The 72,089-nt window shown below is 37.6% G+C and overlaps 1 protein-coding gene across 3 annotated transcripts; it reads right to left on the bottom strand.

Moving 5' to 3' along the window:
- Positions 1-40,623: 40,623 nt before the first annotated feature.
- Positions 40,624-60,406, bottom strand: LOC114493010 (MAP3K12 binding inhibitory protein 1). Of its 3 annotated transcripts, none has more exons than XM_028507684.2 (9): positions 60,219-60,406; positions 56,483-56,602; positions 54,490-54,714; positions 54,305-54,401; positions 51,803-51,868; positions 51,424-51,576; positions 47,595-47,692; positions 42,199-42,237; positions 40,624-41,230 (listed from the first exon to the last, which is right to left on the bottom strand). In XM_028507684.2, exons 1-9 carry the CDS (start codon positions 60,375-60,377, stop codon positions 41,123-41,125), a joined length of 1,065 nt encoding a protein of 354 aa, XP_028363485.1. In that variant the 5' UTR covers positions 60,378-60,406; the 3' UTR covers positions 40,624-41,122. The 3 variants fall into 3 exon arrangements, with proteins under 3 accessions (XP_028363485.1, XP_028363486.2, XP_035885058.1); XM_028507685.2 differs by having other exon boundaries at positions 40,624-41,227; positions 60,219-60,394; XM_036029165.1 differs by lacking the exon at positions 51,424-51,576 and having other exon boundaries at positions 60,219-60,394.
- Positions 60,407-72,089: the final 11,683 nt, after the last annotated feature.

Here is a 72,089-nt window from a genome sequence, read left to right as displayed (position 1 = left end):
AATCCATTACCACAAATCACAATACAATAAATAACATTTTTTGAAAGCTCCTAATGAAAAACCAGAATGGGATGAAAACAACAACATATTTCATCAGTCCAAAATCTTTACTTTGAAAGAGATTTTACACCAAAGCTTGAAGAACCTTCAACAAAATCTTTTAAAGCTAGGACTAGCATAAATGACTTGTTCTAATTTGTGCCTTCAAAGTTGCAAAAACACAGTCCAATACAGAATACTTGTGTGTTTGACATAGTCCTACTAATTGGGGTAAATCCTGTCTTTACTGAGACAAGGGTCCCTCCTGTTGGAGCCCGGGACTAGGGGGCCAAGCCCACCTGTCTGTTGTTCAGTCAATAGTGAATCGAGTATTAGCTGCTGCTTCACACTCTCAGGACCCACAGCCTTATCTAAGTACTTCCAAGAAAAAAAAATGCCTAGGAGCAGTGTCACCCACATTTTTCCAAATATTGAAGCCCACCAGGTCACCTAAAAAACCTGCATCTCCAGACTATTTCCAAAACTCTGTATGCAACCCTTGGCTGATTGAGGTGAAGCCTGGCTTCGGAGGCCACAGCTGGCTGGGAAGAGGATGGCCCCCTCTGGGGTCCCGGGCCCTTGGATGCCTCCCTGCTTCTTGGCATTCACTTCCCCCTAAATACTCTAGGGTTGCCTAAAGCCATTCAGTTAGAGGTTTATTTCTTAAACTTGGCTTCTGTTGAAGTGCAATACCACTGGGGGAGTTAAAAGCAACTTTCAACACAGTGTGAAGGTGTTTATCAGATTCCTTTATGAAGCAGGTTGTGGTTGAGCAGAACAACCCTTGGTGCCCCTCCAGAAAATCAGGAAAGCAACAAGAAGGAGAAACGTTTCCCGGAAGGGGAGACTGGGAATATGGACACCTTTGAATTGCACTATTTTTCTTCATCTGCTTTTGGTCTTAAGTGTTAAAATGCTCTCTGTCCCTATCATGAAATCTTAACTTCTTATCTGATAAACTATTCTAATCGAAAGCCACATCAAATTTGTGTGTGCCCAAGTTTTCTCTATCTTGACCAAATACAGGAAATAAATAACTTTGCAAAGCACACGGAGACCAGCCAAAGCAACCTGTGAATTGGGTAACTCTCTCCCAGCTCTCAGCTCTATGTATTCAGCAAGGACTTCAGGAGAAACTACATTCTTGTTCTCCCTCTCAAATGCACACGCCCCACTTTCTAAAAAATTTCATTTATTTATTTATTTTGGGGGGTTGACTTCTCAGCTTTGATTTTGCAACTTCTGGTTTTGGGAAGAAGCAGAAAATAGTAGGACTTCACTTGTTTTGTGTTTTTTCCTTGTGTTTTGTCCTCGTATTAAGATATATTAGAATGGACTTTCAACTAGGAAACTACAGAGTGTGTCTCCTTTCCTTGTACACACACACACACACACACACACACTTATAAAAAATCATGTGGCTGTGAATTGGTGGCCTATATGATCCTATTTGTAGTATAGAGTGAAAAAAAAAACTACCTTGAAGGGCAGGAGAAAAAACGGATTTCCATGAATCACTCAGCCAATCTTAGAACTAGACTCCTATATTCTGTTTTCTTTTGATTTACTGAGTGGTACTAACTGTGGAAACTCACTAGCCTTTCTATTTCTGAGGCTGTTTTAGAAGCAACTAACATAAGCAGGTATATTATTTTTGCTACAAGATGGTATGATCTTCTCTCTAACTGTACTCATCACTGAATTCAAGTACAGGATCTTTATAAAGACACTATGCCATTATTAAACGTTTAACTTCAAAAGCATATGAGGTGGAGATGATAGTAAACTGTAAATGGAATTTAAAGGCAAATTCAATTTTTTTTCTTAGGGCTGTCATGAACTTCGGCTCTGCAGGCTGTATTTCATTTGTCACAGGATCTGAAATGAGTACATACTGTGTGCAGCTGCGTAATGTAGTTGCCCTAAACTTCAGTACATTCACTTTTGAGTACCATTTACAGATTGTTTCTCTAACACGCAAAACCTGAGTTACTGAAGTTTAAAAGCGCATAAGGCCCTTATGGGGACCTTGTTTATAGCTCAAGAATTCCCAAGGCATTCTGAAATGCCTTCCTGCTTTGAATACATAGATAATGTCACGATTTGACATAGGATGACTAGTTCTTGACAAAAGGCACTGAGGAAGAGTAAGAGCAATAAATCAAATAATTAGAAGGCTGACCGCTTCATAGGTATATACAGTTCAGCAGCTACCAACTTGGATTCTACCATTTCTTTAAAGTTTGTACAAGGGCATATTGTGTTTCTTGACACTCTTAGTTCTCACTGTATTTCCAGAACTTACTATATGTAAAACTCTTGATGCTTTCAGCTACAAATAACAGAAAATCTAGCTAACAGTTGAATAGACTGTAACAACATTGGTTTACCCATTATGCCTAGAGGTGGGAGACTTCAGGATTGTCCTGGCAGTTCAACTGTTACCAACTTTGTCTTTCCACTCTGCCACTCTTTAGAGGGTTGGCTTTTAATCCACACCTATGTCTGCATGTGGTTTTACTCCCACTTACACAATCAAGGCATGAGGAAGGAGGCAGGGGCTGCACTGCATGTCTGAAATCAAGTCTTTCTGTGGCGAGTGAGAAGGGACTAAAAATATAGCAGTTACCCTAGTCAGTGTAACTCAGTGCTTTGGAATGTCATCCTGTAGCCAAAAGGTTTCAAGTTAAATTCCCAATCAGGGAGCACATATACCTAGGTTGTATGTTCAGTTCCTGATCTGGGCACATACAATCCCCCATCCAGGTGCGTATTGGAGGCAGCCAATCCGTGCTTCTCTCTTGGGTCATGTTTCTTTCTCTCCTTTCCTCTCTCTCTAAAAGCAATGAAAAAAAAACTGTCCTTGGGTGAGGATTTAAAAAAAGAAGAAGAAGAGAAAACAGCTGTTGTATAAGCCAACCAGAAATGATGGTTATAGGTAAGAAGAGGCTGTTCTCTTTGTTGAGATATGTCTTAGGCTGAGTGTTATTTTTCTCATTACAGCTTCTTCCATCTAATAGTAAAAAAAAATTCCTCCAAGATGCTGGCAATGAGTTGTTAATTTTTCAGTTAGTGTGAATTTGTCTTTCAGGGTGTTGAGAGTAAATGGAGTTACTTGAATTTTCAAACCTTCACATCTTGTATCTCCTGTATCATGTGAGGTAAGTTAAGTATGCATAATTAACAAGTAAGTATGAAACTATCCAACATATTCTACATATTATGACATTGAGTGCTAGAGACTAGGTGATCAAGTAGACAGATGGTATAAATCAGGATATTTATGATGCTCAAGGACAACTAACAAAGAGCTAGACACGGCACAGCAGGTCCTTAGTCCAGGTCAGACACAATGCATTTCTGTCTAGTTTGATTCCACTATTTAGTCTAATGGTAAAAATGCATTTCAAAAATAAAAGACATACTGTATAGAACACATATCAGGAATCTAGGAAATTCTTTGTTTCTTTCTTTTTTCATTTGGATTTCATAGCTTGTGTATTTATTTAACTCATATGAAAGTAGTGGGAACACCGCACAAAACTAACTCACTCTTTGATACCAGCACATTCTGGCAATTCTCTACTGAAGGCCTACTGGTGAGTAAGGAAGGCCTGAGAGGAAGAGAAGCTTTAGGATGCCTGATCGTTCTTTCCTTTATGTCATCATTCTCAGTGTAAGGAGTGGGCTAACACAGAGAAACACAAGTAAAAAAGGACACTATAGAGTTCTTTGGATTTTGTGTTTCTTAAAGTGCTATTGCCAGCTTTTGTCATTCAAAGCAAGCTGTGGTTCAAATGTAAAAATGTGTCTTCTTGAGTGGGGTTGCTAAAGTTGTCCAGTAAAAATACAAGTCAAACAATTAAATCTGGATCACAGATAAACAACAAATCATTTTTTTAGTACAAGTATATTCCAAATATTGCATGGGACATACTGTATTTTATCTGGCAACCCTATGCAAGAATTTCTGTCATTTCACTGTTTCTAAAACCACCTCAACCTCTATTTTTCTCTGGTCTGAGTATTGCCTTGAATTAAGCAATTTTGCTTAATTCTTCTACCTGTGCAATGGGAATAATTTTATATAGTACCTGCCTTGCTTGAATTAATTTGTTAATGTGCACAAAATGATTTTTAACATGAAAATTGTTAAGCATTAACATTAGTTCTTCTAATTGTGTATTTACTGCACAGTTGTTAAATCTAAAAAGAAAAAAACCCTAACAAACAAATAAAGAATGTTGATAAAAGGTTGCAATTCTCTGTAATAGGCAGCACTTAGCTGATGATGCTGCAAGCTAAATCATTATGAGTCTATTTTAGTATTCTCCCAAGTGAAATAAATCCAGAAAATGAAAATTAAATGGGTTTCACTTAGAAGTAAACTAACTGAATTTGTTGATAGAGCTTAATTGACCTACAGGCTTTGAATGTTTCAGCAGCAAGATTTTGTGTCATGTATCACTTTTGCTGTATTATTCAGTTCATTCTAGCTTAGTACTTCCTTTCATTGTTTTCCTATTATGTCCTACAGATAACCATTGTTGAATTAATGAATTATACTTCATAATATGTATGGCTTGATTTTCAACTAAAATGCTTCCTCAGCATTTATGAGCTGCCTCTCTACACAATAGAAACCCTTTATCATGCTAATCCTTATATTCTGCATTAAAAATTTCCCCAGTGGTTTCATATGTATGTATGTTTCTTCCCTAACTTCATGAACAGGACCTACTTCCTTTATTTTCTTTGGGAATCCTGATGAAAATGTTCTTAATATCATGAACACAATACAACCCTTTGTGTTTATGTTTACATAATACTTAAGAATATTTTCAAAGCATTTTTCATATCTATTAATTTATTTGATCTTCATTGAGGTATGTATGTGTTATTTTTTTAATAAAAATATCTGCATCATTTATATTTATAGCATTTTTCGTTGCCAAAATGAAATCCTAAAGTCTTTAGAAAAGGATAAAATTAATATTTTTATAATATTAATCTTTCATTCATAATATTACTTTCATTTTTGTTCACACTTAAGAATTTAAGGTAGGCATATTGGGAGAGCACAGGCCAGAGTGGTTAAAGGATGAGCTGAAAGTTGTATGCTATTTGGTCAAGGGTGTGAGAACAGAACTTGGGGAAAACCACGTGACTTTGGCAGAAATAATCTGAGGTGGACATTCCTCTCTGGTGACAAAGAAGCCTGCAAGAGTTGGGTGCTCCTTACAAAACTATTTTTCAGGAACAGGAAATCATCCTACCAAGCAACTATTGAGAACCTCCCAGGTTAAGCAGCTACTCTTTATAAAGATAACCTCGGCCTACTCCTCAAGTTGCTTTATGTAGGTGAGACATGCATTTACATAAATAAGACCCTGCAAATCAGTGGTGACTGCACTTTGGGAAATCAATTTAAGTCACATTTCATTGTGCTTGGTTCAGCCTGGAGGATAGCAGAGGTTGCGGGGAAGCAAGCAGTGGGAAGAAGTAAAAAAAAACTTTATAAAGCTATAAATCATATCAATGAACACAATGAAATAAAAAGACACTTGCCCTGGCTGGATAGCTTAGTTGGCTGGAGCATTGTCCCAATAAGCCAAGATTTCAGTTCAATCCCCGGTCACAGCACATTCAAGAAGCAGCCAATGAGTGCATAAATAAGTGGAACAACAAAACAATGTTTTTCTCTCTCCCCTCTTCTCTCTCTAAAATCAATAAAAAATTTTTTAAAAGAAAAGATACCAACAACTTTACATAAAAGTAATTAGCATTCATTTTACTATATTATAATTCATTATTTACATGTTTATCATTGCTACTGAGCTTCTCATTACCAAAACCTTTTTTCTTTTGGATGAGATTACTAGTTGAGTACTAAAATTCACTTTCCTCTTCTTTCATAGCATTAGAACCCTGACTATTAAAGAATAATATTCAGCTTCTGGCCAAAATGGAGGCATAGGCAGAAATGTTTCCCTTCATCACACAACCAAAAGGAGGACAACAACAAAGTTAAAAACAAAAAAACAACCAGAACTGTCAGAAAATCGAACTGTATGGAAGTCTGACAACCAAGGAGTTAAAGAAACATTCACCCAGACTGGCAGGAGGGCATAAATGGGAAGCTAGGGCTGGACAAAGATGAGAGAAAAGGCAGCCAGCTGGTAGACTGGGTGGTCCCTCTTTTGCATGCAGATATGCCAGGAGGAACAACTGGGGAGTGAGACAGATCATGTAACCCATGGTTCCAGCATGGGAAGCTAAAGCCTCAAAACCTCTGGCTGGAGAAACCTGTGGGGGTTTCGGCAGTAGAAAAAACTCCTGGTCTCACAGGAGGGTCCATTGGAGGGGCTTATAGGATCCTAAATTGTACACAGGCCCACCCACATGGGAATCAGCACCTGAAAGGGCACAGCTGTGGGAAGTGAGGAACGTGACTGAAAACAGGTGAGAGACAAGCAAGCAGCATTGTTCCCTTTCTGACCCCTCCACACATACAGCACTACGACACAGCAAAGAGGGTTGCCCAGCTCTGGTGAATACATAAGACTCCACCCCTTACAATGTAATAGGTGCTCCAAGACAAAGAAATATGATCCAAATGAATAAACAGATCAAAACTCCAGAAAAGAACTGAGCTGCAAGGAGTTAGACAACCTATCAGATGCAGAGTTCAAAACACTGGTAATCAGGATGCTTACAGAAATGATTGTTTCATTGCAAAATGAAGGAAAAAATGAAGGTTACACAAAGTGAAATAAAGGAAAATATACAGGGAACTAATAGTGAAGGGAAGGAAACCAGGACTTAAATCAACAATTTGGAACAAAAGAAAGAAATAAACACCCAACTGGAACAGAATAAAGAAACAAAAATTCAAAAAAATGAGGAGAGGCTTAAGAACCTCTGGGACAACTTTAAATGTTCTAACATCTGAATCATAGGGGTGCCAGAAGGAGAAGACGAAGAGCAAGACTTTGAAAACTTATTGAAAAAATAATGAAGGAAATCTTTCCCAATCTGTCAAAGGAACTAGACATGCAAGTCTAGAAAGCTTAGAGAGTCCCAAAGAAGTTGGATCCAAGGAGAAACACACCAAGGCACATCATAATTACATAATCAAAGATTAAAGATGAGAGATTTGGCTGGGGTCAGGGGGAGTTGGCGGCGGGGGTGGGGGGGAGGCAGACAACTGTAATTGAATGGCAATAAAAAAACAACAACAAAAAATAAAGATAAGGAGAGAATCTTAAAGGCAGCAAGAAAAAAGGAGAGTTACCTACAAAGGAGTTCCCATTAGACTATTAGCTGATTTCTCCAAAGAAATCTTACAGGCAAGAAGGGGCTGGAAAGAAGTATTCCAAGTCATGAAAGGCAAGGACCTACATCTGACATTACTCTATCCAGCAAAGCTATCATTTAGAATGGAAGGGCAGATAAAGTGCTTCCCAGGTAAGGTCAAGTTAAAGGAGTTCATCATCACCAAGCCCTTATTATATGAAATGTTAAAGGGACTAATCTGAGAAAAAGAAGATCAAAATACAAACAGTAAAATGACAACAAACTCACAATTATCAACAACTGAACCTAAAAACAAAAACAAACTAAGCAAACAACTAGAACAGGAACAGAATCAGAGAAATGGAGATCACATGGAGGGTTATCAGTGGGTAGTGGGAGGGGGAGAATGGGGAAAAGGTACAGAGAAAAAGAAGCACAATTGCTAGGCATGAAATAGACAGGGGGAGGTTAAGAATAGTATGGGAAATGTAGAAGCCAAAGAACTTATTTATATGACCCATAGACATGAACTAAGGGGGATATGCTGGGTGCAGGGCAGAGGAGGACAAAAGGGAGAAAAATATGGGACAACTGTAATAGCATAATCAATAAATTATATTTTAAAAAGAATAATATTCAACTGAGTAAATTTTAAAGACCTTATTGGCTTTATTCAGCCCTTCATGAATTGAGCAGCATCCAATTTAGCAGAAAGGAGTCCTAAGGAGCAGTACAATATTAAGGGCTTTTATAGGCAGAAGGAGCAGGAACAGAGAAGTCATTTGAGGATGAGCAGATTGGTTATTGCAAGGTTACTTTTCTTAAATGGAACAAAGGGATGTCCTTGAGCTGGGTCAGATAACCTGTGCTAAGCATTTGGTTGACCTATGCCTTCCTTCCTTGGAAGAACCAAGTATAGAAATTTAGTTACATTTTGGTGTGCTAACATGGGGTTTAGAATGAGTAACTCCATTTTGGACCTAATCTGGTTATTTTAACATGACTTTTTGGCTGAACAAGTGACAACAGAATTAAGTCTAAATCTCCCAGCCTTCCATGCAGCTAAGCATATGACTAAATTCTAGCAAGTAAGATGTGAGCCAAATTACTAAGTGGAGATTCTGGAAAAACTCCTTAAGGGGAAGAGATATATACCTTCTGTGCTTTGCTTCTATCTTTCATCCTGGTGCCTGGGAAACACATGTAGTAGATGATGTTTTGGCAACTATCTTGAACCTTGAGATGACCTGAGGGTAGGAGAAAAAGGAGGACGCTAGATCCTTGATGAATTTTTGGAACTCCCACCCTCTGAGCTGCTTACCTACCATTATTATTTTACAGTACACAGGAGAATAGGTCTCAGTGTGCTTAAGCCTCACAGTTAAGTTTTTTAAAATAATAATTAAATTTGCTAATTTCTGAAGCACATCCTAAGCAACAGTCATTATATTTTTATACTCACAACAAAGAACATGGTACCTAAGTTGGTAGATGTTCAAGGTATATGCACTTTAAATTTTATTTAGTTACTTATACTTGCTTTATCCCAGAAATAAAGATGGGGTACTAAATAAATGACTGAAAAGACTGAACTTATACCAGTTTATCAAGGAAGAGCATAAAGGCCAACTCAGGAAAACAGATGCAAGAATGGAGAGTCAGTCTTCAAGACATAAAAATCATAAAAGTTATCCAAATGCATGTAAAGGCAAATGCCATTCCTCTGCTGGGAAGAAAATCTGACAACATAATTTTAAAATATGAATAATAAAATAAAAATGAGTAAAAACTGTCTCTAAGTATGAGTTGCTAATATAGGGCAAAAATCAAATTTAAAATGGTAGTGGAGAAGTGTCCCCTATTAAAAAGCAGGGAGAGGTTGAATGCATAAGTGGTGAGTAGCATTTGAAGCAGTAAAAGGAACAACAAAACTGTAACAAAAATAAACTTGGTCAGAGAACCACATGCTAAATAAGCACTGGTAACTGATTTATTTAATAATCACTGATTTAGCAGCTCTCCTATCCAGGCACTATTCTAAACACTACAAATATTAATGCATTAAACCCACATAACAACTGTTTGAGTAGTTATTGTCATACGTTCATTTTTCAGATGGTGAAACTGGAGCCCAGGGAGTTTATGTTTCTTGTCTAATATAACACGGTGAGTGAAGGAGTAGGATTTCACCCAGAGACCAACACTTTTAAGATGAAAAGTGGTAGGCATTATTCTTCATTCCCCTAAGGCATACTTTAGTACAGACCAGCTTCCTGGCACTTTAAATCTAGCTCACATTTTGAAATTGTGGGGAAAGAAGGAATCGGGAAAATGCTCAGAGAAAGGTAAAAATGAAAAGTATGGGATGAGAAGCTGGACCTCTGAGGAAAAACCAAAGATGGTGAATGCACTAAATTTACAGGAGAGGCCATAGCCGTGAATTTGCCAGCCTCCAGCTAGAGGGTGTGGTTAGGCGAGAGAAGGGACTAGGTGGCTGTGAAAGCCATAAAAGAAGGTATTGGAAACCCTGATCGTGGCAGTTCTTAAAATGACAATAGCTGGTGTAAGATATAAAGTTTATGAAGATTTTATAAAATATTTGTATCTCTTCTTTTGTGTATATTCTTCTGAACTAAGCCTTATAACCCACATATGTCCTGAATGCTTTCTCTGCCTTTCTCTCTCCTTGTCTGCCTGGGAACTCCCCTAACTCCAAGGTTCTGCTTCAGTGCCGCACCCCTGGAAGCTTGAGAAGCCTCACTCTGACCTTTCTGAGCACAACTGGCTGGAGGCAGTTTGGAAATTTGTAGCTCTTGTAGATACTTCTACTCAAGACAGAAGCCAAAGCAAGGTGTCAATATGGGTGTTATCAGTTGTTTTTTCTTGAGAGAACTTTGCCATCTATAGCCAGGACCCGTCATTGTTGACTCTTTGACCTTTGTCTTTGAAAAGGTAAATAGAAGATCCCTGATCCAGGACTTGAAACAATATGAAGACAAAAAGCAGGGGGAAATTTGACCGTGTTCCTCACAGTTTCCTTGAGAATTTTTAGTGGTTGCCGCCTTTGTACTTTGGCTATGACCTCTGTTTACCCCAAGGTCAGGTCAGCTTTGCTCATAGCTTATGGATTAAACCCCTTGGACCATGCTAGAGCCTGAGCTTTAACTGGTCTCAAGGACATGCACCCACACCTGCATAATCTTTTCTTTTGCTTTACAGGGAATTGGAGGCGGAGGGAGGACTCCTTTTTAAACCTAAGTTTCAAAAGACAGTAACTAGAATTTATGCTGAAGTGGAGTAACAGGCTTTGGAGCTGAGTAGCGTCCTAATACAGGTGAAATGCATGTATTGATTACCTAAAGTTAAAATAAAAGCAATTTTTCTCCCCATTTCGACACATTGCAGCTTTTGGCCTATCCACTTATAGCTAAAAAAGCATTCTTTCCTGATAATCAAGCTTCAGCTGTCTGAATTTCAGGCCGAGCCTCTCCTCCTGAGCTGCATTGAAGAGCTGCTTTAATTAACCATTATACCACAGATGTTATTGATTTTTTTTTCAAATCTGGTTGAAACATCATTGTGCTGGATCATGGCCAAAACTAAGGCCCGAATTTGTGTGTGTGTGCTGCTTTTACTCCTTCTGCATACCTTATTAGTCTCCATGTCTGTTGAGTGCAATTCTTAGCATTAACTCAGAAAATATAGAATTGATTTTTAGCCCAGTAGCCGTGAGCTAAGGGCTCCTAATTTGAAATCTGAAAACCTCAGTTGCTGAGGAAGTCTTTCTGCTGTTACTCTACACTTCCTTGAAGTAAGCTTTTGATTCTTTAATTTAAAAGATCTCCCTCTGCCTTTTATTTCTCTCTCTTTCACACACACACACACACACACACACACACACACACACTGGAGGTTTTGCAGGAATGGGACCGTTCTTTGCATTTGGAATGCGTTTGTTGTGAAAGGTCCCCAGAGTCTGTCCTTGTTTGTCCAGAATGGGTGGCTTCCAGTGTGGACCGCATGAAATTTTAAAATTGAAATATCTCAACACTTTCCATATTTTGAAGACAATTTAGAAGAATTTAAGCAACATTCCCTTTGAGCAAATTGCAGGATATCCGAAACCACAGGGCATCAGCACTGCTTTTACAATACCATCTTCCAGCAATGAGAAACTCAATAACCAAACAATCACAGTGGGTTCCTAAATTCTGATAAGGTTTCTGTGAGTTTAGTGATACATTCTTTAAACATAATTTGAAGCTTTTAAAATACTGTAATGGCAGCTCTTGACCTTTAAAAAAAATCACATAGAGCAAGAGGTGGTGAAAAATGTTTATTTACTCTGCATTAGTGGCTAACCCCCCGTTCCTGCCTAGAACCGGTAGTTCTTTTATACTTGGGAACTCACGCATGTCACCCCCATTCTTCCAATGCGAACCAGACAGGCCCACTTGAGCTGGAGAAACAATGGCCTGCAGTCGGTCCCATGCCTCAGTGAGAAACAACAATGCAAGCCTCTTGACGAATTCTGGCGTCGCGAGTGGGATCTTGCAATTCAACATGTCTGCTGAACAGAAGTTGGAAAAAGAAAAGATCATCTTGTAAACAATTAATTAATGTTTGTCATGAATTATCATTTTTACTTCCTTCTCAAGAGGCTCAAAGGGAATAAAAAGGCATTTTTGCAGGTGGTGGCATTCAAAGTAAGGGCAATCAAAGGTTTGAGAGCTGAGGCACAGCACTCTGAGTCTCTGAGGGTGAATGGTGCTAGGATTAGAGCACAGCAGGGGGTTGAGGGCTTCAGGTGTGAAGCTTAATGTTTGTGATCAGCAAAAAAAGTCTTGAATTTATCTAAACTGCTCTTCTGCTAACAGTACTTCTAGCACATAAATGTTCTGAAACTGACAAGTGTTCTCATTGCTCTCCTAATGCAAACATGATCTGCATTTGAAAGATGCATCCCTCTTGCCTAATTTAGAATGTGCATCACAAAGAGCGTTAGATGATGACCCCCACAAAGAGATCTCCCTCTCTCACTCTCTCCCCCTCTCTCTCAGGCACACACACAAACTTGAGATATGCATGCTGCATGTGTATACATGCATGCAAGCTGCCTCTTTCTTGCCTGCATCTTCTCTGAAGCTTCCAGCAAGAATCCAGTAGGACAGTTTTTCTCTGGATTCCCAAGCCAGAGGTTGAAAACTAGATGACTCAATAGCCATCTGACCAAGGAGTTCCTCTGAATACTCTACATGAATAATTCCTTTTCATTTGGTTTGGATAATTAATTGCCTAGAATTTATCATGCTGCATTTCAATTTGTAGTTCTCCTGCCATCCCCAACACTTCTATCAGCAGTACAACGTAGAAAGTTATCCAATATATAAAAATTTAAAACACGCTCACATATACAACCAATATTAAAATTTCCTAAAGAATTATAGGTAATGTTTGCTACCCCTAGAACCAATACCCAATATGGGCATTGTCGATGGTTACAAGGTTGCTAAAGTCCATACAAATACATCTGATTGCTTTATGAATCCTCTCCATAATCTACTGCTGAACTCATTAAAAACTCATTTTCTCTTCTGGTATCATCGATAGATCTCACCTACTAGGAAACCTCTAAAAAGAAATATAAATGAAAGGTTAATAAGACATGACAGTGAAAATCAATCATAGGCAAAATTTGGAAGGACCAAGATTAACCTGAGATTCTAAATCCTTAATTTAACCTTCCAACATTTTCCACTATCCCATGGTACCCACCCATTTTTTTCTGCATTCATAATTTGTGTTCCCTTTAGTATTCACTCACCATAATATAATAAGCACTGTCTTTGGGCACCAAGCTTCCTCTTTTCTCCTGGAGTCCGAGGCAGGTGGGGGGTGGGGTGCGGTGGCTAGGGAGGTCCAGGGAAATGTGAGCTTGTGTCTGGGCTCCTCTGGGGCCAACACAGCCATGCCTTGCTCTGGGCCTTTGTGGCTGCCGCCCTAGACCATGTCATGCAGGTTTCCCTGGAATCCAAGTAGGTAATATAAACCTGCAGGTTTAATTTAGGAAAGACACCCAGAAACTATAGAAGAATGTGGGAAGGAAGGGCCAGACTGGAATGTAAGGTAAAGAACATGGGAAGGAGTTTTAGAAGGTTTAGAGGAGAACGGGACCAGGAGGAAAGAAATCCAGCACAGCCTCTGAGACGGAATAGAGATCAAGGGGTCCCTTTCCTGAAATTTCTGGAAACTCTTTAAGTTAATATCACTAGGTAAAATGATTGACAAGAAAAAGTAAATTAATTTCTCATAATTATTAAAGTTCTCCAAATGCAGAGGTCTCTCAAAAAGTATTTAGTTTGGTTCCCCACTTTATAGAAAGATGTGAAAATCCCATTAAAAGCCTAAAGCCAACTGCTTTAGAATCGCATGTGAAAACAGTGAAAATAAAGTGGCGGTGGCTGTGGTTCAAGTGGGAAGAAGAGAGTTCCCGACACCCAGAGCCCATGCCCAGTGTGGAAAGGAGCCACCTCAGATCGCTGCCGGGTTCGTGGAGCTTGTTTCTAGGCCCCAGAATCAGGGAACTTCATCAGCGTCTGTTACTCTGGTGGCCTGTCTCTCTGAACCTGATCTCCACCAAACTCCTTGCTGAGGAACATTGAGCCTGTGGCACTGTCTGCAGAACAGATCATTTCCTTGGGGGAGAGGAAGCTCACCTTTACTCCCTGCCTGCATCATGCGAGGCTTGCTGCCACGTGCTACTGTTTCTTCTTACCGTGGTACTTTGGATGCTTGAGGTGGCACTCCCAAGTGGGGGTGTGGGGGAGAACTGAAAAGTCCCCAAAAGATTGAAAAATTGAAAGTCTGTGTGGATTTTACAGGTATTAGTTCAATGGGTCTAGACCTAACTGGAAAATGTTTTACTGTAGGATGAATTTTTACAAAATTTAGAGCACTTAGCTTTAAAACAAATGGATTGATTAATCTAACCATTTAAAAAAAATGTACGAAAAATACCAGCCTGTTGACCTCTCCCCAGCAGGAATGAAGTAGGTTTAAAAGTGGATGGCAATGGGTGTTCTTTTTTCTCAGTGTAAACAAATAGATTCCACCAAGTAGTTAGCTGCAAGCTGCAGTAACCCAAAGTAACACAGAGTAGTTTTAAGTAGTAAAAGCAAAGACTAGTTTTAAGGAATATGACTAAGAACATATCTACTTCCTTCTATAGCAGAAAAACAGTTTTTGAAATAAAGGCCTTCTCTACATTGCTAATAAGTGTCAGCCATCCAAGAATGAGTTGATGATGAAAGAATTAAAAATTACCACTCCAATGGCTCTGCTGGTTGGATCTGTCTCTTCCAAAGGGACTGACCTTTCCAGAACTTCTGTCTGCCTGAGAGGTCCCACCCACCCTGTTACTGTTTTAAGGAGAACTGTGAACAGCTCCTTACGTGTCCCCCCCCCCCCCCGCCCCCATTCTGCCACCACTGTGTGCTAGTGCTTGAAATTAATCAAGGGCCCCTTCTAGGAAAGGGATTCCTCTTTGACAGAAACGGAAGTGGACACTCCTCTGCCTTCCTGCTTCCCTCTGCCCCGCCGGCGTCTGGCTCCCCAAAGCTCCCCAGACAAAGCCCCAGGACTCTGGGGGAAGCTGTGAGGAGCCACAGACCTGTCTTTGCCAGACAGCTGCTGTTTGAACCCAGCTCTGACCGTAAAATCAAAAGTGGGTCCGAGGGAAGCGGTAAACACTGTGCAATGAGCCTTTTGAAGGCAGCTGATGCCTCATTTGGGGTGACATGCTGTGGCTGATGAGTGTGGATGATGTGGGGTTTTCGATAAGTGCCTCATCAGTATCCTCATCATGCTCGTGTTGCTCCGCCGCGGCGTGTGCCCTGACTTGATTGTAATTGCCCGAATCTGCTCCCGCTGCTCAGGCGCGCACAGTAATATGCAATAAAACAGCAAGAAGTGAATGTTAACCATCTGAGTTCTGACACGGCGGCTCTGCAGTTCAAGATCTCCATTAAGGGGGAAAAAAAAAAAGCCTGTAAGAAAAGAAGGAATCGACAAAATTCCAAGGTCTGTGTCTGTGATCAAAGACAAAGTCCAGAAATTCAGGCGCAGTCCTAGGTCCTCGCAGGTAGAGAATAACAGGTAGTTCCCTGGCATTTATTTATTTATATATTTGTGATTTAATTTTTCACCTCCCAGGTGTCCCTGCTTTTGCTCATTAGCTCTGATGGTGTGCCCCGCCGTCGCCTTCCCCAGGTGCAGACCGTGGTCCACTCTCTTCAGAGCAGGCAGCCGGAGTCTGTCTGTGCCCTGGGGGTGCAGTGGGCTGTTTCAGACCCTGGGTTTCTAGACCCAATTTTCAGCGACTCCAAGAGGCAGACAGCTGAAGCTGTGCTTAATCAAATCGCCCACGGCTGACTGGCTCGGTTTGTCAACTTGGCCAACATTTGGGTGACATAAGTTGTCTTTTCTGTGCTTTCTGCAGTCCCCACACACCTGTGGAGGCCTCATTCAGTACTTTGAAATTAGAACTTACACTGTTGTGAGCACCGCAGAACCAACGCGGGGGTGGGGGGCGGGGGGCGATGATCCCCAGGACTGTGCATTTCATCTTCAATTGTAAGAAAACCTCTGGCTGGAAAACAAGACCATGTTCAGGTGTGTGTGCAGTGAGTGAAATATTCGAAACAGGGGAGGGGAGGGATTGTAGTTTATTTTTAAAGAAATAACATAATTTTCTTAGTTAAGTTAGAATTTGTACAAAGGTATCATTTTTTGTCTGAATATAAGTATAGAGTCTAATGATAAATATGCACACTTGAAAATCTAATTTCAATATACAAAAATAACTTCAATCTACTTTTCTTAGCCTTACCTCCCTTTCTTCTACCCTGGAATGAACCATAATTGCTTATCATTTGGAGGTAAAAGCTACTATCCAACCTATTGTCTACTTAGGAGCACTTCTTAAAGCTTATCAAAGAAAATACCATATTCTTTACAATTTCCTGTTAATTGAGTTCTTTGGAAGCCAGTTGCAATGGTAACTTCAGAATGAGATTTTAATTACATATAGAAACCTTTACCATTGTTTTTCATTTTAAAGAAAGTAGGGTTTGCTTGAAAGCATTTATTCTTTTTTCCCTTCCCCATTTCCAATAGCGATGTCTTTTCAGAACTTTACAAATGCTGTTTGTTTGGATAGTGGGTTTTCTCCTTGCTTAAAGAAAAGAAGAGAAAAAGGGGGGGGAGCCTCATGTCTGAAACTAATGAATTCAGCCTGTACTTCCACTTGGAAGCCCCTATCCAGATGGAGTTTCATTAACTGTTTGAATATCTCTATCAGTAACTGCTCAAGAGAAACAATTCCTACCCACATGGATAATTAATAGAGCACTTCACAGGAAAAGACCATCTCTTCCTGTAACTACCTGGCCCTTGCTTAGCAAACCTGTCAGGTTTCAATTCTTTCTGCAGCCAGAAAGCTCCTCTTCATAGGGAATGACTGACTAACCGCTTGCCTCCGACTGCTGCAGCCCTACCAAGGTCCTGCCTGCACTCCCAGGAGACTCAGCGTGAGTCTGCACCCGGGAGAATAAACTTACCCTGTGGCTGGTACCCTCAGGAATGCTATAGGAGGCAGCCTTTCTCTCTGCCCCAAGGACATGCCCTAGCTTGGTGCTCAGCACACCCTCTCTTTGATATTGACCTTATCCATCATTTATTGATAAGACAAGATTTAACCCTGGGTTTTTGGTTCAGAGCCCCACATGAAGCCATTATATTCCAGCTTTTAAACACACATCCCTCTCCCAATTCTGGTGGAGGAAGTCTTTCCATCTATGTCCTGCCTTACCTAGGTGTGCGATGTTAGCGGTGCTATGCTTACTTACAACTTTTTTTTTTTTATTTAACAAGTGGCTGAATTTCAGCAGTGGGTAATTCCAGGATAGAGTTCTGGCTCTTCTAATTAACTCTGCAATCTTTTGCGGTTTATAGAAGATGTTCCCTTAACAAGTGACATACAAATGAACAAGCATTAGGATTTTTGACCTCTTAAAGACAGGCATATTAAGTGAATACAATTTTCGAGCAGGGTTTTTATATATTCTTTAATTAAATTTATTGGGCCATTGGTTAATAAAATTATGTAAATTTCAGGTTTACTACTCTAAGTCCAATTGCCTTTCATTGCCATATATTTGACCCCAAAACAGGGTTTTTAAAAACCCAAAAGAATACAAACTGTGTTAGAGAAGCAAGATTGGGTAAACTGAGTAAATGTGCAGTCCCCAGCAACTGTGAGAGTGCTCTACAATCAGGGAGCTACAGGAGGAAAGAAGTTAAACCAAAAAATGTTTTTAAATATTCAAACATCACCTGGAGGCTAGCAAATTTCTTTGCAGAAACTGATGTTTGTGTAATTTTTTCCAGAAACTGATTATAAAGAATTTGCAATAAGCAAATACTAAGTAATTTATAAAGCATTTTGGTGGAAGGGAGATTTTTAGGATTCTACCCTTAACGAATATCAATTCGCTAAATATGATAGCCCAGAAAAGTAGTAAATGGAAAAGAAACTACATAGAACTTTCTAGATATAGAAAATGTCTAAGCTTTTAAATGTGTAGTCCTTCAAGTATTACATGTACAGACACACACACATGTATATGTTCATGTAAATCTCAAGTAAGGGTTTGCAAGAGAGTTTGCTCCCAAGTAGTTTTCTACATAAGCAATTAGGAGAAAATAGTGAAGGGAAGAAAATGAATTCTGAAATGCAAAAAGCTTTTGTTAAATGGCAGGTTTAATCAGTAAGAATGCATAAGTCATCTTTTAGATGGTATGTCTGAGTGAACCTGATTGGTTTCAGGCTGGTAAGTTTCAGCTGTGAATTCTGCACAAGTTCATTTCAAAAAGGTTCCAGGAAAAAAAAAACCTGCAGTAACATTTCAGCATTAATAGATGGGGTTGCCATGGGCACCAGAGAGATCAGGATAAGGACTGCTGCCTGAGGTTACTTGTGGGGGATGGGCATAAAGCAGGAGGCACAATGTGTGGGGCCTGGCATCATCAGCTGAACGGTAGTGTCTTCATTCCATGGGGATACAGCAAATGCTGTGGAGTGTTGGTCAGCGGAGGAGAACCAGTCCATACACTGGTGATAGATATGCTTGTGAAGTGAGAAACAACCAATACCCTTGTGTTTATAAAGGGATAAACTGAAGTTCCTTGTCCAGACAATGTGAGAGTCAGTTGTCCCCATCCTGGTCCTGCTCCCACGTGCTGTAGCTCTGGGAACTGACTGGCCAGGTATCCTTCCTCATTGCAGGTTAGCTCAGGTCAGAATTACCCCCAAGTTGCAAATATGGACAGGATTTGGTAAGTTTATGTGGCCCTGGGCCAAAATGAGCAAAAGGGTCCAGGAAGGACTACTCCCTTCCGGAGTCATCTGGAATTGAGTTTATTCAAGCAGAAATTTGGAATAGCCCAAATAACTCACCACTCCTGATTCTTGGGACCACCCACAGCAGCCGGGACAGAGCCCCAAGGATCAGAAATAAAATGTGTCATCAGTTTGGAACCACAACCCTGGGATTGAAAAGAGCAATTCAACTTATTATATTCCATGAACATAGAAGGAGCTTTATTGATTAATGGTAAGTTCACGGGATAGAGTCTGTTAGCATCACAAGAAGGGTGTGAAAACGATGGCTGTTACAGGTACAGCAGACATGAGCAAATACTCAAACGTTCATGAATAAGACATTCCTGTCTTTCCTAAACTTGGGAGTAAAGAGAGTAGGAAGGAATTTGATCTTTATGCATTCTTTTAGCCAATAAGGAGAACTTTCAAAGAAAAAAAATCCATGGAATAAACTAGAAATGTGCCTCAAGACGGACAAAGGGAATGCAAAATTAAATTTTTGATGTGAAAGGGAAGACACAATGAAACTCTCTAGATGAGATACCTTTGGAAAAAATTTCAATTTCACTGTTTTCTTTTCTTTCTTGCTTGCTTTATTTTTTTCACAGATATGCTCTGTGAAATGCCTGAAAGCCTTTTTATTCTTTTTCTTTTTACTATGTGGTATACATTTATTTATTTTCTGTCTCCCTTCCATATCGAAGCAGTTCCCATTTTTCTAGTTTTGTTTCTGACACCAGGCTGTGACCAACAATACCTTCCATTGATTCCTTTTTTGTCTGCTCAGTCCATCTTATTCCCTTCCCTCCTCTCCCTTCACCTCCTCCTTACCTCTTATTAACCCTTGCAGTTCCAGGTACATTGTGACTCTTATAAAGACACACTTCTCTCTCTCTCTTTTTTTATCAAGCCTACCCTATTTTCAACATAAACTCAACTTTATATCTATGATTCTATTTAACTAGATTCATGCACTCAATCTTTTTAGAAAACAGGGAACTCATATTAATTTATTATACATTATATATTTTGCTTCTTTTTTTTGAGGGTGCTTGTAAGATGCTATTTTCCTTAGGAGAATAGAGTATATTTTAGCCTGGGTATAGAACATCTTCACAAACAGCTTTAGATTGTATTAACCTGTGAAGTAACTGACTCCCAATGGTCTCTGACACTAGGTTATGACATGATTTTACATGACATGATGTCCTTTGATAATTTTCCATATGGTTTTTCTTATGGAAGGGTGATGAGTATTCCATTGAGTGACATTTATGTCAAGAAAACGTCTTTCAGAAGCTAAACTTGTGTGAGATGAACTAAAATTTAAAATTGCCAGATAATTTCAATATCTTAAATAAGCTCTTTTTCCAGACACATACATGGGCATGACATTTGGGTGTTTACATAATTATTCACCATAAAGAAATCCAAATTTACAAAGAAGAGTTATCTCATTTACAGTACCTACCCTAATCGTGAATATTTGCTCTTTGCTATATCCTTCCACAAATTTATATTTGAACACTCTATTTTTCTATGTAAAGCTCTGAAACATAAGGAGAAAACAATATTCTTGTAAACCAGGGATTGTCTTTGCTTGTGGATATGGAATATGTAAACTTTTCTTTAAATAATATAAAATAAATTGAGAGAATGTATAATATCCAAATGAGCTTATTTATCAGAAAAAAGTCTTGCTTTAAATCTAACCAGGGAAGGATTTTTGTAAAAAATCACACTTTGACTAAACATTCACATTTTAATGAACTTATTGAAAAATTGAGAACAGTGGATGAGATTCGGCTGAGGAGGGCAAAGAAGAAAAATTGGGACAACTGTAATAGAATAACAATAACTTTTTAATTGATAAAACGTGGCACTATATTTTGCATGACTCAACAATGAGATTTTTTACAAACTTAATTTGGAAATTTCTTTTTCAGTGGTCTTCTCTACTTTGGAAATAAGGCTTACAGGAAGCACTTTTATTTTTCTCTTTCAAGGAATAGTTTGCTTTTACTATAACAGAAATAAGTCTTTACTTTTAAAAGCATTTATAGAAGTAAAGCCTTGATTGAATAGAAACCAAAAAACTTAGGGATAAACTTTTTGGACATATCTCAATGACAAAGGAGCATTGTTTTTGTGACAATATAATCACTAAGTAGAGCAAGTTGAACAAATGAGGAAAAGACTATAATCAGAATTAAATTGAAATATGAAATATTTAGAAAATCTTAGAAAACTATTTAATGTAACATTTAAAAATATTTTTAAAGTTTTATTTTACAAATTCTATAGGCTCATGTGCCCCTTAAAATCATGGAATAGAGAACTGATCTTCACCACACTATTTTAAAATAGTCACAAAGCTGAAAATAGTCACACATCGAAATTATTTGTTCATATACCACAGATAAGTTTTTATGTGTTACATTTAATGTCAAAAAGCATATATAAAAACTACTAGAGAGATAGTTATAGGTAAATTATCTTTTTGTCTTAGGAGTAGTGTCTTTGTTTTATTTTAGTATTCTCTTTCCTCTTAGTCACAGCACAAACTTTCATTTTCATCAGTTGGGCTTAAACAATAATATTTTAATTTCCACTGTGTTCTAGAGGATTTTTACAACTTCTTTTATTCATGAATTCGAAGGTATTGTTCCAGTAAAATATGCTTTCAGAATTGCTGAGGATATCATATTCTTTTAATAGGCAACAGTCATTTTCTCCAACCACATTATGTCTCTCTGTGTCAGTCTAACAATTATGTGCAGTTGGTTGGTGTCATTACCTCTGGGATTCCCTGTCTGCTATGCACCACTTTGGACCATTTCACTTTATTCAACACACTCTCTAATTGCCATATCAAAGGTTTACTTGAACTCATTTTTTAAATATAATGCATTTGACCATAAAATCATGCATTTGCAGTTGAGTATGCATTTACATCAAACTTGTAGCTTTAATTTTCACTTATGAGAAAAGCCTCATATTTTAATGCAGGTTTTGAATGCAGATTTACTATAAAATAAGTGAATAATAACGCCTGGTTATTTTGGAAAGTGTTCTTTTATGCAATCACTGCATTTAATACACTCACAAAGTGGTCGCCCAACAGGTGGTCTTTTCAGAGTGTTAAGCCACAACAATCAGAACAAAAAGGACACCAGAATCTAATGTTCTTCAGAATTTAAAAAGCTGTTCACTTTCTTTTGTTAATTTCCAGAGTTAGCCATGTTCATTATTGTTGAGCCCCAAATGCAGGACATTCTTTTTTGACATTTTGCCCTAAATAGACACTGACCGAGGCTGACTCTCCAACTAGCTGTTTTGTCACATGCAAGCGGAAACTAGTTGTGAACAATGAGTGTGCATTCTTGGTACTTAAATGGCTGAGGAAAAGACCAGTTTTGACATGCTGCAAATCTGGCAAAGTCTTGGTTAACAAAAGTGTATTTGACAAAAGATGAAGTTTCTTTTCCTATATTTCCCCAAAAGTAAGTATTTAATTATGTCGTAGCATGTTTCCTTCTTCTTCGCCTGGAGGATTACATGTCCCAGTGACAAGCTCATTCACTCTCTGAGGTTATCGGATGGCATTTTGGACTGTAGCATTCAAAGCCTTTTGGGAAGAAACTATTCTTTAACCAGTAATTATTCAGTTAAGGGAGAAGGATTACAAAAACATGAAACTTCATTGTAGAGTTACCATCACACTGTGGTGCTAAGCATTTTACAAGGCAAAGTTGCTCAAGGAACTTCCCGGAAAATTGAGAAATATGACAATATATTTTCCTAAGCAAAAGATCAGGCTACATTAAACACAAGAAGGAGAACATTTCAAAGGATTTGAAGTTATAAATCCTCAGGTGAATTAAAGAAGAAAATAAAACATGACATTTTATGCTTCAATGCAAGACTTAAAGTTCACCTTAGAGTAAATTGTTGACAATCTCTGCCTTCATTGTAAAATCTGTAGAATTTTAGGTTGAGGTTTTAAATATCAATATGCACAAAGCCTGGCATTGTTTATATTTCTGCAAAACTAAGTAATCTTTCACTTACAGGAAGAGGCTTAGTGGTAGGTGGTTGTGAGAACATAAATGTAGATCTTATAATATGAATAAATCAAACGTATTGTAAAAAATTCTCATTTGTTGCATCCAGCAAACGTTGAGAACAAATGTTGAAATGTTGCATCCAGCAAACTCGAGAACAAATGTCGGAGACTTTCAGGGTATCAAGGATGTTACTTTATTGGCCAAGTTTAACCTGCGCAGGGGTGAACTCTCAGTGTCCAGAGACACGGTACCCACAAAGGGCTGCAAACGAGAGACGCACCAGGTGCTTACAACTACATCCTTATACAGGGGTGGGCAAGCAAGCGTTATACAGAAGCAGACGTGGCAGTTAGCAATTCGCTTACAAAGACCACGCGGGAATTTCAAACCAAGCATTTTTGCATAAGGCGGGAAGGCAGGATGTTTGTTCATTAACCTAGTAATCTCCTGGCTCTAGCTAGCTAGGTTCCTATTTTCTCATGGTCTAAGTTTTTCCCTACTCCTTACATCATTCATCTGCAACAAATAGGAAGTTAAAATAACTGAAGTGTTTTTGTCTGGGTAGTGTCACAGAAATAAAAAATACAATAAAGATCTTGCATTTTAGGGTTTTATTTAAAAGTACAACCTAAGGAATGTTATGCACTGTTCCAGATTCAGCCAAATCCCCCTCACTTTTGGCGTGGGCTGTACAGTTCATAGAACGCTGATGTTCCTCGTGGTGAAGCTGAAGCGCTTGGAATTGACTTGTCTGCACCGTCATCAAAAAAAGATTGCGTTATGTCTGTTTGAGTTTTAAAAAAACCCTCTATATTACTGTATCTTAATCCTTAACATTCAGTATGTACTATAAGCAGAACTTCCAGTTTCCAAGATTCAGTTTTTTAAAAAATGGACTTCTGTGGTGCTCACAGCTCTTACTAGACTGGCCTAAACAGCTTCCATTCTTGAAGCATTCCAAAGCGTCCCGGTTTTGAGAATTTCAGGCTAATCATTTGGGTTTCTATCTGAATTTCAAAGTAGACTGAAGTTTCCCCATGTAAACTGGAACTTAACTCAAAGAAAATCTGCTAAGAAGAGATTAGAGACATTATGGCCAAGCCAGAAAAAGGCTTACATCACATCCAGGGCTCATCTCGCCTCCACCCACACCCCACTGGCCAGGCTGCAGTCGCACGGTCTGTATGCAGCTGCAGAAGGTCTGGGAAAAGTGGTCTTCCCTCATGTCCATAGAAGGAAAATGGTATCGATGAGTCTCTAACAGATCTTGGCCACAGTGATCCTTAGCAAAAATTAGAAATCATTAACTTTTCCTTTCAATCACTCAGGTATATCCATTGCTAAGTGTGATCTTCCTCTGCACAGATGTTAAGTATCTTCTTGACATCTCTGGTCTGTGCTGTCGACTGACCTGATCGTGAGAACTTGAGAAGAAAAAGTACAACACCCTTCCAGTCCTTCCAAAGTATTTTTAAGTGATCTGGAATTTAGGGACATAGCTTTAATTAGCATAAAGAAAAAGTATCCTGCTATTTCTCTAATAAACACTGGCCCTTAAACTTGTTTAAATTTATGAAAATGTCAAATCTCAATGTAAAAAATATATAAATTTGTATGGTATATCTCTGGAAAAGAAAATGGAAAGGTTCTATTGTGTTATTTTAGTGGTACTAATTAAAATTCAAAGCAAGACTATAAAAGTTGTGAGGTTTAGCATATATGTTACTAAAGTAGAAAATACACACATTGGAAAAAATTAGGATCAGTGGTATGTGTGAACTGTTCGAATAGACTCTGGCTCTCTGGATTATCAAACATCTCTTATTTTTAATAGGTGATTATAATCTTTTATCCTCTGGTTCAGAAGTGTGAGAAGTATGTCTTCAATATGAAATTTAAATTTAACATCAAGTAGCATTGGAGATGACTGTTCTTTTATTATGCTCTTAGAGAGTTTGCAGTATATTGTGGAATTAGAACATTGCGCTGTAATTAATTTGGGTAGCTAGTCCAGCCACATGGACAGAAGCAATTCACTTGCACTTATGAAGCTGACTAGGCAGAGAGAATCTATTTTACTGCCGAGACCAAATAGATTTTTCATGATATTGTTATGCTAAGTTGAACATCACACCTTTTATATTCTCTCCATTCGTCCTTGAATAAACATCAGTACAATAATAATCTAAATGGTTTGCAAGTGGTCATGAGTAGTTGCCCATCTGCTTTGGACAGAATTAGACAAATCAATTACATGAACATAAAAGCCAAACAAATGTGGGTGAATCAACAACAGAAACGAAATGGATGAACTCTCAAGTTTTGTTCATCATATATCACCCCTTTAGTAACCAAAGATGGGTAAATTACACTCATTAACCTTGAAAAATTAGATGATTTGTACATAATAGGTTTGAAACAATACCTTTCTATTCCCAGCTATGACGAGGACTTTGCCCATGACTCAGCATAGTTTAACGGAAGGTCTACAAAGGGAATTGTTTTAATACGGTTTGCCTCCTCCTAGAGATTACTCGATACAATTAGCTTTTGTTTGTGTTTTACTCTATAACTCAAACTTAAAAAAAAAAACATTTGCTCAGTTACATTTAGGTAAAAGTGAACATCGACTACCCTAGGAGTATAGTAAGTCTGTATTTAGTTCACAGGAATCAATCCTGAGCCTGCAGGCAGGGGCTTACCTTGAAAGAGGCCAAAGGAAACACTGTTTAAGCTTCCTATGGACATTTGTCAAGAAAGTCTTAAATTATTTATCACTGCCACAACAGAAAATAAACCTATCAACAAAGAAAATTTTCATGTTGGGATTAAAGTTAATCAAAACCTGCAACATTCAGCTTTTCTGAAGCATTCTTTTATGATAAAAGTAAGTCTTACTGAGATGTCTTTTCTGGTCCAGAGACTGTTGGGGAGATCATAACTGGGGAACTCTGAGGGATGTGTTTCAGGTCCAGGTTCTCTGTTTCTGATAAAATGAGACACTGCAATATTACTACATATCGGTTGCTTCCACCCTTATCAGAGAAGCTTCCAAGTTATAGAATCTGGGCTGAAAATCCCAGTGGCTATCCCCTCAGAATGGCTTTGGAGGAAGACTTTGGCTAAAGGTTCTCCAAACTGAGAAAAACCTGTGCATGAAGAGACAAACCATCTTATATTTACAGAGAGAGAGTATTATACTGACATAGAAGGAATGCTTTTATTAACTGAATTGAAATGGGCTTTGTAAATTAATAGTTATATTGTGGTGGCTAATTTTGTGTGTCGACTTGACTGGGATGAGGGATGTCCAAAGAGCTGGTAGAACATTATTTTGGTGTGTGTCTGTGAGGGTGTTTACAAAGAAATTAACATGTAAATCAGCGGACTGAATAGAGATCCCCTTCACCATTGTGGGTTGGCACCACCCAATCTGGTGAGGGCCTGAATATAACAAAAAGGTGGAGGCAGGGCAATTTTGGTCTCTGTTGAGCGGGACACCGTCTGCTCCTGCCCTTGGACGTTGGTGCTCCTGCTCTCAGGCCTTTGGATTTCAACTAGAACTACACTACTCTTAGGCCTCTAGCTGGCAAGTGTTAAACTTCAGTCTCCACATTATGTGAGCCAATCCCTCATAATCAGTCTCTATCTCTCTTATCTACTCATCCATCCTATTGGCTGTTTCTCTGAACACCACTGAGTGATACACACAGCTAGGACGTGTCACTGGATGTTACCAGCCTGGACAAAAGGTGGCTCGTTCCCCCTTTTGTGCTGCAAATCTACTTAAAATCACCGCGGAAAAATTTTCTTTCCATCCCTACCTTTTGTTCACTGCTTTTCATGTGCTTCATGCTAACTTTTCTTGAGCACTTACTCTGTGCTAGGCCCTCTGCTAAAGCCTTGCATCTTACATATTCTTCATGCCTTCCTCCTCCCACAGTTTCTCCCAAAGTGAGATGTGATATAACTCTAGCGCATTTGAAGCCTTAGGTTCACATTCTCTGGTTGTCCTGACAGTGTGTCTGGGCAAGCTTTCTGGTTTCGATTTGCCATCTTTCTGCATGTTTTTTTTTTTTTACTAGCACCTGCACACATCTTGATTTCTTAATCACTCTGAGTTGTTGCTTACCATTGTTATGTTTTTAAAGCTCTTCATGCATCAGAATTAATCCAGAGGATGTAAGCTTGGCACTGGGGGAGTTAAAACACTTGAGGAGTAGTGTACGTTCTTAATTAATACAGAAAGAAGAATCACTTATAATTTATTTAAAAATATCCAATGCTGATCCAAATAATATTTTGGAGTAAATGGGTATGTAGTGAACAGTCTTCTATGGTTCCTCATTCACCAATTCTTCCTGCTGGTGTGAGGGCTGTTCAAAACAGCACTTCACTTTTTGGTTTATTTATTAAGATCCTGCACTCAACTATAAGAAATTAGCCTCCTAGAGGTGAATCACTTCCTACACTGCAAAGAAGAAATCTGTTTCTATAGCAAAGACGAAACTCCTGCATACATTTCTGAGGTGCACACACACAAAGATCGAATAGGTTTATTGCACAGCCTGTTCCAAGTGTGAAAGAGGGCAGCTGGGTGTTTAAGTGATGTGGATTGTAGTGTCTGCAAGAGCGATCTTGTTACCACCCATTAGACAAGGGGTACATCGGAGATGGGAATGTGATGGGTTTTATTTGGTGAACTTTTAAACTCAAAGCTCTTTAATAATTGAAAAATGGAATAGCTTGAGGAAAAGTGTTTCCCCCCATGTAGGATATTCTGAAAGCTAATAGCATAACTGCACTGGAAGAGACGTTGAGAGAGCTCTAGTCGAGCCCTGTGTCAGGTATGTTAAAAATCATCCTGCTGCGAGGTAAAGTCTGTGCTTTAATTATCTGCAAAATGCTCTGGCAGCGGGAATGTTTCTCTTTCCTCCTGTTTTCACTCAGTGTACTGGCTGCTGGTTTATTGCCTTGGAGTTTTCAAAGACTCCCTGACTTCCTTTCTGGTAGCTAATGCCAGTTAGACTTTAAGTCTCTCCCCAAATATATTCCTCAGAAAGGCCTCCTTCAGCAATAGGTATACCGATTTATTGGCCTGAGTGATTCCACCTGCAAGCCCAAAGAGGCCAGACAGGGGCTGAGAGAATTACTAAATTTGGTTTTGCCTCTCTTCCCTTCCTCCTCTTCCATCTTTTTGATTTGCTGCTTTGTCAACAAGTAAAAAGGCACAAAAAACATGGACCCATGTTTAGAAAAACAGACATGGCTAGTACCAAATCCCACAGAGAGGCTAGATATACTCTCACTTTGCTCAACTAAGTAATTTTTTTTTTTGCTTGTTCAGATACAGCTAGTGAAAAACCTAAGCATTAGTTTAAGGGCTGATTCCTAATCCCTACTTCTCATAACACTTCAACAATTATTCCAGAAATCCTGAGTGCTGACCATGTACACAGTACTCTGCGGCATGTTGGACATACAGCTCTTGTTCTCTGTACCTACATGTAGATGCACCTGCCTCCTGGCTAGCCGGCCCTCTCTGTGAGGCAGGCTAACGTGGGCCAGCATCCTCCTTGCACCCTTCCTGTCAATGCTCACTGGTCCCTGATGTTTTTGGTAGTTGATGACCAGTTAATGAAATGTGTCAGGTAATGATGCCACTAGGCATATTGTGGTAAGATCTTTGCCATGCAGTAGGGAGGCTGGTTTCAGGAAGAAATTTCCTGTGCTCCTCAAATCTCAGTATGTGGGTGGACATTGGCTGTCCAACTGGCCCTGGATTAGACTGTATCTTTGACATGAATTGAACCTTCAGAGTAACTGGATCTCCCTCCAAAAAGAATCTGCATTCTAGAATTTTTGGCACAAACGTGGGTGAAAGTGTCTTTTGGGGAGGGGAGGTCCACTGTCCCCTGTAGCGAGGAGTGTTGCCTTGCCAGGCTGCCAAACCTGCTAGAAGCAGCTGCCATTTGGGGGATTTGAATGCTGATCAAACCTCCTTGCCCAGTGACAAATGCCAGGTTCTGTGAGAGGGGCTGTGTTAAAAAAGTTAAGTATTACTCTTTTCTGTAACATTTTTTCTTTAATACTAGTACCTCAGCAAGAAGGCCAACTCTTGGATTCCATACTTCAGTAGAAGCTATGTCTATTGTTGTACTTGTGGTATCCCCCCAAAATTCAAAGTTGATACTCTCCAAGCTCCATATTTCTTCTTTTGAGAAGCGAATACCTCTTTCGCTCCTATCAAAAGGGTAATTCCTCATAAAATTTTATTTATTTTAAATTAATTTTTCCCTTTTCTTCTAGCTGATTATTTCTCCCCTTTATTCTGTTTTTGTCCCAGGTTACCTCAGCCTTTACCCTCCCCAACTGCTGCCTAAATTGGCTGTACTATATGTAAGTGTATTGGCAGCCTTTTGTAGTGGCAAGAACATGAACTTCCGAGAGGGTGGGTGAGGGCAAGCTCACCAACCCTGCCCCTTACAGAGGGCAGGACTCACCTTTCTGATCTCAAATCTTGTATCTGCAAACAGGGACAATAACACAGTCACTTCTCTGCTTTTTGTAAAGATTAAATGAGGTAATTCATAAGAAGGCCTTCATCCTCTTCTGGTTTGAGTGAGGGTATTCTTAATTGTTAGTTCCCGCCAGCTCTTCCTTCCTTTTTCTCCATTTTAAATTCTTACCTCTGTCCTAAGGTTGAGGTAAGGTATTGGTAGTAGGGTTAGTGTTGGAATTTCACTCAATGTTTGGTTTAGGTTTAGGATACTATTAGGTCCAGGGTTAGGATACTATTAGGTTAGGGTTAGGGATAGGTTTAGGATTACAGTTAAGGTTATGGTTGGAAAGTTAAGGTTAGGTTTAGAATTAGTGTTAGTTGAAATTCAGAGAATTGAATAAAATTGCAGATGTTTGCTATACAGATAATGACCTTAAAAAATGGCATTGAAATAGACTAATGAGATATTTAGAACAGATATATTGTGGTTTCTTCAAAAGGGCCCTTTTTCTTGAAATTTTCCTTTTGAGGCCTAGAGGTTAAGGTTAAGACCATGTTTATAATAATAACTTCTTAATCAAGTATAATGTACCTAAGTATAGTAATCTATTCACACTGTAGCAGAAGCCAGAGTAATTTTCCCACCATTTGGGTCTGACCAGGCCTGCCCCCTGCTCCTCCCACTGGCTTCTTTAACTGATTTCCAAGGGAGGGTGGGAGAGGTTCCTCTCCCACCCTCCCCCACTCTGCCACCCCCAGCACCTGGAAGTGTGGTGCAATCTGCAGCTACACAAAGGCAATGTGTTGAGTGGATACACAGATGAATGAATCAAGAAAGAACACAGTGGTTACACACTGCATAGCTTGTACTGAACTCAAGAACTCCACAGATGGCTTTCTTGCTGCAGCAGAGAAAAAGTTTATTTTTTAATTTAAATACAAAGTGAGACAAAAAGAGGTTTACAGTTGTGAGCAGGCAGGACAGTTTATTCTTGTATTAGCATTCATTAATTATTGTTTTATTTTCCGTATGAACAGCTGTAAACCTACTTCACCCCACCTTTGTATATATCTGTATTAGGCTATTAAAGAAAGGTCATAATTAAGAAATTCAATCAATGTTAGGATTGTTTTTAAGGTAATTTTTTCCCCATGGGAATTTTCTACTTTGTGATCTGTATGTCTGGTGTATTTTCTGGAAGACAAATTTCTTTTCTATAGACTATAGCCTTGGATGGCAAACAATTACATTAACATATGTGCATATGTATTAGATGTATAAGAACAGTGAGCGTGGAGAGACAGAAGTGCCCGGGCTTACCTCAGTGTTTTCATGGAAAAACCTCCAGCTCTTCAAACCAATGGAAAAGAAGTATGTTGAAAAATAAAATTCTGTAACCATAAAATAAACCATGCTGAAACTGCTCACAAGATGATTTTCCAGAGGACGGAGACAGACAATAAACGTGATGTTTAAGTAAATTATGTAGTTTGTTAGAAGAAACTGAGTGGTATGAGGAAAGTAAAAACCAACAAAGCAGGTGAGAGGAATCTGGAGTCTGAGAGGAGAGGGAAAGAAAGGAGTACTTGAGTCAGGGTAGAACCCATTGTGGGGTTGCCAAACTTAGGTAAAAATGAAACCCAAACAATGGGATGCCCAGTTAAATGTGAGTTTCAGATAAACAATGAAGAATTTATTCAGTCTGTGTCCCATGCAGTATTTGGGACATCCACTAAAGTGCTATTCATTGCATATCTGAAATCCAGGTGTAACCGGTACCTTGTATTTTTTTCTGACACCCCTAATCGCACTGAGAGTGGGACCGGAGTGCGGATCTGGAGTGAGGGGACATCTGACAGTACCTTGGGGAGGAGCGCTCCAGGCCCGAAGGGCAGCGCGGAGGCAGGGTATATTCCAGGTGGCAAGGAGGCTGGTGTAGCTGGGCTGAGGAGTACAGCGGAGATGGGCAGAGAAGGAGGGGGCCCGGCAGGCCTTAGGGAGAATTGTGTTTTCTCTCCTGAGGGAACTAAGAATCCATTGTAGGGTTTTCAGCACGGATGTGATGTGAACTGTCTTCTGATTTCAAGGGCTCACTCTGGCTGCTGTGATGAAAATAGAGAACAGAGGGGCTGGGCAGAGTCAGGGAGACCCCAGGGAGATCTTGAGATAATCCAGGGGCTTAGAGTGATGGTCACTCACATTGGGGTGGTAGCAGTGTAGCCAAGAGAGATGGCTGGATTTTGAATATATGAGTATTTTGAGGAGACAACAGAATTTTCTGACACATTGAATGTGGGGTATGAAAGAAAGGTAGGAGTTAAACATAGGAATCATGGGTGATTTTTTGGTCTGAGGGCCTGAAAAGTAGGGAATCGCCATCCATCGAGATGAGAGAGATGTGACTGGAGCAGGTCAGAGGAAAAGATCAGGAGTTTATAGTCTCAGAAGTGCCAAGTTTGATATAACTTAAGGCATCTAAGCAGTGACTTTAAATGAGCCACTTGATGTAGGAGTCTGGGCTGGGCAGGAGATGGAAATTTTGCACTCCCTGTAACCTCCATTCAAATCAGCATTCCCCAAGAGAAATGGCTTGTCACAATCCTCTCAAGGAAATTTTTGTTCCATCCTTCTAATTTTACTTAGAAAATGTCTTTCTTTGAACATATTTGTTTTGTTAGTTTCATCTATCCATCACTTTTCAATGATAGGGATGAGGGGTGACAAATTTAAAACATTTCTTCCATTTTTTACCCCCTGAAATTCAGGAAAGGGGGAAGAGACTTTTTTTCTACACAAGGCCCCCTCTAGTGAGATTCTTCTCAGCTCTGTCTTTGAGGGTCTCTCTCTAGGTAATCTTGTTCTTTTAAAATTTGACTTTGGTCTCTTTCACAATCAGTTTGTAAATAGGATTTAAGGGCACACAAGTGTCTAGCCCAAGGCTCGCTGGATTCTGAGTTTGTGTGGGATATGTGGAATTCCAAACAGAGGAGGGTGACAGGAGGAGCATTCAGAAAACAAACATTTTGCATCTAATATATCTAAGGTCTTTAGATTTCAGGGACCTAAAAGCCGCAGCTAGCTTGGAGATGGTAAGATCTAAAAGAAGACATCATATTGTAATTTATTCACTAGGAAGATTGTGACTATTTTACAGTTTTTTAACAGGATTTTACAGTGTCCGATAATTTTAAGTTACATGACATTATGAAATAGCTCCAAAGCATTGGATTAGGAATGAAGTAATTCTGATGCTTTAACTACTTAGCCATGAAGTCTTTGGGCAAACCTTTTAACATTTGGCCTGTCCCAGGTCTCATATCTAAAAAATAGGGAATCAATTATAGCTGTTTATTCATTCCTAGACTAAGAATGAGATATAGTTCAGATTAATGCATGAGAAAGCACTTTAAAGACATAACATATTCTATAAAGTTAAGAAATTATTTCCCTATTGTCAACAGTATTATTTTCTCCAAGAATTTCATGAAGTTTGGCTTATTAGCAAAATATAGAGTCAGGGACATACTTTTGTTTCTTAAAAGAAGAGTGTTCTTTCATTGATGAAATGAACATTTTAAACATTGAGTAACACCTAATTTCTATTTAGCTTCCCATTTGAAGTTTTGAATTGTAATTTTTTGTAATATTTTGCTCCTAATACTGATCTTGCCTTCCTGTTACAGATAGCTAGTGTAGTCAGATGAAAACTTTAAAAGCAAATTAGCTGATCAATTTGTTTAACACATATTCTAATTTCCCATCTACAGCATTGTCTGTACATCCCTGAGCTTTGCACAATACTTGTCCTCTGTTTGGTTAGTTTGTATTTGTTTGTTTGTTTTTTTAAACTCTATAGTAGAGGACATTTGGCATATGGTTGCTCAATCTTTTAAATTGGGCTAAAGTAGTCTAAAGCAATCATGGAAATGTAATTCCCCTGCCAGTGATTGGTTTAAGAAGGTGCATGTGATGTAGTTCTGGCCAATGGGATATAAGAGAATGTCTCATAAAAAAAGATACTTGGAAGGAAATACTGTATTTTTTGCCCTGTATAATGTACTCCCATGTATAATGAGCACCCATGTTTTTGGCCCAAACTTTCAGGACAAAAAAATTGTTTTAATTTTTAATTCAATTATTTATATATTTATATTAGATACTTGTTTTTTTGTATTATAAAGAAATTTTAGCATTTGTTGTTGAACATATTATGGGACAAGAAATTTTAACAAATAATTACAAGACACAAGAACAGATACAAGGTATTTCAGGTACTACCCATATATGATGAGCACCTTAATTTTTCCTTCAAACATTTGAATAAAAAAGTACGCATTATACATGGCAAAATACTACTTCTCATGCTCTTCTGCATTGTTTTCCCTGGATGTGACCCCTGCAAGTGTGGCAGCCACCTCGCCCCCGTGAAGGCCGAAGGTGATAAAGCAGGGAGATGGGAAGAACCTGGGTCTTCAGTAACGATGAACTAATAAATTACCCAAACTTGGACTTATATGCATCATAATAAATCCCCTTGATGTTAAGCCAGTTGAGTGGGATTTTTCTGTAATCTGTATACGATACCAGTATGATATAAAAATCCTAATACTGTTTAGCTTTTCTGGTTATTTTTTTCATATATTCTCTTGATTAAGTTAGTTACACTTCTTGGGCATCTCCAGATTCCCCTAGTTTTCTTGAAAAGAAGCAACTGGGGTAGTTATCATTGCTGTGGATAAGGATAAGCATTCTGAGTGTAGAGATTCTCTGGGTTTTATGTATCAGTATTTACCCAGCCTCATTGTAGTGCTTGTTATTCAATAAATGTTAAATGAAAAAATTAATGTTCCATAATCCCTTTAAAAAATCATAATGGCTCATTGGGCTGACAGTCTCAGGCCACAGACTAAGGTGTACAGAATGCCCTTTTAACTCCCTTTTTCTGATTTTACCTTATAAAGGTAAATAGAGGTCAGAGGTCATGACTTTTTTAGCACCAGGCATATTTTTTTTCTCTAGATTTGTTAATTGGCATGAGAGTTCATCTATGCTCAGCTTTCTATTGAGACAGAAAAATGAGAGCTGGATTCCAAGAGCAAGAGAAAAAAGCGCAGTGAATAGCACTATTTAATAGGCTGCCACATGAAGGCTGAAGTTCTTTAGCAACAGTGATTTTCAAAGCATACACACCATGCTTTTAAACCTAAATGTTTAAATCAGCCGAGATGATACAGGAAAGAAATGATATTAAAAAATGAATGTACATTTTAGGCTTGGTTATACTTTTCTGTCTACCACTTGAAATACCTGGTTCTAGCCATAATAAATAAATAAATAACTTGTTAATTTGCATCCCTGTTTTAAAATTACATTTCAGTAAGTCTCTGGGCTAGTTTGTTTGCCAAGGTTGGAGGCTATGTGCTTGCAAGCTACCTACTCCAGAGGCCACCACACACAGTCCAGGGCGTCATCCCAAAAATGAAAGTGTGGGAACAACTTAGGTGTCCCTCATTTGGGAACTGGACGATAAACTCTGGTTTACTCATACATTTGAAATATTAAATGGAAGTTCAAGTAGGTAAAGAAGATCTGCATAAATCATTACGCTTAAAACTCAAAACAATGTCCAGTGAAAAGCAAGCTTTAGGTATGATAGAATTAATGTAACACATTAAAACCAAAACAAGACTTTAAAAATGCATGAGTGATGCATATCAAACTCAGAATTGTGGTTCCCCTGGGGGTGGGGAGGATTGATTTTCTCTATATCTGTACTTGGCCTAATTCTTTCAAAATAAAAACTTGAAGTAAACATAGCAAATGTTATTTGTTAAAGCTGGGTGGTGAGACATGGTTGTCTGATACACAGTGTGTACTTTGCTGTGCGTTTGAAATAGTTCATACTTTTTTCTAAAAGGCTAATCTCACAATTCTAGAATGGCAAAAAATCTATTATTAACCCCTTCTGTTTGACAGTTTAAACTTACATCAATATTTTAATTTTAAGATAACTTGGGAAAAAATTCTATTTCCTAGTGATTTACAATAGTGTAGATAAAGGTCATCCTGCAAATGCCAGTTGAAGACAAGAAAATAGCACTTACAATAAATTTAATTTCTCAGATAGTTCTGTACACTTAGCAAGAGCTGCAAATTATAAGAAATAAGTAAGCACATTTGAAGTATTTTGTCCTACAGGGACGGATTATTTTGGAAAGTATCACAACTTTTTATGTAGAGAAAGCAGTCTGCCAGCTACTTAAAACATTTAGGATTTTTAAAAAGCAGAAATGTGAACATTTTGCAATCCAAGGATTTTCTCGGATTTATTCATTTCTCTTGACTAAAGATTCCATTGTTCCACTTCCTTATTATTTAGGAAGCATGTGGGGAAGTAATCTCATGTATCTTTAACTTTCTTGAAGCCATTTAAAAAAAATAAACCCTTGAAAATGATTTAACCTGTATTTAAGATATAAAAATATATGAACTCTCGATATACCAGGAAAAACAGTCATCATTATTTACCACCTGGGTCCAAGGAGTCTTACAATTTTAAAAAAATACTGTATGTATTTATGTAATTTTATGAATAATTTATAGAAATATAAGAAGATAGTTTAATTAGAAACTTTAATAAGAATTTAAGCATAGTAAACAATTTTTATTTGTTTTTTAGACTTTGAAGTTATATACACTTGAAATGGGCAAAGTTGGTTGAACGTAACATCACCTGTCACGCATTAATTTGGAACATATTCATCTTGTAAATAGTGACTCCAGATTTCAAATACATTTCTATTAGGTTCCAACTTCTTTACTTCTGGTTCTTTTTTGCACTTGCATCACCAAAATGCAATACTTTTTAAAAACCTTGATGACATGATTTGTTGAAAATGGTAGTGATTATTGGAAAACATTTTCATTTTTATATTTAGAAGTACCAATCAGTATGATGTCTATTTTTTTCATTTCTACATTATTTATCACCTTTGTATACATAGCTGTCTTCAGAATGTTTCAACTTTGCAATTATATCAAGTAATTTTGGTGAATAAACATCAGTAAAGGTGAAAGAATACTGCCACGCCATCCATTTAGCAAAATTAGAGGGTCCAGCTTCTTGTTGTAAAACATTGTATGATGAAGCCCTTCCTGTTGAAGAACTGGATGAGAACACCATACTTCCTTTTTGTTCTTAGAAATACAGAGTCCACTTATCTATTCTTGAGTTTGAGAAAACTCATTTAGAACATGCACCAGAAGAGTCATAGTCTGAGATTTTGCTTACCTGATCAATTTAGTCCACATCTTTTGGATCTAGAGTAGTCTTGTTATTTTGCATTCATCTTGTGATTCCTTTAATAAGTATGAAAACTTCTCTGCTAACTTTCTCCTATTTGCCATTATGGTTAAAATGAAAACTTTTAAACTCTCAACTATAGTCATTGAAAGCCTACAGCAAAGGACTCTAAGGGTGGTGTGTCTTCTTTGAAGATATAAAAGTCTTTGGTCAATGCTATATGAAAATTGAAGGATTAAGTAATAGTGATAATTTATTATATTATTATGTTCTCTTTTTAGGTGATTCTATCATTGTTGCATTTCTTTATTATTTCAGTATTTTTGAGAAATAGTGGATTAGTGATGATTAAATACTTCTTGGGATAAAAATAGCAAAATATTTCAAAAGGGGTAGGAAAAGTTAAATCACTGAGACCCTATAATGTATCTCAGAGTTATAAAAGGGGCCCAATGGATCTATGTGGGATTTGAAACATATGAGTTTTATTCTATTTTTTAAAGGAAATTCTCTTTATTCTCTTGGAGAATATTAGGGATGACTAAAAGTCATTAAACATCAATTCTTACAGCTAGAACTGCTCAAAAAACTAAAATTCTGTCCAGTAGCCCTGGATTGTATCTCTAGGGTTAAAGGATCATAAAAAGTTTTTGGTTAAAGTCATGGAAAAAGTTATTTCTTAGAGAACTGAACACTTTAAAAAGGCCAGCTGTCCACCAGTCTAGACCACAGGGTCAGAGTTCCGAGGCCACGCTTTCTGTGTTGGAATTGCCCCTCACCCCACAAGGCGCTGGGCAAGTGGTCTTCGAGAGCCTAACACTCAAGCCACAGATAATTAATTTGTCGATGGGTGGACAGTTGACCCAAGTTGAGATACGAATTCCTCTTTTTCCAGAATTTGAATCATAACAAACATGAGACACTGGAGCCAGGAGCTAGGTCGGGGCTAGCAGCACCACAGGGCCCAAAGTCTAGAGCAAAACTAAACTGCAAAGAAGCAGGAAAGAAGATGTCTTCACAGAAGCCAAGCCATGGAGTGAAGCAGATACATAGAATCAGGACAACATGATTAGAAGTCCAGTGATGGGAAGAAGGTGACAAAACCTGACTGAACTTCCTGCAACTTGAATTATTCACATTCTTTATAACAAAATCCCTTTCCTTAAGTTAGAATTAGATTTCTGTCCCTTGAAAACAACGCATCCCTAAAACAGAAATTAGTGCTAGGAATGGGAGTGCAAGTAACAGGCTCTGAGTGAAAATGTCGAACCAGCTGTGGAGTCAAGGCAGAGGGCTGGGCCACCGGCAGGTGACAGGGCCCACTAAAACCCCAGGCCAGTCAGCGCCAGAAGAACCTTATTTCCCTGTTCCACGGAAAACTGGCAGTGTTGAGGTAAGAGATGGCAAAATAGCTAATTAAAAAACACTTGTCTAAAATCTTGGGACACAAACCATATGTTACTAAAGGCAAAGCTTCACATTTAAAAATTGTCAAATATTGAAATTAGGAATGTACTAGATACAATTAAAATTCAGTGGCAAAGAGGGTTTTCTATACCAGGTTGCCTGGCTAAAAACAAACAGAGAAAAGCAGCAAATTACAGTTACATTTCATCAGGGGAAATATTTTCTGCTCAGATTGCTGAAAATCAAACCCTGATATCATTTGTGAATTTGGAAAAGCCCAGGGCTCAGGAGCCTAGCAGCTGAGAGGAAGGCGTCTAGCAGTGGCTAGAAGCTTGGGAAGCCCACCTCTTTTCCACAGACTAAACATGTTGATGCCTGTCACCTATCCCCCCTGCCCCAGCCCCAACTCCCAACTCCTAATAAAACACCTCCCCAAGTTGGAATGTAACGTGTGGAGGAGAGGGATATTTAGGAACAGACCACAGGAAGTGCTTCCTGTCCTGCAAATCTCTTTCCAGTCACTTTTTCTCCTTTATGCTCTTGAGGACAGGGCCATTAACAATGGGTCTAAGAAGAGCTGAATAACAAAAATCCTCAAGTATGGTCATTAGGCAGCCTGGTGAGTAAGGGAGCAAACTCACCCTGCAGAAATTCCTGGCATGCCTTTTACTCAATGATGTACTCAAGAAAGACAATTTTGAAAGCCCACTGAAATTCTGAGGTAGTTATCACCAGAAGAACTTTTCTCTTGAACAAGCACCTATACCAACTTATCCCAACACAGTGTTGAGTCCTGGTCTCTTCTGGAGGCTCTGACTCAAGTAGAAAGGATGCTGGCACCAGACAATATTCACTGAAGCGTAGAGAGGAAGACGCTAATGTCCTTTAGAAAAGCAGGCCTGAAGGCCAGTGAAAAAAGGAAATCCTCCTAATGGCCAGACCCTGGGACTGTCAGGCATGACTGAAGAACTTGTCTAGTGCCAAAGGAGTCAGTAAACATACTCATGGCCTTAATTTAGGGGCAGACTGGTGACCTGTATGTGATCCTGTTGTCTGGGTATTTTTTTTAAAGATTTTACTTATTTTTAGAGATGGGAAAGGAGAGAAATATCAATCAGTTGCATTCTGCATGCCCCCGGCGTGGGACCTGGCCAGCAATTCACTCTTGTGCCCTGTGAACTGAGCAGCATCTTTGGGTTTGCAGGCCAGAGCTCAGTCCACTGAGCCGCACCAGCCACGGCTATTTTCTAGGTTTCTTGTCCACAACCAAGTCAGCCTCTTTTTCTAAGTGATCATTTTGATTGATGGCTTACCTACTGCATTGGTGGTGTGATGGTGGTAAAATGTGCCAATAAGCCCAGAGGGGGTCATTCTAGCAGGATGGTGATTACAAGGACCAGACGGAAACTGAGGGGCAGGCATTTGTAGCAGCTGTACCTATAATACTGGAGCATGTTAGGTGAAGCTATCTTGAAAGATGAGTTTACTCCACAGAGAAGAAATATAGTAAGAGTTAGTAGAACTGACCTAGTGTGTACATCCACTTCTTGGGAATGATTCCAAAACCCCCATTTTTTCCCAGGTGATTCCATTTTCAAGGCTGCCACAAATAGCTGTGCACGGTTGTGTGTACACTGCAATCCTATGGAGAGGTTCCTGCGCCATCTTTCTGTCCACAACTGAGACCCCTCATTGCACTGAATGAGATTCAGTCTCTGAATAACTTCAACTAAGAGATACAAAGACAGGTAAGCAGCAGCAGTCAATGGCATTGTGAGGTTCTATAAAATTGGGTTCAGAGTTTGTACCATGGCAGCTCTGAGGCATGAAGAGGCCAAGGCCATGGAGACAGGACTAATGTGTCACTGAGTGGGGAAGCAGAAATGAAGAGGTCTTCAGAGAAACCAGTTCAGAGAGAGAGGAATAAAGAAGATGCATAGGGGATTATATGTTAAAAAAATGAGGAAAAGGGGGACAGAGGGAGAGCAGGAAACGAGGGTAGAGGGCAGAGACAGAACCAGAGAGAGAAAAGAGACAGAGGCAGCTAGGGGCATAGTGAGATGAACTGCCAATGACTTTCTAGACATCACCATGTCCAGCTATACTTCCTGCAATTAATTCCAGGTTTCTGATTTTTTTTAACAATTCCCCTTTTCTGAACTACATAGACTACTTCTGATTCTTACAACCAAACAATTCTTGACTTCAACGTCTGCTCCTTGACTGTAGTTGCATCTTTTTAATGTTTACTTTGCAAGTATGGAAATATATGTACTGCCTAACATAACTGGGGTACTGTAAAAAAAAAAGTGAAGCTCTCAAGAGGAACTATAATTTGTAATGTTTTAACAATTTACCAGAGGCAGAGTTGGTTTTATACAATAGTAGCTAACATTCATTGAGCACTTCCTTTGGGCTAGTTTCAAAAGTCGTACACGCATGATTTCACCTATTCTTCACAACAACCATATGTTCTATTAAAATGGCAAGATCAGTCCCATTTTACAGATAAGGAAAGCAAGGTACACAGAGAGATCAATAAATAACTTGCTCAAAGTCACACAGTCAATAAGGGGATAAAGGTAGAATATACTATTTATTTACATTTCAATAGACATCTGAAAAAAGTATGCATGCATTTAAAAATCATTTTGGTCAATTAGGTTTTTGTTGAATGCCTTATTATGTACAAAATTTAAACTAATAAACTGGTTAACATCAGTGTTACAAATATAAAGTCCTTTTAAAATATCACTATTCAAAGCAAATCTTCCTTCTGTGGTACATACACACACACAAAAAAGATGTATTAAGTTTTTTAATTTCCAAAATACCTCCTTTAAAACAGAAGGAAATAAATTCTGACAATGCTATTTTCAATGCATTAACTATTTCAAAATTCATTGGAATATCTGAAGATTACCTGTTGTAAAATGGACTCATGTGAAAACAAACATTGATTGCAGAGGGATATCTGCATTGAAAAATATGTATCCATTTAACTAATTTCAAAGTAAGTCACACACATGAATATAAGAAGTAAGATGACAAGGATAAAAGGAGTTTTTCATGGAAGGTGGTGAGTTGCTATGGACCCTGCCTCTCTGGATTTCCGAAGCAGGGCCTGCCTGAGAGCACTGATCTTCTCATCGAGTTCAGCCAGTGAATAGTTCTGCTGTAAACAATAAGAACACAAACTGCTGAGTAAGACTCTGAAGAATCTCAATGCAGATAGAGTGCTAAATGAACTATACATATTTAAAACATTCAAAAGCATGATAAATGTCTTCTTTTCTCATGAGAATAATTTTAAAATTGAACCATATATGTTGACTCTATCATGAATTTTAAGGTATAAAATAACAAGGCCTAAATATTTCTTTCTTTCTCTTTCCTAATGAAAGCTCTCCTGGGCTTTTTATTCTGTGAAAGGATTATAAGAACTTTTTTTAACTGACCATACTCATAATCAACAATGAAAAAACAAAAATTAAAGTTTAGGATTCGCATGAGTGCTTAAAATACCTGGAAATTGTCTTTCAATTGCAATCAACTACCTCTCCTGGAAAAAAATGGATCCTCTAAAAAATGTCCTCTAAATTTTACAGTAAAAAAACAAGTAACATGCTACACTTAAAAAATAACCCAACCAAAAATTTTTAAAAGTTTTCCCCAACTTAAATTTATATTACCACCACTGAAAGCTAACAAAACCTTACTAATTATGATTAAGCTAATTAATACATCATTACTGTGGACAGGGATGGGCTGAAGACACCCTCTGTCCCTCTTCTTTGATTTAGATGCTGCTAATTAGTGGTGTCTGCAAAAGGGGGTGGGGGTGAGATTTAAATTACTTAAGCATTTATGACTTTTTAGCATTTTGTAACTGATACATCCCTTCTACTATTAACAGCTGAATACAGACTTTTATATTTACTAGGCAGGCCCATCTGAGTCATCCCATGCCCTTGAACTAAAATTAATTCTCTAATTCAGGTACATTAATTTATGGTGCCCTTTATTTTAGTTCTAAATCCCCAGGTATGACCTAAAAAGCCACAGTAGTAGAAACTTTTATTAAGAAAGGTATACAGCAAATCAAACTGTTTCAGAAGCTAAAATGAAAATGCAGTAACTTACTTGAGGTGGTTGAATTTTTCTTCTTTTGCCAGAAAAGTTCTAGATTAAAAGTAAAAAATATTAATGCTTACAAAATCTAAACAATTTTCCTTCACAGAGTCCTGAATAAAATATGGACAACCCTGGCAGAAACAAAGCCCACAAACTCAGCAACCACTATCTGCAACCATCATCCACTTTCTTGTATTTTGGAAATTACTATCCAGAGATATTAAAAGTATATAGTAGCAACATCACAGCGACATGCCTGTCCCTGGCTACACACACTTTCCCATTAATTCTCAGCTTCTAATGAGGTTGAGTGTTTGTGGAAAGAGGTGCTTTGGGGATCTTCTTAGTTTCTTTTTTATCATCTTTCCATCCCAGGATACTGAACAAATGAAGCAGCAACCGACGGAGGAAAACAGAATCTGGACTACCAGGGCAAAGGGTGAAAACACACCACACACACTCCTGCCCGACTACAGCAGGACACTGTGGCTGAGGGAGCACCTACCCACTGCCCCTCCGTACGACTGGGGAACTCAGGTCCCACCCCACCAGTCTTGTCAGTGCCCACAATGGGCATGAGTGAGGAGAGGTCTGCTGGGGATTAGGGGGAGAGCCTCTGAACAAAATCTCCTCACTTCTAAGAGAAAACCCTAAAAGGAGGCAAGTTCCTCAGGACACTGCTGCTGGACTAGACACGTGACAGTGCTGTTGTCACCTTGCCATCTACTTGAGGAAAAAGCCACCGCTAAGAAGAGCTGAGAGGGGAAAGAGCCCAATTCTTTGCCAATCATGATTTAGCCAATAAATCATTTAACCCTGAGGACTGCACTAGCATTGAACTTCCTCTTTTATAAGGTAATTTCTATATTGTTTAAGCCATTTTGAGTTTAAATTTCTATTGTATTAAGCTGACAACATCCTTACACACTGTTGAACTTTTTAAATACTGACCTAATGAATTGTCTAGATACTGTTTTGGCTTCAAAGAACCACAAGCTTTCAAAAGGCAAATTAGTATATTAGTACATTTGACAAAGAAACTGTTAACGTAGAAGACAAAATTTTCTCATGAACATTTCTGACCATTGAGGTTTAGAACAAAGGTGAAGACACATTTTCCTTGTGTCAAAAGCTGTTTCAAGGAATACTGAGGTATGCCTCTTATCAATACTTATAAATGGGAAATCATTCAAGTGTGAGAATTATTAAATATGGGGGAAAACTGCTTTATGAACACGTTCCTTCCTTTGCCAAACTGAGCTGAATACCACTGGTGGCACTTGTGGGCAGGTAAGGGCTTAATGTTTAGTTTGGTCACTGCTCAGTGTCTCACCCTCCCCAGAGTTGGCTTTTTACAAACCTGATGAAAATAAACTCACTCCCCTTTGTTTTCTCAACAGTTTAATCTGTACAGTATTGCCAGTTTCCATGTCATTGAGCAATCAGACACTTTAGCGTCATTGTATCATGACACTAAAGTGAAAAGTATCAGAATAAGGCAAATAAGGACATCAGTGGTGCAACGACTAGAAACAGTAAAATGTGGGCCCTGGCCAGTGTGGCTCAGTTGGTTGGCACGTTGTCCCATAAACTGAAAGGCTGTGGGTTTGATTTCTGGTTGAGGAGCCCATAAGGGGCAAGCAATTGATGTTTCTCTCTGACTCTCTCTCCTCCTTCCTCTTTTGCTAACAATGAAAAACAATGTCCCTGGGTGAGGATGAAAAAAAAAAAAACAAACCCACTATGATGTCTTAAGAGACTTATCTGAAACCTGAGCAGAGTATTTTAACAGGTAGAACACTTAGAAACACATCTACTGTGGAAAAGCTTTAAAATTTATTGTTTTTAGGCACAAGGTAGCAATTTTTAAGTTTTTGGTATCTGGGAGAAATATTTGAGAGCACAGCACACTAAATAGCTAAAGAGACATAATTTTAAAAATGACTCTTCTCTCCTGTGATTTTACCTTAGCAGGTAATTTAGCTGCATTGCCCATGTCCTGATGAAAAGGGGATCTCTCTCTCTCTCTCTCTCTCTCTCTCTCTCTCTCTCTCTCTCTCTCTCTCTCTCTCACACACACACACACACACACACACACACACACAGAGGTCCAGGGAACCCATGCTCCAAGGAAACTCAGTGGTAAGGAGGCCTCTTCTCTGACCAACCCCCTTCCTTACTCCTGATCAGTTCAGGACTACTGACTTTAAAGATGCTGTGTCTTAAATGCTTCTTCCCTTCTGGCCCCACTGCCCTGATTCAAACTTCATTTCTCCCTGGTTTGGACAATGATGTTTCCTGAACTACTCTCCTTGACTCTAATCTCTTTCCAACTCATACCTCATAATGCCATCAGATAGGAACCTAAATTACAGGTTTCTTTTTCTCAGCGACACTGGAATTGCAAACTGGTTCCCATGACCTTCAAGGCCCTCCTAAATGTGTTTGCAATTTAACTTTCCAGCTGGATCTGTGTTTGCTCCCTACTTTGGGCCCACAGGCCTGGCCTGTACGCATAAGATTGTCTTGGTCTTCAGCAACCCCCTCTCCTGACACTTCCCTAAGAACCAGAAGTTACCATACAGAACAAATTTAAGATTTTGCCTAGTCAGTGTTTGGGAACAAAGTTAACACACCTTCAAAAGTTCAATAATTAACTATCAGTCAAGTCCTACCCATTCATTTGTACATGTAGTCAATGCCTATTACATTCTGTGTGTTAAAAGATGAATGAGACAGTCCCTGTCCTTCAGAGATTCAAAATACAGTGTGAAAAACAGGTGTGAAAACATGTAATTATAAGTGATAAGTGCTATCGAATGAACAAAGTGCTGTGGAAACATACTTGTGAAGCATGTTATACTCACTGTTTTCAAGGGTCATAATTTAAAATCAGTAATTCTTTGGAAATACTCATAAGGATTGTACCTTTTAAATGGTCTGTTATGCGATGCCCTTAAATTTTTAAAAATACTACCACACAAATCTTTCCATGTTGAATGTGAAGGGTAAAGATTTTTGGAATGATTATATGAAAGGGGGAAAAATACTATTCTCTGTCGTAATTCCTACTTCATGTATGTTAACTACTTTTAGAGTTTTATGTCTGTTTCATAAATAAACATAACTTTACATTGTTCAGTTTTATTTTGTAAACCTGGTACAATTCGTGTCTTATTTTTCTCTCAATGCTCCCCTTTTCGTGCGCTGCACTTCAGTGTCACCTAGATGTCTCAAGTGCTGAGTCCTCCGTCTGGAAAAGCTTACCCAATATTTCTATCTGTATATCCTGCTATGACTTCAAATTCACATCCTCCCCAAAACATCTCCTCCTCCAGATTTTATTTCTATTAATGATTGCATCGTTTTCCCAACAAGAAACTGGACTCACTCTTGCTCTATGTCTCTCCACATATTAATGATCTACACAGTATTTGTCAACTTTTCTTTCCTCCCGACTCCTGCATTAATCTTTTCTATTCTCATGTCCTTAGTTCAGGATCTCACTTCACATCTAATTTAGTATAATACTGTCTCCTTATTCTTAGTCTTTCCATTTTCATTTATCTCCCAGGACAATACTAGATAAATCATCTAAATAACACTTGAACAAGTCACTTCTATGCTTAAATGCTTTTAAGGGCATTTAAACTTTAGAAACGTTAAATTTCTGGGTACACCATTTAAGGTCCTCTATAATCTGACTACTTCTACCTCTTTAACCAAACACCCTAAAAATTCTATCCTATGTATAGTAGAACCCCCCAAAACAAGATTATGATTTGAAGAACCTGTTCTTTTGTTAACCAAGTTACATAACCGGTATATGTTAAGCTTTTATAAATCAGAATCAAAGAGATAAATGATGGGGCAACGTTTCACTGGGGGTGTCTAATACTATGATATTCTCTTGTAAGATCAATTCTGTTGTTAACAAGAATTATATTAACAAGGTATGAAACTGAACTGGAAAAATATCCTGCCTAGGTATTACATAATAAAAGCAACTTTAATGGGAAAACTTATGGTAGATTGTTGTAGGAAAAGGCATAAAATCTTAATAAGGTTTCCTAGAAAGATACATTAAAAAAATAACCCTAGCAGTATGAAGACCTTTGAAATCATGTAGTATAAACAACAATTCTCAAACTGTTTAAGTGTAGGCTAGAAGAACTGTGTGACATTCACATTTATACGGCTACTTCATGGATGGCTCCCGAAACGCAGTAACTGGCAATATATACTGAGGTTTTACTATGTGCTGGGGAGGGTGGTAAGTGCTTGACTGGTGTTACCTCACTTAATCCTCCTTGCATTAGCCCTTAATACTTTAACAAACACCATTTTACATTTGAGGGAAGTAAATCACTAAAACTCTTTCTCTAAATTTGTGATCTTTAGAATTCACTGCTCACTTGTTATGTAACCTGCCTTCTTCATCTAGAAATAACTTCTGCGTACCTCACTCTAATACCCAATTTAAGACTTTGGAAAGATTGATGCTATACCTAAAATAATTTTAAATATAGTTTCACCAGTGACTTATAATGATCCATGCTGATATGAGCTATTTTACATAATATTTCACAGTTTTAGAAAAAATATTACTAAAAATTTTGTTCACTTTTACATTATTTAGCTGTTTTCTAATATGCCACGGCTTAAAAGAAAACCAAAAAACAAAATCACACATCCAGACCTCAGAAAAGGCAGCTGTTATGGAAAAATCACTCCAGAAGATGGAGGGAATAATACAGTGAGCTCAGGATCACTGTCTAAAGCACAACGATGTTACAAAGAAGATACCTATCAGCACAACACTGTTTCTTACTGTCCTTGGAAGAGATAAGAATGAATAAATGACCAAATAAATGCTAGAGTTGAGGAATCGACAATACACACTAGTCTTTCAAAGTCCAGTGGCTAAGGTAAAGAAAAAGGCAGGGTGGCAGACTGCGGTCTGTTTGTTCCGTGTGGGGGAGAAATGTAAACGTGCATGAGCTGAGGAAGGGAGTCCGTGAAGAGTGAAGGATCAGAGAGACAGGAAGGAGAACTGACAGAGCTGGGTCCCAGAAGAAGCCTTTGCATTACAAGACAGCAGGTTCACAGTGACAAGTTGGACTACCACCTAGACTGATATGTTATGACACAAAAATGGCTTAAGTTTCAGAAACTGCGTAACGTATAATGAAATTACCCCCTTAAAAAATTATGAGTCTACAGTACAATACTTGGAATCATAATTTTTAAAAAACTAGGCGACACCCTACACAGAACTATGTTCATTCATCTTTGAATTATTGAAAGTGTTTCACATATAGCAGATCAACGAGTAAATTATTATATAATGACGAATCCTAAAATAAAACAACACTTAGTTATTTTTAAAAGATACTTATACTTACTACAGATTGAAAATACTCAGGAGAGATGCCTTCCAATTCAAGGATCTTATCCTCAAGTTTTTTAATCCTCTGATAAATGTCTCTTGGCACTGGACCACCTGAATACATTTAAACATTCTGAGATACTTTTGAACAATTCTCCTTACAATTTTTGTTATTAAAATACCATGCAAAGATACTTATGCATAGGAATGGGAAATATTTAAAATTAAAATAAATTAACAAGAGTACATTAGAATAAAATCCTTAGCTCACATTTTCATATTATAAACTATAGGATATATTATTATACTATACCTCTTCCCCAAGTTCCATTTAGGCTTCCTATACAACTATGAGTTTTGTTTTATGTTAAATCCATTTTATAAGATGTTGAGCAGTTCCTGTACAGAACAATTTGTATTTCTAATAGACTTTGATAGTTACTTGGGAGGAGAAAATGCAGTTATAATTGATAAATTCAACTCAGTGGCTGCAATATGCTGATCATTTTTTTCAATTTATATTACTCTTTACATGTCCATATTTTCTCCTTTAACCTAGAACAACATTATGAGGAGTTTCACAATTTTCTTAACTAACAAACTTTCCAGGGTAGGGGATGGTAAATTAAGGTTACTCAAATTTCAAGGTTATGACCACATCCCAAATCCTTTCATTTCTCAACACCTCTGAAGCAGCCACTCCGGCCCAGACCACCACCTCTCCCAGACCACCACCATGGCCTCCAAACTGGGCTCCTTGTTGCCTGGCTCCCACAGACCATATTCTCAGCAAGACAGCCAGTGATCTTTTTAAAATGTAAGACAGATGTCACTTCTCTGCTCAAAAACTCCACATTTTACTCCAAGTCAAAGCCTTTCAACAGTCTACAGGTCCCACAGAGTTTGGACATTGTTCTCATAGTCATGTCATCCGAGTCTCTTAATTCCTTCTTTCTTACTCAACGAGGCCACGCACCCTCAGTTTTAGCACTTGTGGCTCCCTCTACCTCCATATTCACAAGGCTTGCTCTCACCAACCTCAGGTCAGGGTTCACAACTCTTTAAAAACTACCAGTGTTGCCACCTCCCCCTACCTGGCACCCCTATCCCCTCTCCTTTCCCTTACTTTTCTCCAAACCATTACTACTACCCAATATTCTGTATATGTATTTTATTTATTGCTTGATCCTCCACTCTGAGATCCAGGGGGGCGTAATTTTATGACTTGTTCATTGGGTATGGCTGTCAGCTTGCACCCTGCACAAACCTAGGAAGCATCAGTTCATAGACTACACAGGTGCTCGCTGTTTAATGACTGAATGAACCCAAGATTGTGCAATGAAAGAATACAGGAAAATTTCTTATCAAAAGTATTAGCCTGTAAAATATAAAAATCCTAAAAATATCTATTTTATCTCAGGATCTTGGTAGTTCTTGATCTTGAGTAAGGTAAAATGAATAACTCATTCATTTGACTTTGTTCTTGCTGCTCCCTGTACCTAGAATGTCCCCTGCCTCAACCTTGCACCTTTCAAGAGCCAGTTCAAGCTTCACTGATTCAATAAACCATCGCCCAAATGACTTCATGCCGCTGCTCCTTGTGCCCCCATCACACTCCTTCACAGCCCCCTTAACATTCCACTTCACTATTAATCTGCTTTTCTCCCAAATAGATTATAAAGTCCTTGAAGTGCAAGACTATGACTACATCATCTCAGTATCCCTCATGTCTAAAACAGAGCTTGGCATGTAGTGGGAATTCAATAGGTATTTTTCAAAATTAACTACTTGATACTACTAGACTTAACACACCTGTCAATCCTTTTATACAGCTATATTTTAAATTCATCTAGCTCTGGGCAAGGGGATTAATTTGAACACTAATCTCTTATGACCCAAGAAGATATACTCATTCTCTTTTACCTCTATCCAGCAAATACTCTAGCTGGACTAGACTCAGAAGTTTCCTGAACCATATTTTATGCTTCAGAACTTTTTGCAGATGCTGTTCATTTTTGGAACCCTTTGCTCCTGCCCACTGAAAAACTCCTACTAACACTTCAAAGGCTCAAAGGTCACTTTACCAGGGATACCATTACTTGACCTCCCAAGACAGCTAGGCACTAACTTTGTGTACCCACTGTACCTTGCAAGTATCTAAAAAGGTAAAATGAGCAAATCGTTCCTTCAGCAAACATTTAAATACCTGTTTTGTGCCAGCCAATGCACTAGGTACATAGTAATGAACCTGACAGTTTGCTCTCATTGACCTTAATATCTAGTGGAGGAGACAAGAGTACCAAGAAGGGTAACCCACACCAGTGCGGGGTCAGGAGGGAAAGCATGGGTTAAGGAAAAACCTGAGTAAAGGCCCTATGATAGCAAAATGAATAGGAAGCTTGGGGAGCCCAGAGATGTGGCTGAAACTAAAGATGCAGATCACACTGTTTAAAATACTACCCCCACCCATCTGAATCTCCTTCCCCTTTCCTTGGTCAAGCTGCTCCATCCATAGCCCTTCTTTCCTAGGGTAACATATAAATAATGTACTGGAATTTCTGTCTACATGTATTCTCAGTACCTAGAACAGTACCTGGCTTATCATAGGAACTTAATACCTATTTGTGGAATGAATAAGTACTAAGTTTGGTATGCATATAAGGGCAACAGAAAACCAGTAAAGAATTTTTAGCTGAGGAGTAGCAAGACAGGATTTGAGCTTTAGAAAAAGCAACTGGGCCACAGGGTAAAAAATTGGTCTCAAGAAGGAAGTCTAATGGCAGAATGACCAGTTTACATCCTTCTACCAGTCTGAGAACACAGTCGCTTCAACGAGAGTAGTTGCTGTGGAGAAAGAAGTGGGTGGATTTGAGAGAGATTTTGAAGAGAGAATCAACAGAATCTCACGACTAGATGAGGAGGGAGACTCAGACTTTACAGCCAGTTAGAATCTAGGTTTGTTTTTTTTTAAATTTTGTTTTGTTTTGTTTTAAAGATTTTATTTATTTATTTTTAGGGAGGGAAGGGAGGGGGGAGAGAGAGAGAGAGAGAGAGAGAGAGGGAGAGAAACATCAATGTGCGGTTGCTGGGGGTTATGGCCTGCAACCCAGGCATGTACCCTGGCTGGGAATCGAACCTGGGACACTTTGGTTCCCAGCCCGCGCTCAATCCACTGAGCTACGCCAGCCAGGGCTCTAGAATCTAGGTTTGACTTCTAGCTATCGCTACCTTGGGCATGTTGCTGGAGCTCTCTGAACTGCAGTTTCTTTATCCAACGACGACAACAGATCCAACACCTCACAAGGGCACTGTTAAATATTAAGTGAATTGACATATGCAGAATTCTCTCAGAGTGACTGGCACTTACTATTATTCAATGAATGTTACTTCACTTTCCCCATGGCATTCATTTATTTATATGCTTACCCTCAGTGAGAATTCCCTGACGACTAGGATCACATTTATCAATATTTTGTACCTAGTACATGTAGGTGACAGGAACAAACAATGGTCACAGTTAGGTTATAAAACTAATGGCAGGAAAAGACTATGTTAGTTTTCAGCTCTGACTTTAATAAACTGAGTGTCAGTATCTCTTTGGAACCTGTTCCCATTCTACTAAAACTCTCAAACTCGTGAGCAGAGAAAGAAGAGCGCAAACACATGAACTATAAGTTCTTTGAGAGCAGGGACTATGTTTTGTTTTTCATTTTTGTACCAACCAAAACCATGTTTTGTACAATACATAAGAGGCGCTGAGTAAAACTTTGGTGACTAAATGAATTGGAACTTCTTTAGCCACTTACACAGTTACATTATAGAGCACTGCCCAGCACTCTGCTTACCTGTCTGCAATCGCAAGTGAGCCTCAATATTCTGTAGTCGCTCTTCGACAGCCTGATTACCACACTCTCGGAGCATGCTGCTCGGTGTATGACCTGACCCTTGCACCCCTTCAGGCCGAGTCTGTGGTCCATATGTATTCACAACTCTAGAAACTAAGTTAAGAAACTTTTGAGCCTATTAAAGTTACATTTCAAAAACCAAGAATTCTTTTTCCTTAACAGTACTTTATATATTTTTCATAAAGACCATCTAACCACAAACCCAAGTATGACAAAAGGCAGGATTTTTTGGTTTAAAATAAACAAAATTTAGATAGGACAGTCATTTTTATTACATTTTGCTTATAATCTATAATAAGCCTCATCAAGTAGTACTTACCTTTTACATGACTTTTAAATCCAGGATAAGGGGTAAAAATCGCATCGGTTCTTGCACAACTATTTTCTAAGGAGAAATTAGATGAATATAAGTATATTCTTACTTCAAATGTATGAGATTTTGACAAACATCCAATAATTTGTATTAGTTAACATATAATAAGAGAATATAATCTTAAGTGATCGTAAATAAATTACTATCATATACAGGATAAAATGTAGTGATCTTTGCCCTCTAAAATGTATAATACCTAATCTAATTTTTGGATTTATACATACAAAAGTCCTCAACATTCAGTGGCATAATATAATTTTTAATGAATACCAATATCCCTAAAAACCATCTGGGCCTTTGGGGGGAAACTTTATATAGTACAGAGAATATCTTAATTCTAAGTCAAAGAGAGGTTATTCACTTTATTTCAACATAGAAATAAAAAGAACTAATTATTTTTACTGAACTTTCTTTTTAAAAGTTACAGCATTATTTGATATTACATACTGACCAAATTAGTGAACATCTAACAAAAAGGATTAATTATACACTTCCACATTTTTATTTCTGAACTCCACACAAACACTTTATCCAGATTTCCAATGCTCCTTTAAAAAAAACCCCATATCACAAAGCCATCTATCTCTTTCCAGATTGCCCCTTATGAAAAAATGCACTTTTCTGAAAGCTACATTGTGGGAATTTGTTCTTTTTTCTAAGATTAAAAGTATTATAGTTTCTTACAAATGAGATATCAATATATAAATTAAAAAGCAAGGGGGACTACTAGAAAGATGTTAACATAACATATATTTCAAATATTATAAAATATTTTAAATTATATTAGGCAAAACCATCCATTACAGTACATTTTCTGAAATGTTGTCCTTATTTTATAATAAAATAAATGGCAAAAGAGATCCTGAGAGGAAAATTTTTCCCCACTGAATTTTTTTAAAAAATCCACTGTTGATATATTTAAATCAAAATGAGAAGTATTGAAAGGCACACACTAACACATTACAATAATACATTTGTATTTTTTTCAGTCTACGTTTTCTTAATAGTTCTGTTGATAAAACCAAACTGTGTGAATAAATGCCAAATTCACTTACCTTATATATATAAATACTAAACAGTCATTTTTCTTTTAATTTTTGTTTTGAGACACCTCAAAATATATTTAAAGGGCTATCACTTCTCTATTCCCTTTCTAAAATTTCACAGGGCTAAGGGTTAAAAAAAGAAGCTATCATCCATTTTGGAGCTATATTCCAAACATATAGATTAAATGACCCATCAGACAGAAATTCAGCATGGTGTGAAGACAGTGAATGTATGAGTGCTAGTCACTCTCTACAGCAATTCTTGCTAGCACTGTTTTGAGCCAGCAAGAAATTGAATAGGCCAAGGAATCCTGCTGAGCATTTCAATTCTTGTCAATTTCTATCCCCTGGTGGTTTATAATAATAGAGTTAGCGGGGAGAACAGAGGAATAACATTAGTGACACATGTGCTTGCTCCCTCAACAAACCCTTTCTCATGGGTTGTTTGCAGTTGGACTGTAGTACCTGAGATTCTGCCACTGCTGCACCTGTTTTGAGAAACTAACAGGAAAATATACCAAACCTATATGCACATATAAGGTTAATAGTAGAAAAGGCTGAATTTAGGACCCAACTTGAGAATGTATTATTTCATTAAGAGAATCAGTGTACCGATATAGTAAGAGTCAATTCTAGGTTCATCTGACAATTCTATATTCATGATAATTAGCCATGAGATATTAGAAGCAATAAGGAAAATCCTCATTCCAATTAGAAACTCTTCTCCATAATTTTTATAGGACTACTTGTTCTGATTATTACTATGGTACCTGAATGCTCTATGCCAGTGCTTTACAATATTTTGTATTCTGCAGCATACTTGCAGATCTATAAATATACTATAGCATCAACTGGGGAGGAAAAGGAGAATCTGATGAAAAACAGCAAGTGAGAGAAAGAAAAAAGCGTAAGCATTACAGTTTCATGACAAATTGGTTTTATCGTGACATAAAACATTTTGAACAGTGTAGGAGTATTGAGAAAATTGCTCCCTCTTGAGGAGTATTAACTTTACTAAGTTCACTTTATGTAAGTTCACATCATAATTTCGTAAGTACATTTATAGGCATGAAATGTATATAGCTTAGTTCCTCCTTACTGAGACCCAGCAACCCTGTTACTCACACTTCATCTTTATTTTCTAAAAAAATTTCAAAACATTGCACCTGTGGTAAACATGAGCCTTTTATTATGTTACCCTTTATTTGATTTTTGTGTAAATGAAACCATTTTGCAATATAGTCAATTATTAAACAGAAGGAAATTCTGTTGCCTTGGTTTCTAAGTAAACTTATGAAACAAACTGCATTCATAATGTTATTTTTAAAAACAAGTGAAAGATCAGAGCAACTGTAAAAACTGTTCTTAAAATCCTATGAAAATTATTCTTCTAGATAGTTACCTTGATTACAATCAATAACATTGCAAAATTCCCTGACGTTGTTTTCATTGATTTCAGCTTGCTTTCTTTCAATAAATGCCGATATTCGTCTGTCAATCTACAAACAGTAAGTATGCATGTTTAAACAACTGGAATATAACAATATTTAAAAACTAATGCTCCCCCCGAAAATAAAACCTTCTTACTTCTGCTTTTCCAGCCTTTATTTGAACTACTTCTGGATCAAAATGGACCTGCGTCTTTTTCACATCCCCTAAATCACAATCTTTGTGCTGCTCTTCCTTTTGTAGGTCGCCTACGGGAAATGTGGCATCTACTTCATTCTTGTTCCCTTTTTCTCCTTTTCCTATCTCTTCAACAACAGTTGTATTCTCCTCTTTAATCAGAGGCTGAAGTTTTGCTAAAAAAGGCTGAGAAGAACACAATCCATTTGCTGGGGTTCAAACTGATCAAAATCAATTATACATTTACCATGTTTATATAAATTTCTGCTACATATAAGTGCAATATTTAGAGTCAAATAGCTAAATATAAAAAGTTAGCATATCAGAATACATAAATCTGACCACAAGTAACTGTATGCTGTTCTCTGTATTGTGACCATTATCATTTGTTCTATATCTGTTTTTTGTGTGTTTTTTTTTTTTAAAGGAGAGACAAAAAACCTGAGGAAATTTAAAATTTTCTTTGAGGGAATCATTCTGTCACTCATCTTTTATTTTGTGCCATATCAAAGCCTCAGCCTCTGGCACCAATGCCACTTAATTAACATGTCATTCAAATGCCTCCTCAGAACACTAGGCTTAGTATTTTTCCTCTTTAACATGAGAGCCAGTGCTCTCACTCAGCAAAGCCCTGCATTATCACTATATCACTGGAGATTCTCCACTTGAAACTGCAGTTGGCCAAAGTGAATGAGAGAGTATAGACATGAAATACATAGGTGTTAGGCTGAGTGAACACTCAGGCTTTTCTTGACATGGCAAGGTATCTTCTTGGGTCATGAAATCAAATTTTTACAAAGAAAATGAACAAAACAACAAAAAAAACCTACCACGACCCACAGATGAAAAGAGACATGCCTATCAGTATACTAGAGGGGGAAAAACCCTGCTGTATAATGTGAATTATACTACCCATGTCTGTACCACAATTAGGCCTCAACTAAGTTCTATAGTCATTGCTTCTGCCCTTTAAAACTAGAGCTATTACTTTTAACATAAAACAGAGTTAAAATTTCCTGAAGTCATTAAACAGAGAGCTGAAAATTAATGTCTCTTCCATTAATCAAAACACACCAGCATCTGTCAGTATTTCAATTATTTTTTCATACCTACAATTTTGCTTCCATTGTTTCCTATACCAAATACTCTTCTGAAAACCTTACACTGCAATAGCAACAAACTGACCGGTCCAAACAGTTCTTCCAGTTACCTTTTTGACAATTCATATTTTATATTTTGATTAGAGATAAACTGCAAACTTGCATCAATTATAATTGTAGACATATTCAACTGAAAACCAGCAAGATCAAAATGCTATTCAGTTATTTGAACTAATATACTAAATATTTTATAACATAGCAATAGTATTATAAATAACAATTTAATGTTGTCTTCTAATACAAAGTATGAATTATTTCAAACTGTTAAGAAAAAGGTAACCTAGTGACTGGATACTGACTAAGATGAGACACTAATGCCACAGAAATTACTTTCTTTTTAAAAACTATGCTGAAACTGTTTAATTGCAACAGACACTCCAGGATGTGTCATGCTGGGATAATGCCACTTCTTGAACCACTGAAAGCACTCCATGAGCCTCCAAACTCACCCAAGGCATGGAATCATTATCATGGCATGACACACACCTGCCGTGTCTTATTGCTTAATTATAACCCACCATAGATGCAACTGTATTGAATTTTCAGTGCAAGTCTAGAATTGAATAGAATTGTGTTCATTCAATCTTCATACCCACATCAGCCTATTGGGCTATATTTCTGTAACTGTTCTGATCACTATGTAAATTGACAGATTTGGATCCAATCTGGATGAAGTAATCTTTTATTATTAATACTATTAATACAGTGTTAAGATAGAACTGACAAATACTCCAGCTTATAATTAAAGTACACTTAATACTTATATCGAGTTAACATTTTAAACAAGAATTTACCTGTAAATATAAAACATGCTGCTCGAGTGCACTAAAGAGCAAAGCAGGCTGGAATGCTGAGAGGCTCTGGAGTTTGTTCCAATCGATTGTAATTTTCACCACATCATCTCTGAGGTTAAGCTTCAAAGGGGCAAACCAGCAACATTACAAAAATTATACGATTAAGCTGTACATATATGGGATTGTCACACAAAAAAAGATTTCTGTACAATCACATGCCTATTTAGCTCAAAGTTATCAAGTTTTTAATGATACACTAGTAACAAGCTCTATCAAGTTACCATTTTAAAAGGCCAATAAAGGTGCCATTTTCATTAAAAAGTAAAATGACATCTCATTCTAATTCTATTCTTGGTTCTTTGTAATAGGATCATTTTGGGGGTGAAACCATCCACAAAAGATGAAAAGATGAGGCTTTTTTGACACTTCAATATCTAAAAACCTTTTGACAGAGGCCAAGATATGCTTGTGCTATTCAGAATCCTACACTTCAGGTTCAGAGCATTAAACAGAGGGGCATGCACATTTATGAAAGCACTGATGGACACGTTCTTTCTGTGAGATATAAATAGATAACTGAACTATATTATTACTCTGATGTCTTCTGTATCACATTTTCATTGTTTTCTACTTTAACAAATTTTTAAAATAATTTAAAAGTCATAATTATTCACATATAAAGTCTAGGGATAAATGACAACATGTTTATCTACTTCCAATAAAAAACAAACTGGATTAAATGACCAGATATTTTGCTGAATTGTATTTTCAATTTATAATAAGTGAGGTAAGTGTGACCTATTTAAATAAAGTTACATATGGAAAACTACCAAGAACCTAAATATAAAATTAATATCAAAATCAGCAAAAACGTTAGAGGGAAAGCTTCTATCCTTCGTCCTTTGAATGAATAAAAGTGAACCTCCATAAACTTTTCTAGGAACACGTGCTTATACTGTAAGGATATATATTGCATAGAAGGATCAAGTTCACTACTATATTATTTTTTCAGAAATTGTTTTTTAAAAACTAGTCACATTTGCTACAAAATAAAGACAAGCATGACATTAGTTCAAATACTAGTCTTATGAGTTGTAACTATAATAAAACAAAAAGATGAATAATTGTACAAAGAACCAAAGAAATTCAAAAGGCACTATATTGAATGAATACTGTAAGACAGACATTTACCACTCTTTGAATAGGAGACCAGAATCATTTAAAGTCCGTATTAGACAACTACAAAGAAAAAGGAAGTTTTGTGTAGGTTGCACTGGCAAAAGTTAGTTTATATCAATTTTACTAACATTCTATATTAAGATTACCACATTAATCTTGTTAATGTGGTTAATGTGGTATAATGTCTATAAAGACTTTTTTAGACAACTTATGTATGGGAATAAACTATTACTATAGTTTTACAGTCCTCAAAGAGATCTATATTTGACTATACAAACTTATGAATACTGTTTGCGGATAAAGCAAACAATCCTTAACCAAAGGACAGACTCAGATTTTCTAGAGAAAATAATAGCTTACAGAAAATAAATCATAATATTTGGATATTCTCATTTTAAGTCAGCAAGATTATGTAAAACTTCAAGTGAAATTAAAGAAGTCCAATTTCAGAAGACCACATAATACTGCTACAAATTAAAACTATCCCAACACATCCAATTAGTTATTCAACAAATTCCGTTAATAATATAAATTCTATGTTAATAATTCTAAATTCTATGCATTCTATGTATTATAGAATAATAATACAAATTCTATTTTTACTATATAGAACTTATAACTGTAAAACACTCACTCAAAAATGTATTACTCTGCCATTAATGTGAACTATTTAAATATGCATTTTCAATAAAAACTTTTTAAAATTAATATAACAATCCAAGTTAAAAATAAGCAATTCTTCAGCTTGGCAAAATGGCCCACCCAGAGCTAAGCAGTAAGGGTAAAAATCAATAAATTTGAAATCTGAAATAGAAACTTTCGTATATTCAATTTTATGTTCCCTTTTTGAGCTCTAATAATACAATGATAATATACAGAATGAACTTAGGCACTCACAACATACATTTTTAAAAAATCCTTTAAACTGGTTGCAAAAAGAAATAGTAATTTTCTCCAGGGGCAATTTTGTTAAGTATGGTACTCAGGCTTCCATTCTCTTCTTCAAGAAATAAATCTCAAAATACAGAGTATTATCAAAATGGTTAGCCATTTAATTGGTGACACAATCTTATTTTTTAACACTTGCATACATGGTCACTTCATTGTGTTAAGTAAACTGTCAAATATTTAAACATTTCTGACAGATGACATGAGTAAATTTTAATTACATCTCTACTTGTACCTACAGAATACCTGAATGTTTAAATTTTTAAATGTTTTAAAAATTCAGTACGCAAATATTTTAAAAGACATGTTAAAATTATGTCTTTTGTCATTTAAAAAAATCTCATTACATAAAACAAAAAACTAAAAACCTTAAAAGTTCCAGTGCAGGCCAGAAAAAGTGCTCCAACTTTTAAACCATTTACAGGTTTTGGGTCTTAAGACTGAAATGTTAACGTTCCCAAGTCTTTGGAATATCTTATTATAAGTTCATGGCAAATAACTGAATTTAAAAGTTACAGCTTTTAGCAGATTCCATTAACAATTGTTCTATTACACCAAACTGAATATTTAACTTAGAGCAATGCTCTTTGTAAATCACAACAAACATAATAGGACTTTTTAAAATACTGAAATAACTTTTTAAAAATTGATTCTCCATCTACCCAAAGCTTTTAAAAATAATTTTCACAAATCAGACAAACGCTCTTTTCATAAAAGAAGTTACATTATCTCTGACACAAACGCCTTCTGTTCCTACTACATGCACTAGTACCAGCCCCTCAACAAACTTTTATAGTTAGAAAATACTCCGTCTAAGCTATAAGAGAAAATATTTCTTTTTAAAAGCAAGCTTTTTCAAGTTGCTTATTTAAATTTGCTTTGCATTTTACATCATGAAACGAAACAGTGACTTGACTGGAATAGTGTAAGAAGCATTTTTATTTAAACAGAATTTTATTCTGACGTTTCTGCAAAAGCTATGCATCAGCCAGTTAAAGTAGTTAACAGTTAAATAACAGTTCTGACGTGAACAGTATCCACCATGGATAACTCATACAACTTTTGATCTAATTATTTCATATTAATTTATTTTATATTCCTCCCCCTTTGAAAAGGTAACTGAAGTACACAACGGCCAAAAGCAAAAAAGTCAGTGACTCCTAAGAGCAAATCATATAAAAAAAAAAAGTGGAGAGATCTTCCAGAAATCTCAGGCCATACTAACCTACCAGTTTCCACAGTGAATGAACTGGAGGAAAAGGTATCCTAAGCTCCAGGAGCCTACCAAGCCCTCACAGCTCTCCCGCACTCGTTCAGCCGGTTCCTCTCAGAGCCAGGTTTCCACTAACCTCACTCACTCCAGGGGAGAAGAGTTGCAAGAAAATCTCGCCCGCAGCGGGTCCTGAAATGGGTTCGTGCGGCCACTCTCACTCCGAGCGCAGTTGGCTGGGCGCCGGCTCCTCCCCGGCCTCGGCTACTCCGGCCGGGTCCTAGGCAGGCCTCCGCGGTCCCCAAGCCCCGTGGCCCCCGTCCCGCCCCCCGCCTCCGCTGGAGGAAAAAGGAAGGGCGGGAGAATTCCCGTACCAACATCTCACAGGCCATCACTCACTTGTCCAGCCAGCGTGTGCAGGGAGCGGAAGATTTCGAAGAGCACCTCTTGGGAGAGGCTGGGGCTGCAGCTCTGCTCCAGGCTTCTGTCACCGGTGCACGGAAGACTAAGCTCAGCAACAGCAGCCATGACACCTTCGCAGGCTGCCCCCAACACCATCCCCTCCTTTCTCCAGCTTTCGTCGCTCGGTGATGACGTAAAACACAGCGCTCGACAGAAGCCGGACTTTGAGAAACCACTCTTTCTACTTGACTGACAATCTGATGCACCAATCAGATGCAGCTATAGCTTCATAGACTGGGTAACTGCCCACCAGCGTGGGGCTGGAAACAGTCTTTGGGGTGATGATTGCAGGTGTGGTTCGCTGAGGGGTAGCTTTGTGAGGTTTTCCTTGACTGTTAGATGTTGCTTACGAGTTCTGGTAGGAGGAAGTTTATAGTTAAATGGTAGCATATTAGTCCCAACTTAAAAGTTGACATTTTAACAGCTCTGTGGATTGGTTTGGAGAAAGATTGCTGGTCAGGGGTGCAGGTGCCCACATGTATTTCTAAACCCTGGAAAGCAGAATTGTACTAATTGGATAGAACATTTGCATCTCTACGAGGTAGTTTACAACTTACACAAATTAACGTCGCTAATTTTTCATGCGAGCATATAAACAATAAAATGCTTTATTATGCCTCATTTACAGTCAAGAGAATGGCATTTAAAATCTGCGAAATAATTATATCATTTTATATTTTAAAATTTTTAATGGTGTTCTATTACAGTTGTCCCAAATTTCCCCCCTTTGCACTCCTCTGCCCCCACAGTCAATTCCCACACCCTTTTCCATGTTCATGGGTCGTTCATATACATTCCTTGAATAATCCCTTCATCTTCTTTCAAACAGTCCCCATCTCCATCCTCCCATCCTACAGCTATCAGTCTGTTCCATGATTCTATTGCCTCTGGTTCTATTTTGCTCATTAGTTTATTTTACTCATTAGATTCCTCTTATAAGTGAGGTCATATGGTATTTCTCTTTCACAGACTCCTTACTCAACTTGGCATAATACTCTCCAGTTCTATCCATGCAGTCCTAAAAGGTATGAGTTCCTTCTTTCTTTCTGTTGCATAGTATTCCACTGTGTAAATGTACCACAGTTTTTTGTCCCCTCATTTACTGATGGACACTTAGGCTGTTTCCACCACTTGTCTATTGTAACTATTGCTGCTATGAAAACAGGGGTGCATACGTTCTTTTCAATCAGTGATTCATGATCCTTAGGATCTATTCCCAGCAGCAGAGTCGTGAGATCAAAAGGCAGTTCGATTTTTATTTTTTTGTGGAAATTCCATACTGTTTTCCATAGTGGCTGTGCCAGTTTGCATTCCCACCAAAAGTGCACTAGCGTTCCCTTTTCTCCACATCCTTGGCAGCCCTTCTTCTCTGTTGATTAATGATAGCCATTTTTGGCAGATGTGAGGTGATATCTCCTTATGGTTTTAATTTGCACCTCTGATGGGTAGTGATATTGAGCATCTTTTCATGTGTCTATGGGCTGTCTGTATGTCCTCCTTGGAGAACTGTCTATTCAGGTCCGTTGCAAATTTTTAGTTGGATTATTTGTCTTCCTGGTGTTGAGTAATATGAGTTCTTTATATATTTTGGAGATGAAATCCTTGTCCAATATATCATTGGCAAGTATGTTCACCCATACAGTAGGTTCCTTTTTCATTTTGATGATGGTTTCTTTAGCTCTGCATAAGCTTTTTAATTTGATGCAATCCCATTTGTTTATTTTTCCTTTATTTCTCTTGCCATAAGGAGATATATCAGCAGAAAATATTGCTACATAGGATATCTGAAATTTTACTGCTTATGTTTTTCCTCTAGGACTTTTTTGGTATCATGACATATATTAAGTATTTTATCCATTTTGAGTTTATTCTGGTGGATGCTGTAAGTCGGTGGTCTAGTTTCATTTTTTAAATATATTTTATTAATTATACTATTACAGTTGTCTCATTTTCCCCTGTTATTCCCCTCTGCCCTGCACACACCCTCCCACCTGCATCCCCCCACTCCTAGTTCATGTCCATGGGTCGTACATATAAGTTCTTTGGCTTCTACATTTCCTATAATATTCTTAACCTCCCCCTGTCTATTTTGTACCTACCATTTATGCTACTTATTCCCTATACCTTTTCCCCCATTCCCCCATTCTCCCCACTGATAACCCTCCATGTGATCTCCATTTCTCTGATTCTGTCCCTGTTCTAGTTGTTTGCTTAGTTTGTTTTTGGTTTTGTTTTCTTTTTAGGTTCAGTTGTTGATAGTTGTGAGTTTATTGTCATTTTACTGCTCATGTTTTTGATCTTCTTCTTTTTCTTAACTAAGTCCCTTTAACATTTCATATAATAAGGGCTTGGTGATAATGAACTCCTTTAACTTGACCTTATCTGGGAAGCACTTTATCTGCCCTTCTATTCTAAATGATAGCTTTGCTGGATAGAGTAATCAAGATTGTAGGTCCTAGCTTTTCATGACTTTGAATACTTCTTTCCAGTCCCTTCTTGCCCGCAAAGTTTCTTTTGAGAAATCAGCTGTTAGTCTTATGGGAACTTCTTTGTAGGTAACTGTCTCCTTTTCTCTCGCTGCTTTTAAGATTCTCTCCTTACCTGTAAATGTTGGATTATGTAATTATGATGTGCCTTGGTGTGTTCCTCCTTGGGTCCAACTTCTTTGGGACTCTCTGAGCTTCCTGGGCTTCCTGGAAGTCTATTTCCTTTGCCAGATTGGGGAAATTCTCCTTTATTATTTGTTCAAGTGAGTTTTTCAATTTCTTGCTCTTCTTCTTCTCCTTCTGGCACCCCTATGATTCTGATTGGAACATTTAAAGTTGTCCCAGAGGTTCCTAACCCTGTTTTCATTTTTTGAATTCTTGCTTTTTCATTCTGTTCTGGTTGAATGTTTATTTCTTCCTTCTGGTCCAAATTGTTGATTTGAGTCCCAGTTTCCTTCCCTTCACTGTTAGTTCCCTTCATTTCACTTTTCGTAGCCTTCACTTTTTCTTCTATTTTGTGACCACACTCCACCATTTCTGTGAGCATCTTGATTACCAGTGTTTTGGACTGTGTATCTGATAGGTAGGGTGTCTCTTTGTTGCTTAGTTGTATTTTTTCTGGAGCTTTGATCTGTCCTTTCATTTGGGCCATTTGTTTTTTGGTCTCATCCTGCCTGTTATGTAGTGAGGGGCAGAACCTTAGGTGTTCACTAGGGTGGGGCAACTGAAGTGACCATGTTGTGGTGCTGTGTGTAGGGGAAGGGTCCAAGAGGGAACAATGCCACTTGCTCAGCTCTCTGCTGGCTTTCGGTCACTTCCTCTGCTACCCACAAGCAAAGTGGGTCCTTCTGGTGCTGATTCCCATGTGGGTGGTTTTGTGTATGTTCTAGGACCCTATGGGTCTCTCCAGTGAACTCTCCTGTGAGGATGGGAGTTTCTTCTGCCACAGCAACCCCCACAGGTTTTTTCTGTAAGATGTATTGAGTCTTTATTTCACCACACTGGAACCCTGGGTTGCACAGTCTGTCTTGCTCCCCAGTTCCTTCTGGTTTAATCCGCATGTGAATGTGGGACCACCCCCTCCACCAGCCACCGCCTTGCCCACCCCTGTTCTCCAGCCACCACCTTGCTGCGAGTCCTCTCCTCCTGACTGCATGTCTCTGCCCCTCCTACTGGTCTGGATGGATGTTTCTTCTTTAACTCCTTGGTTGTCAGACTTCCATACAGTTTGATTTTCTGGCAGATATGTTGTTTTTGCTTTTAAATTTATTGCCCTTTTGGTTGTGCAAGGAGGCACAGTGTGTATGCCTACAACTCCATCTTGGCTGGACGTCTCTAGTTTCATTTTTTCTCACATGTACCAATCCATTTCTCCAAACCACTTATTGATGAGGCTATTTTTACTCTATTGTGTGCTCATGTCCCTGTTCGTCAAATGTTAATTGGCTGTAGAGAAATGGATCTATTTCTGGGCTCTCTATTTTGTTCCATTGATCTATGTGTCTGTTCTTATGCCAATACCAGACTGTTTTGATTATAGTTGTCTTATAGTATAGTTTGATATCAAGTATTGTGATCCCTCCTACCTTGTTCTTCTTTCTCATGATTGCTGAGGCTATTTGGATTCCTTTTGTTTTGTTCTATACAATTTTTTGAAATATTTGTTCTAGATCTGTGAAATATGCCATTGGTATTTTAGTAGGAATTGCATTGCATCTATAGATTGCTTTAGGTAGTATGGACATTTTAATGATGCTTATTTTCTAGTCCATTGACACAGTATTTGCTTGCATTCATTTTTATCTTTCTCAGTTTCTTTCTTCAGTGTTCTTAGTTTTCTAAGTACAGGTCTTTGTCCTCCTTGGTTAAATTTATTCCTAGGTACTTTGCTTTTCTTGTTGCTGTAGTAAATGGGAATTTTTTTAAGTTTCTCTTTCTAATTGTTGGTGTATGAAAAATACCATTGATTTCCGAATATTGACTTTGTATTTTGCTAATTCACTTGTTAGGTAGTTGTTTGTTTGTGTGTGTGTGTGGAGACTATAGGGTTTTCTATGTACACTATCATGTTGTCTGTGAATAATGACAGTTTTACTTCCCCCTTTTGTATTTGGATGCCTTTTATTTCTTTTTTTTTTTTTTGTCTGAATGATGTGGCTAGAAATTCCAGTACTGTGTTGAAAAGCAGACACCCTTGGCTTGTTCGTAATTTTAAGGGGAAAGCCTTTAGTTTTTGCCCATTGAATATGATGCTAGCAGTAGGTTTCTCATATATGGCATTATGCTGAGGTATGCTCCCTCTATTTCCACTTTGCTGAATGTTTTCATCATAAATGGATATTGGACTTTATGAAATGCTTTTTTAGCATCTGTTGATGATTATGTGACTTTTATTCTTTATTATATTTGTGTGGTATACTGTGTTTATTGATTTGTGAATATTGTACCATCCTTGCATCCCTGGTATGAATCCCACTTGATCATAGCATATGATCTTTTTAATGTACTGCTGAGTCCAGATTGCCAATATTTTGTTGAGGATTTTAGCATCAATGTTCATTAGAGATATTGGCCTATAGTTTTCCTTCTTAGTTGTGTCTTTACCTGGTTTTGGAATTAGGATAAACTGGCCTTGTAAAAAGAGTTTGGGAGTCTTCCCTCTTCTTGAATTTTTTATAATAGTTTGAGAATGATAGGAATTAGTTCTTTGAATGTTTACCAGAGTTTGCTTGTGAAGCATTCAGTCTAGGGCTATTGTGTGCCTGGAGTTTTTTTATTACTACTTTAATTTCACTGTTATCAGCCTATTCATGCTTTCTGCTTCTTCTTGATTCAGTTTTGGAAGATTGTATGTTTCTAGAAATTTATCCATGTCACCCAGGTTGTCCAATTTCTTGGCACATGGTTGTTCATTGTAATTTCTTAAAATGCTTTGTATTATTGTGGTATTATAATTATGTTAAGTTTTAAAACGTGCATCCATTGCTATTTTCTGAGTTATACAGTAGGGACATTTACCCCAAAACTGTTTCAAAGAAGTGAAACATTGTGAATATGATTCCAACAAGAATTTATCCCAAGCATTGCATGCAGCACAATCTTTGAAATAAGGAGGAACACATAAATCTGACTTGAAATTTGACTAAGTATTAATTATTAGATAGCTTTATTAAAAGGTATTTGTAATTTCATAATAAAAGTCCAACATTTAAAAAAGTTTTTCCCAATTGAAAAAAAAAACGAGTCTAGAAGGATTTTTAGTGTTAAGCTCTATTCAAAAACACTTAAAATAACAGTTTAGAGATAAAGGATTAAAAAACCTTAATTCTTATAGTCTCATGAATTACAGTAGAGGAAGCAAAGGTGGAAAGTTGCACAATGTGTATTCTTCAGTTTTTGAGTAGTCGAATGAGAGGGGAGGACTGAGGCACCAAAGAACTGGGATAAGGACTGTATGGAGAAAAGAATTCCTTTGACCTGTCCCTAGGGAGCCTCTTAATTAGGCTTTTACATCTAAAGATTGCAGGCTTCACAGGATCTTGAGAAGTCTTGTCTGTTCCCTTGTTCCCAGCAAGATATAAAGTTTATAATCCAGCCTATGTCTAGAGATATCCAGGAAAAAAAATCACAATATCTAATCCCATATTGAGCAACCTTCTCATTCAAGTCATTCATTCCTGTATCTAACCTACAGGCATGATTCTTTGGAATGTTAGCACATTTTCTTTTCCCCTGGTTCTCTTGTTAAAATGAAGATAATTGTAATGGGTTAACTAGCAGTTCTTGTTTTACAACAAATTAGCAACCATTTTCAGATCATTTGTTTTCCTCTAGGTGTGAAGGTTCCTCCCCCCAATATTTAGGACACTAGTGTGAAACAGATTTAGAACATGTTTTGTATATTACAAGAATACAATCTTTAAGATACAATAAATAAGGTACTGCTTCTATCTTGATTTGCCATCACTGATTTTGAAATTTCAAGCTTTACTTGTTCCCTTGAACTCCTAAAATAGAATTAATTGATAGTCATTTCCCCTGCAATAGCCAAAAGTAGAACTTTCCAATCAAACCTTTCATAAGACAGAATGGTGTAACCAAGATGCAATTACCATTAATTTATATAAAAATATTTTGAGCATTCACAGACCCCCAAAATCTATCAAATGATACCACACATGCTTAATTACATCCATTTTTACGTTAGGCATACCACCCTTACTAACTGTCTTAGGCTTTCAGATACCTTCGTGTTAATAGATGCACAAAGTAATTCTGCGCTTCCACTTATATCTTAGCATTTATAATACTTGGCTTAGGTACTACTTAGAATTTAACATATTTATGCATTATTTTTTCTTTCCAGGGACCAGTCTTACTCTTTCCTAATGTCCATTACTTTCATTTTGGAAAAGAATTTAAATTTTCTTCTATTTTTAAAAAAAGCATTTGTAGCTTAAAAGATGTGGATTTCATTGGGCTAACTTTAAATAGAAATATATAGATAGCAATGAATAACAAAAAAAGGTGAAGTAATGAAATCTAGAAAGGGAATAAAGGAAATAATTCACCTTTTGTGAAAGACTAATTACAGTTCATAAAATGGGTTGCTGAAAAATGTACTGCTTAGAGGAAATGATTCAAAGTGTTTGTTGGTCTTGGCATTAGCAAGAGTTACAAATGCTGTCCCGCAGGTCGATCCTACTGGGAGGATAGAAACACTAGTTGAAATCTAGGCTATCTACCTACCTTACCAACAAAAACATCCTTCATAAAGAGCTTTAAAAGTACAACTCTGTTAAGTAATCCAATGTCCAACAACATGCCTGAGATACTATATATGCTCAAGAGATATTTGTGCAATGTATAGAAGTAATAATTTTTTTCTAATGTAGAAAACAAAAAAAATAAATGTTATTTGCCTTCTCTGGCTCGCTATGGCCTGTTGGGTAAGTCCAAGTTCCTTAGAATGGCAACTAAGGCTCTTCTCATGATCTGGCCTTTGCCTAAATTTCCAGCCTCATTTTCTACCACAAACCATTTGGTGCTTAATGCTCCTGAAATCGTTCTTACTTCAAAGCTTCACTATTTTTTTTGCCTCCATCTTTTCAAATGTATAACCATGCCTTCTTAGAAAACTATTTCATTTTCAAACTCCAGCTTGGAAGTCTCTGGAAAGTCTTTCCTCATATTCCTTTTCATAAAGATTTTATCTTCTCTGCTAAACTACTTCGACAACTCACATATTCTTTCATTATTGTGGATGTCACATTGATACTGAATATTTGGTTATGAATCTCTCTCCCCATTGAACTATGGGCATTTATATGTATCATGTTCATGTTCTTAAGGCTTAGCACAGTTCCTGGCAGAGTAGTTGAACAGCATAGGCTTGTTGAGCTGAACTTAGGTGTTTGCCTATCTGAGGTGAACAGATTTATAAAATGGAAAAAACAACAACAACCAAGTTTCTACTCTTGAGGTGAAATTGTAAAACATACTAAGAATGCTATAAACAATTCACTTCATATAATGAATCATGTCTGTTTATCCTCTCCTGGAATACCCAATTCAAAGTGCTCAGATTTTTTTTATTGTTCCTCAGTTACAGTTGACTGCATTTTGCCCCCACTACTCCCCCCACCCAGCCAAACCCCCTTCCCTGCCTTGCTTCCACCCTCTCATTTGGTTTTGTCCATGTGTCCTTTGTAGTAGTAGTTCCTGAAAACCCTTCACCCCAATGTCCCCTCTTTCCTCCCCTCTGGTTACTGTCAGATTGTTCTTACTTTCAGTGTCTCTGATTATGTTTTGCTTGCTTTTTTCTTTTGTTGATTATGTTACAGTTAAAGGTGAGATCATATGGTATTTGTCCCTCACTGCCTGGCTTATTTCACAAAGTGCTTTGATTTTCCTTAACGAATAAATATAACTGGACTCCATAAACCATTCTCATAAATGCTGTGCATGCAAATTAATTATACTTACTTAATGCCAGACACTCTGATCAGCATTGGAGGTACAAAGATGAGTTTGGACAAGGAGTGTCTCTTTAAAAGCTCCAATTATAGTGGGCAAGACATATATGAAAGCAAACAACTATGATATAATGTGACAATGATTATATTGGAGGAATGTATAAAACATACAACCAATTATTTTCTTTGGGGTAGTATTTGGGTTCAGTGTCAGAAAAAGTTCTAAACACCTGTAAAACAAGGACTGAGGCCCAAATGATCAGTAAAAATTTTTGATATAGGTAAAATATGAGTGACAACTTAAACATGATTGATGTGTTTGGGGAGGATCCCATTGAACAGAGAAGTATGGCTAAGCCACCATTTTCCAAAGTTTGTTCTGCTGAATACTAGCCACATAAGAAGCTTCTTTCAACAAAAATTTGCATGATTAAATAGGCTGGAGTTATATTGCCTAATTATGTTGCCATGTCGTACAATGGATCACAACATTCCACTTCCTATTAGCAAGGAACTCAGCACTACAGTCAGGCCCAAGGACACAACTAAACCAATCTCAAAGTTCCGTCTTTGAGGATTTGTTTACTGGGACTCTCTGTATCAATTTTTGAATCAGTTAAGGCTTAGTCAGGAGACAGAAACCATGCCTGTTATTGTAATAGAAAATTTTAATAAAAATTGTTCATTAGGGTAAGTTGTTAATTAAATGAAAAGATAACAAAGAACAATAATATGTCACAGAGTTAGCAGATTCAGGAAGCAGCTAACTCTTCTAGGGTGGAGGAACAAGGGAAGAATTTGGAACTATTAAAATTTGGGAGCTTAAAGGAACATCTCTGTGGAGACTTTCAGAAAAGGGGGTACTGCTAGCTGAGACTGATGTCTTAAGTGGGGACATGAAGAAGCTGATTTGGCACTGCCTTAAAGTTGCAGATAGAGCATACAGGCACTGTAGGACAACGCCATGCTGTCAGACATATGTGTAATTGGAATCCCTAAAGGAGAACAGAAGAAACAGTTCAAGAGATGGTGGTAGAGAAATTTCCAAAAATAATGAAGGCACCAGACCACAGACCAAGACACCTAGAGAACTCCAATGTTAATTATGTACTGCTGTGTAACAAATTACCCCCAAATTTAGTGGCTTAAAACAAGCATTTTTTATCTTCCAGGTTCTGTTGGTTGAGAAATTGTGGAGTAGCTTTGCTTGGTTGTTCTATCATCTACTATGGAGAAAGCCAATAAGACAGAGAGGCCACACTGCCTTTTAGGGCCTAGTCTCTTATTGTCATCTAGTTCAGTTCGTTAGGTGCAAGTTACTGACCCACAGTCAAGAGGAAAATATTAGGCTCTGTATCTCACTTTCAAATATGAAGGAGAAATAAAGATTTTTTAAGTAAACAAAATGAAGATAATTCCTTACCAGCAGATCCGCATGCACTACAAGAAATGTGAAAGGAAGATTTTCAGGCAAGGGGACTATAGCAGAAAGAAATTTGTATCTACACAATGAAGTTAAGATCTTAAGAAATTGTTAAAGTGATATACAAAAGAAATTTATCTTATTTTTATTTTCTTAAGATATTAACTGTCTAAAGCAACAATAGTGGCAAATTATTGTGGGTTTACAGCACATGCAAAAGGAATCTATGACAACAATAGCACAGAAATCGAGAGGGAAGAGCTGCAAGTATACAGTTGTAAGGCTCCTACACTGCACATAAAGCAATATATTATTTGAAGGTGGACTGTGATAAATCAAAGATGTAAATTATACGTCCTAGGGCAACTACTAAAAAATTTTTAGAAGAAATATAAATAAGCTAATAATAGAGAGATGAAGGAATCATAAAACTAATCCAAAAGGTTGCAATGGAATAAGAAGAAGAAAGAAACAAAAAATAGAAGAATAAACAAAATAATTTACAAGGTAATGCATTTTAATCCAACCACAACAATAGTAACATTAAATATGAATTATCTAAACACAGATTGACTGACTATTAAAATCTAACTATATGCTGACTAAAGGAAACTCACTTTAAATATAAAGACAGAAATAGGTTAGCAGATAAAACATGAAAAAGTATATATGCAAACCCCAATAAAAATAAAGCCAGAATGACTATTTTAATATCAGACAAAGTAGACAGAACAGTAGTCTGTAAATTTAAAAGAGTCAGCACACCAGCAAGACTTAACAGCGCAAGCAGGAATAACTATAACAGCATAAACAACAACAACAAAACAATAAAAACTTAGCATTAGCAGTGTTGTTTGTGCACCCACAACATATCTTCAAAATATCTGAAGCAAAAACTGATAAAACTGAAAGAAAGATAGAAATCCACAATTATGTTTGAAAACTTCAACACCTTTCTCTCAGTAATTGGTAGAAGTAGAAAACACTATATAAATTACTAATTTTAATAGAAGATGGGCCAACTAAAAGGAAATGGCTCATTCAAGGGAAGAAAAGTACACCTTTAAAATTTGTCCTTTCGTTTTTTAAATTATATTTTATCGATTATGCTATTACAGTTGTCCCAATTTTCCCCTTTTTGCCCCCCTCTACCCAGTACCACCCACTCCCTCAGGCAATCCCCACACCATTGTTCATGTCCATGGGTCATACATATGTTCTGTGGCTACTCCATTTCCTATACTGTACTGTATATCCCCATGGCTACTCTGTAACTACCTATTTGTACTTCTTAGTCCCTTCACCTCTCTACTCATTCCTCCACAATCCCCTCTCATCTATCAACCATCAAATAGCCCTCTGTATCCACAATTCTGTCTCTGTTCTTCTTGTTTGCTTAGTTTGTTTCTTAGATTCAATTTTTGATAGATAGGTATTTATTGCCATTTTATTGTTCATAGTTTTGGTCTTTTCATTGAATAACATTTAATAAAAATGTTTTATTAACATTTAACATTTCATATAATGATGGTTTGGTTATGATGAACTTTAGTTTTTTCTTATCTGAGAAGCTCTTTATCTGCCCTTCAATTCTAAATGATAGTAGCTTTGCTGGGTAGGGTAATCTTGGCTTTAGGCTCCTGCTTTTCATGGCTTTGAATATTTCTTGCCAATCCCTTCTGGCCTACAAAGTTTCTTTGAGAAATCAGCTGATAACCTTATGGAGACTCCCCTGTAGATAATTAGCTTGTTTTCTTTAGCTGCTTTTAAGATGTTCTCTTTGTCTTTAACTTTTGGCATTTTAATCATGATGTGTCTTGGAGTGGGCCTCTTTGCAACCATCTTGTCTGGGACTCTCTGTGCTTCCTAGACTTGCATGTCTATTTCCTTCCTCAAATTAGAGAAGTTTCTTTTTATTATTTTT

The sequence above is a fragment of the Phyllostomus discolor genome, chromosome 1 (genome assembly GCF_004126475.2).
Source record: "Phyllostomus discolor isolate MPI-MPIP mPhyDis1 chromosome 1, mPhyDis1.pri.v3, whole genome shotgun sequence".
Classification (NCBI taxonomy): Eukaryota; Metazoa; Chordata; class Mammalia; order Chiroptera; family Phyllostomidae; genus Phyllostomus; species Phyllostomus discolor.
The sequence above is the reverse complement of the archived record's forward strand: the minus strand, read 5'-3'. Positions and strand labels throughout refer to the sequence as shown.

Excerpts from the sequence above, each read along its gene's own strand:
- LOC114493010 (XM_028507684.2), bottom strand. The coding sequence starts at position 60,377 with ATGGTGTTGGGGGCAGCCTGCGAAGGTGTCATGGCTGCTGTTGCTGAG. Across the intron at positions 56,603-60,218 it reads TGCACACGCTGGCTGGACAA|CTTAACCTCAGAGATGATGT; the intron begins GTGAGTGATGGC and ends GCCCCTTTGAAG. Across the intron at positions 54,715-56,482 it reads AGCATGTTTTATATTTACAG|CCTTTTTTAGCAAAACTTCA; the intron begins GTAAATTCTTGT and ends TGTTCTTCTCAG.